Source organism: Zootoca vivipara, chromosome 5, assembly GCF_965207765.1.
Source record: "Zootoca vivipara chromosome 5, rZooViv2.hap1.1, whole genome shotgun sequence".
NCBI lineage: Eukaryota > Metazoa > Chordata > Lepidosauria > Squamata > Lacertidae > Zootoca > Zootoca vivipara.
Window position 1 is genome coordinate 75,086,289 of NC_142588.1, and position 72,089 is coordinate 75,158,377.

General features: G+C 44.5%; 1 long non-coding RNA gene across 1 annotated transcript; it reads right to left on the minus strand.

The window, feature by feature from the left end:
• Positions 1-25,345: 25,345 nt before the first annotated feature.
• On the minus strand, positions 25,346-36,533 carry LOC118093930 (uncharacterized). The gene is made up of 3 exons (XR_004693707.3): positions 36,295-36,533; positions 32,690-32,800; positions 25,346-27,872 (listed from the first exon to the last, which is right to left on the minus strand). It is a non-coding gene; the product is annotated as an uncharacterized LOC118093930 (long non-coding RNA).
• Positions 36,534-72,089: the final 35,556 nt, after the last annotated feature.

Below are 72,089 nucleotides of genomic sequence, written 5' to 3' on the forward strand. Positions count from 1 at the left end.
TCACAACAATCCCTAGATAGTCCACTTGGAGGACTGAGGAGGAGGATATGACTAAGCGTAGTTTCCTCTTCCTTCACATGCAAATGAGTTGAGGAAGTGGCAGATAAATCCTGAAGGAAACAGCCATTTTCCCTCTCTTGGACCAGACCTCTTGGACTACACACATCTTAGTGAGTCTCTCCCTCAAGGCCTCCAGCCTAGAGAGAGAGATGAGATGGAGTCTCACTTCTTATAAGTGAACTTCACAATGTATATATTACCTTTTAACTAAGCAAGTCTACCTCTTGAGTGTGCTGTACCTCGAGATGCTTGTAAGTAAACATCTTTTATACTTTTAAGAGCATTGTGTTGTGTCTTTCCTTTTAAGAGGGAAAAAGGGGAAATACCAGGAAAATACACTTTATTTTAGTGGCTTAAATCAAGCCTGCGCAAACGTTCTTCTGCTGTGTATTTTGCAAAAGGGGAATGTTTTACTCTGCTAAAGTTTTGTGCTTGCTAGCGCAAGCGGGGATAGGATATATTAAACAATATCTCCTCATCCACATTCCTGAACATTCCCACATTGACCCTGTTATGCTCACATAGAATATCTCTCTCTCTCTCTCTCTCTCTCTCTCACACACACACACACACACACTTACTTCAAAGCAAAACAAAAACTAAGACATTTGGTATTTGCCATACAGTAGAAGATCCTCTGTCTCCCACACATAAAAGAACCTCTGCTGAGAACTACAGCAAAAGGGTACATTCCAGTGGGATAAGAGGCTCCTCCAATTAACCTGGTTTCAAAGCACTAAGGGCTTTAAAGGTGATCACTATTGCTTTGAACTCAGTTCAGAAACGAATCAGCAGGGAGCGTAAATGTTTCAAGGTGTGTGCAGGCATGTTCCCAATATGCAACTCCAGTTTAATTATCTAAGCTGCCCCATTCTGGATCCATTTGTGTTTGTGGACACTTTTCAGCAGGAAGGCCCAAGCATGCTGCAGCCGCCCAGTTTTATTTAACCAAAATATGTGTTATCAATGCTAGAACTGCAGTGTTTAACCATGGGTATCGCTGCATCAACCTCGATTGAGAAAAGGCACCCCTGGCCACTACGGTCATCTGAGCATCCAGGGGTGGAGCAGGTCCAGAACTACTCCCTAGTTAGCGACAACTGAGTGATGCTGATAAAAATACCCCATGCAGGTAGCTGTGAGGTTGACTGGCATCCCACAAATTTACTTCAAGGAAACAGGCTTACACCAAGCAAAAGTACTGGTACTGGTCTGTGTAGCTCAGTAAAGGGACACTGAAGGCCTGTTAATAACCTGTTGTTTTCTCACTGAGAAAAGAGTGAATTCTTGATGGAATTGGGATAGTAGAGTCCTTGCCTTTAGAAAGGGACTTATTTTAGCATATTGAGAAGATGGATTATCGTGGAAGGTTAGAGTTGGGAGTCCAACTCCCTGCAGTGCCAGAATCTCAACACCCACACCCACACACCCATCCAAATTGAAACCATACCAGACCATGCTTAGCTTTGCAATGGAAAAAAGAAAGGAAATCCTTGGTTTTTGGCTGCGCTTAGGACTCTTCCTTAAATGTATGTTCTTCTTGCTCCAATATTCTATGTGTTAAATCTGCAAGTTTTGCATATTCTATCAACTTAATTTGCCAATCCTCTTTAGTTGGGACCTCACTCACTTTCCATTTTGGGGCTAACAAAACATGTAAGTCGACCATTATCTGTCCATATTAACTCTCTTAATTGTAATTGCTTCAATGGGAGATAGCCATAAAGGTGTTTTTTCCCCCAGCAGGTATATATATATATATATATATATATATATATATATATATATATATATCTCCCAAACTCTATACAGATTCTTCCTAAGAATGTGGTTCCTAAAACTCTTGTAGATTTTAACCTTCCCATACCAGAAGCATGCATGTCAGCCAAATTTCAGTTCATGGCCCTCTAAATCTAAGATGTCTGCATTGCCCAATACAATCTGTTCTTTTAACCAACACAAACAGGCTGCCTCATAATACATGCACCTGCCATATCTTAAAAGGGATACTATTCCATAGAACAAGGAAACCAAACTGAGAGCCGTGCTCCAAATTATTGTGGAGCAGACTTCCTATAATTATGGCACATTAAGGAGAAACTGTCCTGCACAATGCAGTGACTTACTGGCATATTAGGGATATGGTGGTCAGGTAGGAGATTGGTAACCATTGCAAATTCTGCCAACAATATGTTGCATGCTGGTGGTAGCTTGCAGCTTATGGAGCCCAGACCAACCCCATATGGAGTGCTAGGGAGATTTTACTGGCCTCATCATTGTTGGTTTTCAAGCAGGCAACAAAAACATTTTTATTCCATTGGTTGATAGTAATAGATCTTCTTTTTTATGAGTTTTAATATTTTATTGGAATTATGTTATTGCTTAAATTCGACATTTAGGGGGTTATTTTCTATGCATGAAAACTACATTGGGGGACCTTGTAAAGATTGGAAGACATTATAAAAATCTTATATAAAAATATAAATGTGCAAGGTTTGGTGATGAATTAAAAAAACAAAAGCAAGCAGCATTACTCTTTTCCTTTCTTTCCTTCTAACCTTGGAAGCTTTCCTGGTCTCCATGTGCCGGTTAGCTCTGAGAGACAGCTCAAGCTGTTTTGCTATAGGTGTTGCTAAGGTGATTTTATGGGAATGAGAGCAGAGTAGTACTTCATTGTTAACTTGTTTACAAAGGAATATGAATGAAATCTCATCTCCTGCAGAAAGGCCAAGTCCTGCTTTTGATTAACTATTTCGGGCCTAGTACAGAACAGGCTGATGGAATGAATGACAAGATTTCCTTCTGAATCTGATCTGAAAATAAAGGACAAAAGAAAGAGATCAGATGCCGGCTTGTGGTTTTAACAACAGGCAGGAAACAGGAAGCAATACGTAGGGAACAATTTTAGTCCCAGGCCTCTGCCATTGGAAGGAATGAAATTCCACGGAAGGCTATAGCATACTAGCAAGCTGTGTAAATATTTGCACAGTGTCACCTAGCTGTGCCATTGGAAGGGACAGAAAGGATTGCTGCGGTGGTGGTGGTTCAATCCCACTGATCATGGAAATTTTGCTCAGGTTACTGCAGCATCTGTCTGCCTAAGCCAAGTGAATGAATAGACCAATGGTGCATAATGCTAGCCACGGTGACAATTTCACAAGCATGAAAGCCACTGGAATCCAAGTATTATCAAGGAGTTCACATACCACAATTAGGATGCCAAAAAAGTGGGGTGGGGAGGGACACGTAGCTGCAAATTTAAGTACCATTTGGTTCCATTGATATTGGGGAGAGATATTTAAATGCACACTTGATTCTCCCGTCGAAATAGACTGGTATTTAAAATGCTTCATTCTTACAGGATAGAATGCAAAGCACCCTTTGGTCTTATCACAGGCATGCAAGTTCCCATTTCACTGAAATGTTTACCAGCCAGCAGCTCGCTTGTGGCAGCAGGGGTGAGGCAAACTTCTTGCATGATCAGGTGACTTGTGTGAGCCATGTACTGTTGTGCCTGGAGGATGCTAGGACTGAACTTGAGACTTCTTGCATGCAAAGTAATGTGCTATTCCACCAACTTATGGCCTTTCCCCATTTTTCCTACCGACATACCTAATTCTATGTCATTTTGCAAGCAATTGCCATTTCCAGCTAATCATAGTAACTGTTTGCCATTGCTTTTGTTGTTGTTGTTTAGTCGTTTAGTCGTGTCCGACTCTTCGTGACCCCATGGACCATAGCACGCCAGGCACTCCTGTCTTGCACTGCCTTCCGCAGTTTGGTCAAACTCATGTTCGTAGCTTCGAGAACACTGTCCAACCATCTTGTCCTCTGTCGTCCCCTTCTCCTAGTGCCCTCAATCTTTCCCAACATCAGGGTCTTTTCCAAGGATTCTTCTCTTCTCATGAGGTGGCCAAAGTATTGGAGCCTCAGCTTCAGGATCTGTCCTTCCAGTGAGCACTCAGGGCTGATTTCCTTCAGAATGGATAGGTTTGTTCTTCTTGCAGTCCATGGGACTCTCAAGAGTCTCCTCCAGCACCATAATTCAAAAGCATCAATTCTTCGGCGATCAGCCTTCTTTATGGTCCAGCTTTTGTAGTTATCCATTATTCCTCACATCACCTGTGAAGAAGCCAGACATTGGTTGGCTCATGTGTATACATGTCCACCATTTGCCTTCAGCATCAAGTGTACTGTATGTATGAAGAAGCCATCATAAATATTATTTTATAGACACACTGTTTTCCAATGGAGTCAGCCAACTGCAAGGCATCAAGTAAGGAAGTGATGCGTACACATGAACAGGAGTCAGCCTTGAGACAACTGCATCAATGAAGCAGCCTTCTGACTTGTACACCAAACAGGGGCTCACAACCAGGGCACAAGTCCTCAGGTCTTGTCCTCTCTCAAATGCTTTCAAGAAAACAATTCTGCCTATTTTGTAGCTCAGATGTACCATAGCACAAATAAATGGATAGAAATGGAATGAGTTCCACTATGACCTGGCTGGATTGGAAATCATAGCCATATTTCTAGGTTATTTAGATATTAAAAAATTAATCTAGCAAGCGTTTAAAACTTTGAAACATTCCAATAGACAAGATTAAGCAACCTTTAACACGTCACTATCTTAAAGAATATCACAAAAATCTGCCTTGAGTCCCTGTCAGGGAAAAAGTGGGGTATAAATCAAGGGCGTACCCACCATGCGGCAAGTTAGGGCAGCTGCCCTACTCTAGAAGCAGGGCTGGTGGGCAGAGGCGGAGCACAGCCCGGCGGAGCGCGAGTTCGCCATTCCCGCCGCACCGCGCCGCACCCTCCCTCCAGCTCCCCGGCGCGCCCTCAGGCAAGGCCAAGCGCGGCGGGGAACCAGGGAGCGCGGCGCGGTGGGCGGGAACGCCGAACTCGCGCTCCGCTGGGCTGGGCTCCGCCTCCGCCCACCAGCCCTGCTGCTAGGGAGGGGCACAGCCCGGCGGAGCGCGAGTTCGCCGTTCCCGCCCACCGCGCTGCGCCCTCCCTCCAGCTCCCCGTCGCGCCCTCTGGTAAGGCCACGCGCGGCGGGGAACCAGAGAGTGCGGCGCGGCAGGCGGGAACGCTGAACTCGCGCTCCGCTGGGCTGGGCTCCGCCTCCGCCCACCAGCCCTGCTGCTAGGGAGGGGCACAGCCCGGCGGAGCGCGAGTTCGCCGTTCCCGCCCGCCGCGCTGCGCCCTCCCTCCAGCTCCCCGTCACGCCCTCTGGCAAGGCCACGCGCGGCGGGGAACCAGAGAGTGCGGCGCGGCGGGCGGGAACGCTGAACTCGCGCTCCGCTGGGCTGGGCTCCGCCTCCGCCCACCAGCCCTGCTGCTAGGGAGGGGCACAGCCCGGCGGAGCGCGAGTTCGCCGTTCCCGCCCGCCGCGCTGCGCCCTCCCTCCAGCTCCCCGTCACGCCCTCTGGCAAGGCCAAGCGCGGCGGGGAACCAGGGAGCGCGGCGCGGTGGGCGGGAACGCCGAACTCGCGCTCCGCTGGGCTGGGCTCCGCCTCCGCCCACCAGCCCTGCTGCTAGGGAGGGGCACAGCCCGGCGGAGCGCGAGTTCGCCGTTCCCGCCCACCGCGCTGCGCCCTCCCTCCAGCTCCCCGTCGCGCCCTCTGGTAAGGCCACGCGCGGCGGGGAACCAGAGAGTGCGGCGCGGCGGGCGGGAACGCTGAACTCGCGCTCCGCTGGGCTGGGCTCCGCCTCCGCCCACCAGCCCTGCTGCTAGGGAGGGGCACAGCCCAGCGGAGCGCGAGTTCGCCGTTCCCGCCCGCTGCGCTGCGCCCTCCCTCCAGCTCCCCGTCACGCCCTCTGGCAAGGCCAAGCGCGGCGGGGAACCAGAGAGCGCGGCGCGGCGGGCGGGAACGCTGAACTCGCACTCCGCTGGGCTGGGCTCCGCCTCCGCCTACCAGCCCCGCTTCTAGGGAGGGGCACAGCCCGGCGGAGCGCGAGTTCGCCGTTCCCGCCCACTTTGTGGCCCCTCCCCTTCCGTGCCTTGGCCCCTCCCCTTGCCCCCCCTAGTTTTGATCCTGGGTACGCCCATGGTATAAATAAATTCACCACCATCACAACACAAGGCAAGAAACCAAAGCTTGTTTAACAGTGATGTCTCGCTCTTACCTCGAACCTTCATTTCCTTCTTTAAAATTACTTCTGGCGGGAGATTGACTCCCATTGATTATGTACTGATTCTCCAATTTATCATTCTGTCAGTTTGAGAAGCTGGAGAAAGTTTCCGAGAGGATCTCTTAAATCATTAAATTACTGTTTGCTAAATGGGCGGCAAACCTGCTACATAGGACCTTACCCCTCTCCAATCACTCCAGACAGTGAATTTTAACATTTATTGCACGGGAGAAGTTTTTATTTAGCCTGTCTATTTTATTCCTATTACACACACTCTTAATTCTCCAAGTGGGACACAACTCTTATCCAGAATCAGTACCCTCTAGAAGGATTGTCGCTGGAAGCTTATGGTGTTCATTTACAAATATTTTATTTATTTCATTCATAATTTATTTCACTTTTTATAAAGTATCTTAAAGCAACTTCACAGTACAATAATAAAAAAACACATATAAAACAACCCCACACAATTTGAAATCCAATACGGTTACTGCCTGATATTAGAAGGCTTCAACCGATAGCAAAAAGATAATAGAGATGGCATCTGTCTCACATGCAACTGGGAAGAGTTGAAATGCTAGGCATTACCACCCAAAAAGATTCATTTTGACGCAGTCTAGACAGGACTTCCTGATAACATAGTACCAGCAGGATTCATTCAGCAGAGCACTGTGAATGGTTGGATAGATAAGAGATGATATGATCTTTTAGGGATCCTGGTCCCAAGCTCCATAGGACCTTATTCACCAGTACCAGCAGCTTGAACTTAGCCTGGTAGCTAATTGGCAGTTGTATGCAGCGGCAGAGCATATGCCCTCACTGCCCAGGGTCGGCGTGCTCCTGAGGGGAGGGGGCATGGCATAGAAGGTACCCTCCCAGGCATGGGATAGCCGCTTGGGTGTCCGGAGTGTCACGCACGCCCTGCAGCTGGGATGGAGCAAGCCACCCAAGGCAGACATTCGGCACGCCGCCTGCCCACGACTCCCAAGCCTCCCCCAAGCTGTCAAAGCGAAGGAGGAAGCGGTGGGAATGCCACCGGCAAAGCAGCACAGCTCCCCCCTTACCCTGACGGCTCAAGGTAGGCTTTGGAGTCACGGGCAGGCGACGGGCTGAATGTCACCCCCCTCAGTGATGGCACCCAGGGCGGTACACCCCCCCTTCCTACATCCCTGGTCGTATGTAAGATGAGCACAGGCAGAAACACAGCTTAAGCACTCCCAACAAGCAGCAAAATACGCACTAGACCAGGCATCCCCAAAATTCGGCCCTCCAGATGTTTTGGACTATAATTCCCATCATCCCTGACCACTGGTCCTGTTAGCTAGGGATCATGGGAGTTGTAGGCCAAAACATCTGGAGGGCTGCAGTTTGGGGATGCCTGCACTAGACCTATTACTGGTCATCTGCTCAATCTACATCAAGCCTGTTTTTGCATACAAGCACAGTCCCTAACTCATTGAGGCCCATTGGCTGCCCTCACCTGGTTTAGCTGGCCAGTCAAAGCCATTTCCCGGTATGTGGTCACTGTTGCATGCTGACAGCTCCTAGGAGCCACAGGTAAGATGAGAACTGAGTGCAGGGTGGGGCCCAAAGGTATGCAAACATGTCCCCACTACGCCTCCCCTAACACCCCATACAGCCCACCAAAGCAGTGCTATCTGTGTTTGCACAATGGGACTTTCTCACCTCTTCCTCCATGTGTGCCTCACATTGGGGCTGGGGGAACACCCAGAACAGATTAAACCATTTGGAGTCAGGAGTCCTTACAAATGGCTGCAAATCACAGAGAGGTCCCAGCCTTACTTCTGTCCACCCCTATACTAAGAGAACAGAAAGACCCCAAGCTCTCAAAAGGTGACTGTGGTCATTGCCAAAATGGACCCAGCCATAGAGGCCTGTTTATCTTCAACTTCCTCTCCATCCCAGCCCTTTAACAGCATCTTTCCTCCCTCCCGTATTCAGAGTAAACAACATAAAATATTCACTACCTGCTGGAGCTCAATAACTAACTCTATGCTGGCTGAAAGGCTGTCAGGATTCAGGGAGGATGAATCTTCTCGGTGTTTATTTTGTTTTGCTTTTTGCTGGACTTGCCCTGCATTAATTGCAATAAAAACCAATCTGACAATATGTGAATTTGTGCCGACACTGATATTGCGGCATGGTTTCTCCATTCTCCTTTTTCTTACTGAATTCCAACACCTTCTTAATTTACTCCACTGCTTTATAGCGCCTGGTTCTTAGTGCTGTTGGTAGAATGGATGAAACAGAGGAAACTGACATATACTGAGACAGATTTTTGGTCCATCTAGCTCAGGCTTGTTTGCCCTGGCAGGCTGTGGCTCTCCAGGGATTCAGGCAGGAATCTCTCCCAGCCCTACCTGAGATGCTGCAGACTGAACTTGACGCCTTCTGCATTTGGGAGGATGAATTTCACTAATTTTATATGCCACTCCATCAGGGAAGAATCTCCAGGGCAAGCCCAATGGGTTAAATTCCCTCTCCCCACCTGCAGTACCATGGACCTGGACCTGATCCTATCCATAGCTGCTATTTAGCAAATTTATTTACTATTATTTAGGAATTATTTAATGCATTTATATCCCATCTCTCTCCCAAGCTGGAATTCCCAACCCTAACCCTGTGGAAAGCCATCTAATTAGACTTTAATTTGACTTTGACCTTTTTTAAAGGAGGTAATTTAATTACAGTGGTACCTCGACTTACGAACGACTCAACAACTGAATTTTTCGACTTACGAATGGGGGTAATAGCTGCACGCTTACAAATGTCTCAACAGCTGGGGGAAAAACCACGGTGGTTTTAGATAGGGATTTTTCGACTCATGAATTTTTAGATAGGGTTGCTTCGACTTATGAATTTTCCTGTTTTCCATGCATTCCTATGGGAAATCGCATTTCCAATGGCGTTTTTCGACTTACGAAATTTTCGACTTACGAAGGTGCCTTTGGAATGGATTAAATTCGTAAGTCGAGGCACCACTGTATTGTGATTTTATACTAATGCTATATATATGATGTTAGCCGCCCTGAGCCTGACATCGGCCGGGGAGGGAGGGATATAAATAAAAGTTTGTTGTTGTTATAGAAGATGATCCTGAAACTGAATGTGTTGTATGTTAAAAACAGAAAGTACAAGTTACTTGCTCACCCTGTCTTCCTAATATGCTAGCATACTATGTGATGGGGCCACTGTGGCATTGGAGAACATTCTGTCATAGAACTCCCTGCCTTTGTACTTACGCCTAATAGTCCCAGGAGGGCTGTACCATGTTATACTTCTGAACATACAGGTGGGCTGCAAAACAGGAGTGAGAGGATAGATTTCGTTTTGGTGCCGCATCTGAACGAAAGACTGATGCAGAGATTTTAACCTCCTTTCGAAAAAAAATTTTTTAGAGCTGAATGGAAATCAGCCAAGTTAATAGAGCTGATATTCTAGTATTCTGATTCTGTTCATGCTTTTTCTTTTCATTTTCCTTTGCTTTTAAAATATCGAGCAACCTTGGACGGGCACACTAGAACCTCAGACAGGTGGGAGTTTCCATGGATACCATTAAGCATCTACTTTGTATCATTTCAGCACGAACATTTCTCTCTCTCTTTTTCCCCTGTAATGAGGGAGGGTTTTTGTTCTGGTAAGAATCTAATTCTGCCAATCATTCTGGCCCCCATTTTTAAAGCAAGGTACTGTATGTCAAAAAGACAATTTGGAGCATAGATTCTCACACTGTTCCCCTTATCTTCTGTTTCTCCTCCAGCAAATCCCACTTCCTCCCCATTTACCAGGTCACACACACACACGCACACAAAAAAATTGGGCAAGATGATGACACTTGCACAACTACTGCAAACTCTTATGTTCAGCTAAGTTATAAAGACTTCAGTGTTGATGAATGGTCTTGTATTCCAGAAAAGTGCTGGTTGCTATTTTTGTTTTTATTTTAACATACTGGCAGCCCTACACCCAGCCCTACACCCAGCTTCACTGTGTGAAGAAGGACCTCCTTTTCATCTGCCCTGAATCGTCCAATGTTCAGCTTCATTCTCTCAGATGTTCCAGATGTTGTTCTGCTTCTCTGTCTCGGGGTTATGACAGATCTCAGAGGAAATGACTGGGCAGGACTTCCTTTCCCATGGTGGTGTTGGTGGGAATGTTCAGGGAGGCAGGAGAGGATATATTGTTTAATGGTATCCTTCCTAACTTGCGTTAGCAAGTTCCATGTCTTAGCAGAGTTTAAACATTCCCATTTAAACGCACAGCAGTTTCCTTGTTGCAGGCTCATCTGAGCCTCTCTCTATAAGATTTCTGGTAAGATCCCTTCATGTCCCTCTTAAAAAGAATAGACAGGACAACCTTATTAAAGTCAATATAAAAGTAATTTGCTCACATTCATTCAGTTCACAGTTAGGATTCCTAAAGGCAGACTTGTTACAAAAGTATATATACATATGGAACTATCCCATAAGGGAATTAGTCACTTCTGCTCACACGTAGAAAAAACAAAAATGGGGAAGAACAAAAGAAGGAGGTGTGCTCCCCTTGCCCAGATTAGGCCATGCCCACATGCAGAAGAAGTTTGTCCCAGCTCAGGAGGAAACAGGCCATCCCCTAGCATGTCCATTGTAGGAATGTTGTACTTGACTGCTATGTGTTTCACATCCCACAATGTTGATGATGATGTCTCTTGCAATTTGGGCTCCTGCTAGCAGTCACAAGAAGTGTTGGAGAAGAACAGTGTCTGCAAGCCTCCCCCAGTCATCCTGTTTACACTCTGAATCTCGGGTCACAGAAGAAATAGCCCCGGCTATGACTGCTATAGCAAACTGAAGTTTGTCTCTCACATGGAATATGGCTTCCACACCTGCGCAGGTGCTGACATCTGTCAGTTTTGGGCTCCTGATGGAAAAATGCAAGAAAGAAAGAAAGAAAGAATGTTAAAAGCCTCCCCCAAAGCAACATATTAATTTATTTAAATTAATAAAAATTATAAAAGAGCCAGTCATTTCAGATCATCCTCAGGCTTCCTCTGCAAATTGAGCACCACAATGTCCTTAATGGAAAATCAATTAACATCCTTTGAAATTGCTACCATAGTAGTTATGCACACACTAAAAGCATTTGGCCTAAGACATTTGAGCCAATAAGTATATACTGTAAATGAGAAGATACAAGCAGACCTTTAAGTCAGCTGTCTTATTCCAAGTCAGACCACCTAGCTAGGAGTCATTCTCAGCCCAGACTGAATCTGGTGCCTTCTGCATGCTTCTGTAAAAAGTGCTAGAAAAAAAAATGTGTGCAGAAGCCAAAAATAGAGACATGTCATATCTGGCATATGGCAAAAACCCTAATAAATGTTTTCAGTACCTCTGCTTTTGTAAAGATTTAACTGTCTTTCCCACATTTTACCCCTTACCCCAGAGTGGTGTTTGGAAATTTCAGAACAAAAGCAGCTGACATTTTTTAGATACGTTTTTGCAGAAGAGTCATTTCATAAACATTTCTGGGAGGTGGCAGAACTCCAGATAACCTGACTCAGATGCTCCTTCTTGTTAATCAGCATGTAGGTGGGATGACAGCCTCAGCTTTTGTGCAATGTCCTCGGAGCATTTTGAGAGACCCATTGAAGTCAGCATATTTGAGGGCCTGGAGAAGCCCGAAGCCAATGATCACATCAGATAGATCAAATCAGCTCAAGTTGCACAATTCAGTTGCACCATCAGCACAATTTTTTGTTGCCCCATGAAATATTCGATGAACGTATGATGAATCATAGAATCATAGAGTTGGAAGAGACCACAAGGGCCATCCAGTCCAACCCGCTGCCAAGCAGGAAACACCATACACATATGTAACCCCTAGGTGGACAGAGTGCTGTTGAGCTCATGTCCAGTTTAGAGGCTCCCCACATGCATTTGGTTGGCCACTGTGAGAACAGGATGCTGGACTAGATGGGCCAACAGTCTGATCCAGCAAGCTCCTCTTTTGTCTTTATCTTAGGCTCTTAAGTAAACTGGTCCCAAGCCATTATGGGCTTTATATACATACCTATAGGAAAGCCCAGGACTTGGCCAGGTAACAAATTGGCAGCCAGTGGAGCTCTTTCAGGTGTAATATGTTGGCAGAATCTAATCAGTTTCTTTCTCGTTCTCTGTGCTTCTCCTCCTTGTCTCAGTGTTCATCTCTTATTTTGAATGGAGAAGCAGGGAAAACTGGCCAATAGTGAAAGCTTGCCTTTGGGAGGAAATGGAAGCAATCTGCATTTAGTACCGAGGATATGAGAGCAGGAGGTATCAGTATTTGCTTGAGATTTAGAAAGGTAATACATATGCGATCACCTGTCCTGGCTCCCATCCCAAAACCACAAGAGTAAATGTGTGTGAGCGAGGAAAGCATATTTATTGAGCCAGAGGAATGGGAGAGACTCAGCAGCAAGCAAAGATCTGTTCCAGAGCTCTCACAAGGCAAAGGGTTGACTAGGATGTGCCTAGTCTTGGAACAATGACCATGTTGCATGGGTTCAGGGTCAGTTACAATAAGTTCAAGACTGCATGAGAGCTGAGAAGCTAGTCCAACCAGTTTTCCACATCAACTCATAGAATCATAGAGTTGGAAGAGACCACAAGGGCCATCCAGTCCAACCCCCTGCCAAGGAGGAAACACCATCAAAGCATTCCTGACAGATGGCTGTCAAGCCTCCGCTTAAAGACCTCCAAAGAAGGAGACTCCACCACACTCCTTGGCAGCAAATTCCACTGCCGAACAGCTCTTACTGTCAGGAAGTTCTTCCTGATGTTTAGGTGGAATCTTCTTTCTTGTAGCTTGAATCCATTGCTCCGTGTCCACTTCTCTGGAGCAGCAGAAAACAACCTTTCACCCTCTTCTATATGACATCCTTTTATATACAGTATTTGAACATGGCTATCATATCACCCCTTAACCTTCTCTTCTTCAGGCTAAACATACCCAGCTCCCTAAGCCGTTCCTCATAAGGCATTGTTTCCAGGCCTTTGACCATTTTGGTTGCCCTCCTCTGGACACGTTCCAGCTTGTCAGTATCCTTCTTGAACTGTGGTGCCCAGAACTGGACACAGTACTCCAGGTGAGGTCTGACCAGAGCAGAATTCAGTGGTACTGTTACTTCCCTTGATCTAGATGCTATACTCCTATTGATGCAGCCCAGAATTGCATTGGCTTTTTTAGCTGCTGCATCACACTGTTGACTCATGTCAAGTTTGTGGTCTACCAAGACTCCTAGATCCTTTTCACATGTACTGCTCTCAAGCCAGGTGTCACCCATCCTGTATTTGTGCCTTTCATTCATGCAACTTTAAAGTCAAAACGGATGAACCCACCACATGCATTCTGTCAGAATCCTGCTTTGCCACCCCAGGCTGCAGCTTAGAGCCCACCTCAGATTCCAACAATGCTCTCCCTGCCTCAAGGAGAGGCAGAAGGGATCATGGGGAAGGCAGAGGGAAGAACTGTCATCTTTTCCAGCTTCCCTCTCCCAATCCTCCATCTTCCACTGGAGTCTGGCACCCCAGGTTCTAGTCCAAACCTGCCAAGGGAATTGTGCAATTACAGTATGTTAGCATCACCATATGGCTAAATATATCAAGATTTTGGAAACCTAGTAGAGTGTGTGTCTATGTGATGCTTCATTTTCTTTATCCCCAACATCCCCAAACCAATCACCTTCTTTAAAAACCAGTAACATGATTCTGTGCTACCTGTTGGTGGATTCTCACATACAAGTGGCCAAATCTTACACACCTCCGAGGCCTCAGACACATCTGGTCACATTGATTGCTGTTGTTATTTAGAAGTTTTTATTTTTCTGGAAAATAATGAAAAATCCTGTTCTCTCTCTCTCTCTCTCTCTCTCTCTCTCTCTCTCTCTCTCTCTCTCTCTCTCTCTCTCTCTCTCTCACACACACACACACACACACACACACACGAGTGTGTGTTATTCAGAATACATTGGTCAATTGCATTAAAAAAATACTCATGGCCAGGAATAAAGTTAAAAGGGAAAAGAATGCCTCTCATTAAATTGCCCTTTTGGCAATGCTTTCAGGGTATGGGAGGGAGGGAACCATACTCTTTGTGTGGTCATCAGAGCCAATTCTCTTCTAGAAGGCTGTTGAAATGCTGATTTCTCAGTAAGTCTGGTCCCTTTGCTTAACAAGAAGTTTGCCTAACCATAGGAGTTTGATGCATTTATTCACACAGATAAAGAAAAAGAAAAATCTGTGTTTGATTTTTCTCAGACGGCATTATTAGCAAGCTGGAAGGCTTCCAGTGACTTTTTCCTTTGGAAGGTCTTTTCAAACATGAATAAAATATGAATTTAATTTTGAATGTTAGAAGTGTTTTGCTAGGAAGAATAAAGATGGTGTCCCTTGATGTGCTGAAATAAAAACGGTGATAGATCCATGGATAATGGAAGGATGCTGCCAAAGAGGCAGCCAGCGAAATAATTCGTGGGAAGCATCAGGTTCCGATTATTTACTTTCTCAAATGCAAGTCAATAATTCTCCAAGATCTCTGAGCTGTGTGTATGTATTTCTTTTAACTCCCACGAGGTGTGAAGTGTCGTGGGTGACAGCGAGATCCACCTTATAAACATGTCTCCTGAGGTCTATATATGTACATGGAAGTTATAACAGATAGCTAATGAATCCATAGGAGGCTGCATTAGTGAATATCCCAGTAAAATAGATGGTGGGGGGCAGAGGAATCCTGCTTGCACAGAGATTGAAGGGCTGTTCTAAACGTTCAGGTCACTCCTGAGAGGAATTCAACGCTTGTCTCCAGGACTTAGAAGGAACCACATGGAGAAGGTCACAGCCTATGCCGTTTTGTCCAGGAAGAAAAAATCCTCCTCCTCCTCCTCCTCCTCCAATGCTGGGTTCTTTCCATCATAACATACCTGCCAAGTTCCTCTCTGAAAAATAAGGGACCGGACCGAAAGTAGCATACCGGAAGTAGGGGCGGCAGCCATTTTGGAACTGGGCAGAGCAGCATCAAAAGTCGCTTCTGAGCATGCTCCGCCCAGTTCCAAAATGGCCGCCGCGCCAGAATAAACTGGGAAAAAACAAAAAAAATCTGTTTTTTTGGCTGGGGACAGCTGGAAAAACGGGGGTTTTCCCGGGGGAAATGGGAGACTTGGCAGCTATGCCATCATAACAACACTAGAACTGAGGAGAAAATCTAAATCTGCCATGTCATATTCCTGTAGCCATTCTGTGAGGAGAAAGGCAAGGTTTCACAGATGCGTGCCAGTCAATGGAAAGGAAAAGCGAGGAACCTCAGGCCTGAGGGCAAATGTAACCCTCCATGCTTCTCTGTCTGGCCCACACCTGTCCCCTGGCCGCACCACTCACCAACCTGAGTTCCTAAAGCTCCCAGCTGGGCTGGTGTAGTCTTCTGTTCATTTCAGTCACCTGTCTTGTAGGGATGGGTGCTGAGCAATAGCCCAAGAAGAATAGTGTCCCTCTTCCCAGATACTTGTTTGAAGTCTCTCTTCTTTCTTAGGATTTCTCTCATGTATTACTCTCATTTGATCATAGCTAGAGGCAGCCAGTCTCTTCCCTGCCCCTTTCAAACATTGGTATTAATTTGTATTTACATACATAATACATAACATATCCAACAACTGTCTCAAAAAAACTGGGATATCCCATTTCCCACCACAAGAGCATGGTGGCCATTTTGGGCACCATACTCTCTCACAATTTGGGGTGTGATCTCACCCCGAAAAAGCACTTTTGGGAGGCCGCAATCTTGCTCTGGTCATGTGACTTGTGCAGGAGTGTGGCCCTGGAAGATGGTGTCCCAGTTTCCCCCCGCGTCGCGTTGGAGGGTATGAATTTATTTGTATGCCACCTTTCCATAGTTCAAACCATGCTGAAGGTGGCTTACAGCATGAAAAAATACGTAATTACAACCATTTCCACATAAATCATAATATGATCTAAAATTAAGATACAAAAAAATATATCAATAACAACAACCACAAGCCCACCCAACAAACCCCTTAAACAATATTCCACCCCAAGAGGTTATTCAACAGCCTCAGCTTTTGCAGGTGGAGTCAGTCCGGGCCCTGCCCTCCCAAGTAAGGTGGGGAAAAAAAGGCCTGCAAGGCAGGTGGTAGGTTTTCCATGACTCACAGTCAAGATGGTCTATTCATGTGCTGTATTTAAGAATGTGAATCCTGCACTTTCCACTTCAAGTAAGCACTCAAAGGAAGCATTCCATTGCACTCATTCTCCTTGATCCCCTTCATGTTTGTTTCAAGAGGACTTCTATAGATCCCACACATGATTATTTCAAGAAACTGAAGCCAGGTCTCTGGAATTTCTGGTATCTGAGTTTCTGTGAAATCAGTGCAAGTCATACAGCAGCTAAGGAACATTTGCAGATGAACTCTTAACTGCCAGCCTCTGTTTACTTCAGAATTTGTCCCTTCCTTCCTTCCTTCCTTCCTTCCTTCCTTCCTTCCTTCCTTCCTTCCTTCCTTCCTTCCTTCCTTCCTTTTTTCTAGTTCTTTGGCAAAACTACTCTTGGCAATTCTGCTTCTGTGTTTTTATTTGACACCTCCTCCATAACTCTGCCCATTGCAGCTAGTGCCCCAGAACAGCATACACGTGGGAAGAGGAGTAAATATATTTTATTGCATGCATGCACATTTCACTATGTAGGCGTGGGATAAGAGACTTCCTTTAAATATTGGCTGTTATGAAAGCTAATAAGAAAACTGGAGAAGATTAAAAATAATTTTCTCCTTGTTCCCAAATATAAAGCATGTGAAAAAGGGAGAAAAATAACCTTCTTTTTAGGAAAAGAAAGAAGACAAGAAAAAAAAAGGCTGAGCCAATCTGCCAAGTTTATATTTAGCTGACAGTAGGACTCATTCTCGCTTAATTCCCAGAAGATTTATATAACCTTTTCGCTGAACTTTATTTTGAATTTGATGAAACTCAGTGGATTTTGTTTTATTTATACATTTTCTGCCCTTGCAAATCAAAAAACCCCAAAGCCCTTCTCCATCCTGTGACATGGGTATGGCCAATTGGTTGGTTGGTTTACTTGGGCTAATTGTGGAAGTCTTGATGCATATACTGTATGTTGGCAACAGTCTAAATCGATTAGCTAACACAACTCCATAAATAGTTTTGATCAAAATGCTTGGGGCTTTGCCAGAATTAGGATTATGTTAGTGACTACAGGAGAATTTGGTTCTAGGGTTCAACCACAAGTTTACTCAACCAGTGTTTCTTCATCAGATCATTTTATTATTATTTTACTGTCACTTTCCATTCATCTGCTGAAGAACTCCTACACATCTATCATAAGCACATTTATGGTGGATATGTCTATCAATGCCACAATGGCATTATGAAACACCCAGATACACTGAATGGCCATCAAATATCAATTGCTGACAGCAAGAAGAAGGGAGAACTGATGTCTTCATGCCTACCTTTTGGGCTTGCTGGAGATATCCGGCGGACCACTGTGGAACCAGGACAACAACAACATTTATAACCCACCCATCTGGCTGGGATGCCCCAGCCATTCTGGGTGGCTTCCAACATATAAATAATAATAATAAAACATTACACATTGAAAGGCTTCCGTATACAGGGTTGCCTTCAGATGTCTTCTAAAGGTTATATAGTTACTCGACATCTGATGGGAGGGCATTCCACAGGGCGGGTGCCACTACCGAGAAGGCCCTCTGCCTGGTTCCCCGGAGCTTCACTTCTCACAGTGAGGGAACCACCAGAAGTCAATGGTGTGACTGAACTTAGAATGTTGTGCACCATCCTGGCTGCACAACTCCCATTCACCTACACATTCACCTCAACAATGATATTGTAGAGCTGGAAAATCTCAGGAAAAGGGTGACTGAAATGATTGTGGAGCTGGGACAACTTTAGCATGAGGAGAGGATACAACATTTAGGATAATTTAGCTTAGCAAAATGGTGAGTAGGATGGGCATGATAGGGGAGTCTAAAATTTTGCCTGGTGTAGGGGAAATGAGCAGAAAGAAGTTTTCCTTTCTCTGTCCTAATTCTATAACCTGAGGCAGTCCAATGAAGCCGAATGCTGGAAGATTCACAGAAAAAGCAAGTACTTCTTCACACAGTGAGTAGTTAAACTATGAATTTCACGGCCAAAGGATGATTTATTTATTGCAACGTTTATATCCCACACTATGTCTGGGAGCACTGAAATCTGTCTGACACCTAGTAAACGAATCTAATGATGTCTGCATAACTCCTCCTGCACACCACTTTTAAACTGCTGAAGCTTGTAGATTTGGAGAGACTCAGTCCTCTTCAGTCATCCACTCTTGGCACACAAGTGTGCAGCAAAACATGTTTAGGGAGCTGTGGCTGCATGCACCAGTCCTCCCCACACTGTCGCAATGCTGCATGCAGAAGGTCTGGCCTTCAGGGATTGAGAGAGAAGGTCTGAAATGGCACTTAGAAACCTCCTTGTAGTCGGGAACCTGGATGACACAGGGTTGCTGAGTCCAGGGCAGGGCCTTCTTAAGTATATTTGGCACCCTGGTGCCATGGTGTGATGGATCCCTCCGGCGCCCCCGCCCTGCCCCACCCCGTTTCCCAGCGCGGTGGGCGGAGCTGCGCGGCAGGCAGGCAGGCGCCCTGGCGCCCTGCGCCACCCAGCCTGGCCGTAGGGCCGGCCCTAGTCCAGGGAGACCTTTAAGCACCCTTCAGACCTGCATGGCAAGGCCTTCATGTGTTTGGAAGGCTTTTTGGACCGCACCATGCCCCATAGCTGCCAAGTACCCCGTTTTCCCCGGGAAACCCCCGTATTTTCTTACCGTTTCCCGCAGGTATCCCTAATGGCAAAATACCCCGTATTCCCCCGGATTACAGAGCTCCTGCCGGCGGCCATGTTCTTTTGGTGCCGCACCGGCACCAGAAGTTGCTTCTACACACTTCTGGACATGCGTAGAAGTAACTTCCGATGCCACTGTGCCCATTTCCAAAATGTCCGCAGCGCCAGAAGTCGCTTCTACGCACTTCCGGACATGCGTAGAAGCGACTTCTGGCGCTGCGGACATTTTGGAAATGGGCAGAGCGGCGCCGGAAGTCGCTCCTTCTCACTTTTTCAATCCAGAACTTGGCACCTATGCCATGCCCAACTTTCTCTGCTCTCCCCCCTGCCCCCTGGTTTGCTGACCATCCAGATTGATGAAGAGTTCTGGAGAGCCTTGCTCAGGACTTTGTGGCATTCTGGTTCCTCCTAATAAAGGGATTACCAGCTCACCAGCAAACAGGCATGATACCAAAGGCAGGAAGGCCAAGGAGGAGAATTATTATTGTTAAACTTTGTGTAATGCTACCCGCTGCCTTGTGGGACATCTTTGGGAGAAAAAAAGGCTAAAGAGTAAACCCTATACAAATCTGGAGTACAGTCCCTAAGACGCTTGGATGGCGCCTCTTTGCACAAACTCCTGTAGCCAAGCTGGCGTCAAATGTATTGCTTTCCTTTCCTTTGAACTACATCAGTGAGATCGTGTGTGTGTGTGTGTGTGTGTGTCTTGTCGGCGGGGCATCACAGGACCTCCATACACGCTGCCCAGACTTGCGCCCCAGGGAGGTCACTTCAGTGCTGCTAACGCAGCTGAAACAGCATAGGAGGCAGCTGTTGCAAGTTACCAATCTCTGCAGCCACAGCAGGTGCTGTGATTCTCCAGCTGTTTGGCTTCATCCCTGGAGGAGCACTTCAGCATCTCTCGAGACAGAATAACGCTTTTTTGAAATAAATAAATAAATTTAAATTCTGGTGTCAAATTAATGGTTTCTAGGTCTGCCACTGTCAGGAGAGGGAACTTGTGGGGCCCTCCTGGTCTTCTTGGATTCCAACTTGGAACCAGCAAAGCCAATAGTCAGGAATGATGGGTGCTGAAGTCCAGCAACACCCAGAGGGCTACAGGTGCCCCACTCTTGGGTTTCAGAGAGCTTGAATAGAAAGATATGGAAAGATGAAACTGCCTTATACTGAGTCAAACTATTGGTATATTTAGTCCAGTTTTTTTGCACTTGCCATATTTCAAAAAGTAAAATTCCTGACACCCACAAAGTGGTTCAGTTTTCTTTTTCTTAGGAAACCACCAAAATTGTTAAGCTTTTCTGGGGGAAACCTGATTCAAAAATAGTGATTTTAAGCTTTCAGAGCTGTTTTCGCTGCTTTTTCCAACCATACGTCTGGGTTTCTCCTGTCATTCCCCCCTGACGCCATTTTAACACCTGAAAACCAGGACAGGTCAGCAACTTTCTTGATGTGTGGCAAGCCTAAGTATTTTCTGCTCTCATTGGCAGCAGACCTCAAAGATCTGGGGTATATGCTCTTCTCTGGTATCCTTGAGCTGTCCACGTTGGCGACTAAATATGTGATCTTTGGCATGCGAGACATGTGATCTATCGGTGATCTATGAGTCCCAAACTTCTGGGTTGTTGTTGTTGTTTTACCTACCACATGTCACAGCACAAAGTTTAGGATATTGTTCTGGTTCCTGAGGACAGGAACTGCTTGGTTTTGCATTTCCTTGCCTTTGGGGGTATCCAAACGCTTCAGAAAACGCCTGCAGCTATGCACAGGTATGAAATGTTGCCTTCCCAGCTGCCTCCTGAACATGCTGCACCATTTGTTTGCTAGCCCTCCCTGGATCGTTTCCATTCCCTTTTCAAATTATTTCATATGCAAATAGGGCCTTCACGTTGTATCCCATCTAATTACGTGGCATTGTACTGCATCCAGTTCTGTAAATCTGCCCATTATATTTGAAGCCGATTGTTTGTGCGACATAATCTTGGCTTCTTACTTTGCCTGCAAGTATTGCTTGACAAAAACGAGCAAATTGGATTACATATGCAACCGCTCCATTATAATTTACGGGAATGACGCTCCCTATTGCCTTCCCTGGCAGCTGATTTTAATCAGGAACTGTTGCACTGCTTAATCACCTTTGCACATCAGTAGCCCATTTAAAATGAATGCATGATATGGCCGGGGCAGACCTCTATGCATTAAACCATAATGTTGTTGTTGTTGTTTAGTCGTTTAGTCGTGTCCGACTCTTCGTGACCCCATGGACCAAAGCACACCAGGCACTCCTGTCTTGCACTGCCTCCCACAGTTTGGTCAAACTCATGTTTGTAGCTTCGAGAACACTGTCCAGCCATCTCATCCTCTGTCGTCCCCTTCTCCTAGTGCCCTCAATCTTTCCCAACATTAGGGTCTTTTCCAGGGAGTCTTCTCTTCTCATGAGGTGGCCAAAGTATTGGAGCCTCAGCTTCACGATCTGTCCTTCCAGTGAGCACTCAGGGCTGATTTCCTGAAGAATGGATAGGTTTGATCTTCTTGCAGTCCATGGGACTCTCAAGAGTCTCCAAAGCATAAAGTGGTCGTGAAAAACTAGGGTTTTTCATAAAATTTATACACCGCCTGATTGTAAAAAAACAGCAACAACCCCTCTAAGTGTTCACATGCTACATCAAAGTGTGTACAATTTGTGTGGTAGTGTACATAAATAGTTGTACTATAACCTAATAGAATTCAACAGCTATAAAAATCTGTACACCTGTGTACACAAATAACTGAGTGGATAAAATATGGGACTCCGTTGTAATGGCTTAAGTTGGCACATTTTCTCAGATTTCAGGTTTGGGGACAGAAGACACGACAACAACTATACAATAAGTTGCTCCCAGGGCTGCCATGTTTCAAGATGTAAAAATCCGGACACAAAAGCTGTTGCGTTTTTTGGGGCGGATTATTTGCCCCCAAATGGTAAAGGGTGATACTCAAACACACACTTCCTGGTTCTGTTGGCAAAAAACCCCGGACATTTTGCCATTTTTTTCAAAACCCCCCCCCCCAAATGCTAATTTCACCAATTAAATCTTGGACATGTCTGGAAAAATCCGGACATATGGCAACTCTAGGTGGTACAAATTTACTACACAAACACACACACACACACCCCACACACTACACTACACTACACACACACACACACACACACACACACAATACACACACACACACAGCGCTGCTGCCAAATCTAAGTTAAGGGTTTCCAATGTTTTAACAATGATTCACTTAAATATCAAAACTAGTCTGATCATATACAGAAATATTAGCTTATTACTGATTCTAAATGATATACCAGTAACGGAAATTTGTATAGGAAGACCCTTGCTTTATTTTCATGTAATGTGCTGTTTGATGGACTGAACCTGATAAAAACTGTAATATGTTTAGCAATGTATGTAGCACGTATGATGACGATTATACTAATAACATACGAGGTGCACAAATAATTAAATGTACACACCTTCACGCAAACACTTGTTACATGCGCAGGACAGGTTGCACCTGTGTGCAGCAGGACAAGCGAACTAGCCTGCAGTGGTGGCATGCCAAAGTTTGCAGCATGGGTGCTTTGCTTGTTTAGGGGGCAGGTACAACCGCAGTGAAACTTCAAGCGAATACGTTACTGCTCTCACACTCCATGAAAACTTCACTAACACTTTAGAATGGAGAAAATGTAGCTCTATAAGATATCGTTTAACCGCAGCATCAGGGACGTCTTAAGCATATCTGGCGCCCTGGCACCGTGGTGCGAAGATCCCTCTGGTGCCCTCCCCCATTTCCCAGCAGCGCGGTGCCCCCCTGGCAGCCTGGCGCATTGCACCACCCAGCCTTGCCTTAGGGCCGGCCCTGCGCAGCATGCAAAAATTGGCAACTCTTGCTTGTCAGTGAAAGGACCTAAACAGAAGCCACTACAAACTGAAAGAAAACAGTTGCCAATGACACACTACTTGTGGAATTTCCTTATACCCTCTCTCTCACCACTTCAACATTGCAGCAGCAGGCCTTTGGTCTAACTATTGTCCGGTTATGCTTGACTCTCTTTTTGTTGTAAATCTTTGTTCTTTGGCAGGAGAAGTGGGTAGGGATTGCTAGCAAAACCACTTAAATAACGCAGACAGAGTCCAAACAGGAAATAAATCCTGATAATACTTTGCTGAGGAAACCGAACAAAGACAGTGTATAATTTGAGGAGAAAGAAACAGAGGTTTGACTGCCTTACTTCCTTTCTTGTACATAGTAGGGAGACATACAAGCAAACATACAGAGGAAAATCTCCCTCAGTACTACCCAGGGTAGTTTAATTTTTCATGCCAAGTGGGCCACAAGGCTACTTTGACATGGAACGCACACTGCCTTGACATGCAGGAAGGGGGAAGCAAGGCAGAAAATTGACACTTTCTCAATCCCAGCCCTCATGCTGCCCTCCAAAGTTGGGTAAGTGAGGCACTGGGCTTTGGAAAGGAGGTGCAAAGCTCTGGCAGGATCCTAGAGCCCTTCTACCTCCTTCCCAAAGCTGGGAAAGTTCTAACTTGGTTTTGGGAAGGAGGAAGGTGGAAGGCAGCATGGGAACTGGGCTGTGAAGGTTCAGATGTTGCTGAGGGCCACCCAAAAAATGCACCAAGGGCTAGATACAGTTCTTAGGCTGTGCATTGGACCACCTTGATCTAGCCAAGTAGCTCAACTGCTGCCTCAATGGAAAGAATGCTGCTCTGCCTGATTGGTAAGCAACACCTCCACCGCCAGCAACAATTGGCTAGTTGAGTTTGACATTAACAAAATTAACCCTTGAGCTGCAAACTGAATGATCCCTGCTGAATGATTGCTCCGGACACGGAGCAATGGATTCAAACTTCAAGAAAGAAGATTCCACCTAAACATTAGGAAGAACTTTGTGACAGTAAGAGCTGTTCGGCAGTGGAATTTGCTGCCAAGGAGTGTGGTGGAGTCTCCTTCTTTGGAGGTCTTTAAGCAGAGGCTTGACAGCCACATGTCAAGAATGCTTTGATGGTGTTTCCTGCTTGGCAGGGGGTTGGACTGGATGGCCCTTGTGGTCTCTTCCAACTCTATGATTCTATGATTCTATGCTGTTGCACTTTCCCTATGACCTTGCATGTGCACATGCAATGATCATGCCAAAGTATGTTTGGTGGCAAACTCTCACACCACAAGCATCAGGGGTATGAGACATAAGAAACACCCCAGGACAGATTCTGGCCTATCCTGCCGTTTAACTGAGTGAAACATGCACGCATATTATCAGACCAGTGCAGGAGCGACTGCAAAAACAGCAAAAACCATGCCCAGAAAAGTCAGTACAATACTGGGAGTTTAGTTTACTCCACTGCAGCACAATACAGCATTTATTCCCCCTTGTTGTCAGAATCCTTTATTCTTTCACACATCTACTTCTTCATCAGTGTTTTACAACACTTCATTCTCCCTCCTGACCTGACATGTCTTGCCTGTGGACTGTTCCAGTCCATTAGAATTACAGGAGTACCCCCGAAGCATTTGCTGTAATTAAAACTTCTGACAGGCCACAGCCGAGAGGCAAAGACATCACCTTAACTCTGATCGGCTCAAGCTGATATATAAATTACCCAGAACAAAATGTACTCTCTATGTCTGTATAAAGCAAAATTAAACTTTCTGTGGCAACATTAGCAAGTGCTCTGTAGGCTAAGCCATGTTCAAATATATTAAAGGATGCCATATAGAGGAGGGTGAAAGGTTGTTTTCTGCTGCTCCAGAGAAGCGGACACGGAGCAATGGATTCAAACTACAAGAAAGGAGATTCCACCTAAACATTAGGAAGAACTTCCTGACAGCAAGAGCTGTTCGACAGCGGAATTTGCTGCCAAGAAGTGTGGTGGAGTCTCCTTCTTTGGAGGTCTTTAAGCAGAGGCTTGACAGGCATATGTCAAGAATGCTTTGATGGTGTTTCCTGCTTGGCAGGGGGTTGGACTGGATGGCCCTTGTGGTCTCTTCCAACTCTATGATTCTAAGGTTAAAGGAATTGTTCCTAAGGCACTTACAGGTTGACTGTTTATTTATTTACTATACATTTATTTATTGAATCTATATATCGCCTTATACCCAGAGGTCCCAGGGTAGTTTATGCACGTTGTGTATGTGGATGGGTGTTTTCATTCGCTTGTGAGGGCAAAGAAAACTGTAAGGCTTGGCATGGCAGGGAGGTTGTGAGAAGTGGCAGGCCGGTGGCTTCTATATTTATTGTAATTTATTGCACAAGATTTCTATACCACTTAATTTAATATAAAGAAGCCGTGTTACATAATGCAATGCAAAAGAAAATCCTAATAAAATAAAATCAATAAGTTTTTAAAAAGCAAAGACATAATAGAACGATTTGAATACTGTATAGATAAAACCGACAGTTTTAGAAACAAATGGGTATTATAAAATTACATGTCTGGATAGGCTTGCTGAAACAGTAGAGTGAATAACATGAGGCAGGGAGTTCCAGAGTATAGACGCTGAGAATACAGGGTGTCTATAGGTAGTTAACAAATTATAAAACCACAGTAAAACACCAAAGATTAAAAACTTCCCTGTAATATGTTGGCAACCTCTGCTATACTGTGTCACCCAGTCAGCATGCTGATCCCTGCAATTTATCACAACCCTCAGTGCATGTAGGAAGAAAGAGACTCCCTTCTCCCTATGCCCTCCGTAACCAAGTCAGTCATGGGATAAGAAGTCGCCACACAGGATGTGCTCAGCTTCCTTTTGGAAAATAATTGAGGGTTTGTACTCACCCACTAGTTCCAGAATGAACAGACAATTTGCCCATTTTACTCTGAATTCCATTTTACCCCCACCCCCCAAATGCACAAACAATCTCACAAAGCAGTGACTCGGGTCAAGAAATGGCCAAGACACAGAAAGCAACAACATAAACAACAACCGTGGCAAAGAAGTGTGAGGGCAACTTTAAACTTTTGTTCTTGTAACTTTTATTTTGGACTATGTGAGTAAGCTGTAATGATTTCCTAAAATCCCACGTCTATGCTCCCATCTTTGGTCAGCGTGAGGGCTGAATTCAGGCCTCTCCTCCCCTTATACTACCTCCAGCAGGTGATCGATGTTGCCAGCAGCGACCATGTTTTCATGTTTTCCTGTATCCATGCCAATCCATGGACCACTGAGCATCCAGTGTAGCTTGCGGGTGGCTATGGATCAAGGTGAGAGACTCCCCTATGAAACTTTGTAAGCATATGGTCTAAAATGGTCCTAACCTTTATTACTTGGATGGCTGCATACACAGGGAAATGTATACCGAAACATACAGTGCTTTTTTTCCTTTAAAAATGTTTAGGACTCAAGAAAATCACCATATTATAGTTCAAATCATGAAAAAATACATACAGTCAATGGTGGCGCTGTGGGTTAAACCACTGAGCCTAGGGCTTGCTGATCAGAAGGTCGGCGGTTCGAATCCCTGTGACGGGGTGAGCTCCTGTTGCTCGGTCCCAGCTCCTGCCAACCTAGCAGTTCGAAAGCACGTCAAAATGCAAGTAGAAGGTAAGGTAAACGGCGTTTCCGTGTGCTGCTCTGGTTCGCCAGAAGTGGCTTTGTCATGCTGGCCACATGACCTGGAAGCTATACGCCGGCTCCCTCGGCCAATAATACGAGATGAGCGCGCAACCCCAGAGTCGGTCACGACTGGACCTAATGGTCAGGGGTCCCTTTTTAAATGGACGAAAGTACAAAGATCCACAAAATGTTTTTCCGCGACCCCCCAGAAAAAACCCCACTGGATACATACAAAAGTATCTGCCCACCAAATACTAGCGTTTAAGGAACTATGTTTGTGCTCAGTATCTCTGGTTACTGTTCGAAGTTAACCACATGCAAAGGGCAACATAGAATTGTGTAGACTTCTGCTTATTTCATGCACCTACCGGGTGGAATTCCATGACTAGGTGGGAGGTCAGAAGCAAAATTGGGCAGAGCAATTGATGTGACTCTGTCCTTTGTACAATAGGCTACATTCCTCCCATGCCGAAGCCAGAGGCTTCTATGCTGTTCTATGCTCTCTACAGCCCCCATTCAAACAAGCGAGATAAATGATTACAGTCCAAGAGCACATTCCAGCCAGGCAAAACCACTTAAGAAATACAAGGAGCAAGGCCAGGAAGGGAGTGTGGCTTGGGGAGAGTCCCGAGAGCCACATTTGGAAGGCCACATTTGAGCCCTGGACCTGGCATTCCCTTTGAACCCTTTGAAAATGGGTTGTTGTTGTTTTTAATGTACAATTTGAATAGCATGTGTACGAACACCTCCATGGTGTGCAGAAACTCGGCAGATGAAAGCATTCCCCGCCACGACATCTCTGCTGGGGGGAAATGGACATGTGGAACATTTACCTTTTTGAAAAGTAGCCACGACGGCTGAGAAATCGGCGCTCCCCGCATTCACAGTTGGTGTCTCATAGCCAAGGGGAGGCCAGCAGAGAAGCGAACTCTTGTTTTGTATACAAATAACATGAAGCCTCGATACACATGCCCTGGTCACATCGACAGCCGATGCCGGGACCCAGCTGTCCGTCGCAATTGTGGCAGAAATTCCAGCTGTGCAAGTTGTTTTGACTCTGGCGCTTTCTAAGCAGCAATATTTTCAGTACTCACAAAAGGGTGAAATCTCATGCCGTGGTTGGTGCTAGTTACAGCTTGATTGACGGAAGGCTCAGTGTGATAATGCCACCTACAGAAAGCAGAATATATTAAAATGGCACCAAATCTCAGCAGCGCATCAGCTTGCTGTGCGTCTCTGTAGTATAACTGTGTGTTCCGCAACCCCTCCCGCCGCCCACCCCCCACTGCTTGCAGACCAAGATGTTAGCACAGCGAGCATGATGCAGAGCTAATATTGCTTCTCCCTGTGGAATTATGCTGCCTTCGTACATCGGCAACTAAGTTGTCAGAATACTTTAAAAAAAGAAAAGAAACACCCCGCTGATGTAAGTCATAAGATTATTTCATGGGGATTCTCACCTCCCTGATTGAATTGGCTGTGCTGTAAACATTAGCATCCTATGAATTTAAAATTTAAATAAACCAGACTTCAAACTTAGCACACTGAAGTTACTAGCTCAAGAGAGAAAATACAAGCCGGTCCGCTTGTATATCCTCCTCCTCCTCCTCTTCATCTTCTTCTTTTTCTTCATGGCCTGGGAAAAAAGAATTTTCCGTGGCAAAATTTCCCTTCCTGGTCTTGTGAATACGATCCTGCTTGCCACTGGTGATCGGAAAAGTGGCCATTTACATTCCACCTCTATAATTCCAGTATCAATATGTTGTATAACCTGACTGAAATCTGAAGAAGTGTGCATGCACACGAAAGCTCATACCAATGGCAAACTTAGTTGGTCTCTAAGCTGCTACTGGAAGGAATTGTTTTATTTTGTTTCGACTACGGCAGACCAACACGGCTACCTACCTGTAACTGAAATCATTTTAGGAGGAGGAGGAGGAGGAGGAGGAGGAGGAGGAGGAAGAAGAAGAAGAAGAAGAAGAAGAAGAAGAAGAAGAAGAAGAAGAAGAAGAAGAAGAAGAAGAAGAAGAAGAAGAAGAAGATAAAGTGGGATTTGATATCCCACTTTATCACTACCCGAAGGAGTCTCAAAACGGCTAACAATCTCCTTTCCCCTCCTCCCCCACAACAGACACCCTGTGAGGTGAGTGGGGCTGAGAGACTTCAGAGAAGTGTGACTAGCCCAAGGTCACCCAGCAGCTGCATGTGGAGAGCGGAGACGCGAATCTGGTTCCCCAGATTACGAGTCTACCGCTCTTAACCACTACACCACACTGACCTGTTGCCTAAAAGAAGTGTTTTGGAACACATCCTCACCACTCATTTGCTTCCCCCTTTGAGGTCTGCAGAAGACAGAAGGTCAGAAAATTGTGCAAACTCACTTAAAATGGTTTTCAAAAAAATTAAACAAAACTCCTCATCTGCTTTTCTATTTCCCATCTTAGACTTTCACTCATTAATGGAGTAATATTAATTCCCTGCCATGGGTTCAGCCACCGTAAAATCTACAACTAGGCTTGTCGGAATAGGAACCTTTTCACCACCTCAGTGGAAAATGGCTAAGCCAAACAAACCTTACAAAGGCAAGCTATGTGATCATCTGAATACAGCCACCGTCAAGAACTTTTCTCTTGTCTCAAGAAAGCACACTTTCAACACAGGCAGGACACAATAAAACACTTGTTAGACCTAGCAAGTGTGCAGGCTCTTACAGAAGGAATCAAACGAGAGGGGAAATCAGATGTGTTGCTGAATGCTTTGTTGCTTTTAATGGTGCTGGAGGAGACTCTTGAGAGTCCCATGGACTGCAAGAAGATCAGACCTATCCATTCTGAAGGAAATCAGCCCCGAGTGCTCACTGGAAGGACAGATCCTGAAGCTGAGGCTCCAATACTTTGGCCACCTTATGAGAAGAGAAGACTCCCTGGAAAAGACCCTGATGCTGGGAAAGATGGAGGGCACAAGGAGAAGGGGACGACAGAGGACAAGATGGTTGGACAGTGTTCTTGAAGCTACAAACATGAGTTTGACCAAACTGCGGGAGGCAGTGGAAGACAGGAGTGCCTGGTGTGCTCTGGTCCATGGGGTCATGAAGAGTCAGACATGACTAAATGACTAAACAACAACATGCAATGTTAGTTGCACTCCAAGTAGGCCGCAGTAGTTGTCACTGGCAGCATGGCAGCTAGGTAGACGGAGCAAGCCTGACACAGTGCAAACACACTGGAGGGAACACCCAATGAGTTACACGGGTGCATTTGCTCCGCACTGGCCTCACTGCCATCTTGCATCTTCCCCTCTTTCTCCCAGCAACATTGGTGATGGCAGGTATTGTTACAAGCCAAAAATGGCTTATCTTCTGAGTTAGGCCAATAAAACTCAGAGACAAGAGGAGTTAGGAGTCCATTTTGTTTATTGCAAACAATAGTAGAAATAATTACTTAAGCCCATTGACTTCGATGGGTCTTCTGTAAGTAGTCCTCAGCTGACTCTCACCCAATGTCTCTGTTCTTTGTTCTTCTAGTGACAGCAATAAGGGACCATGGCATGAAGAGAGGAGAGTTTAATCCCTGCTCTACCCAAGTCCTGATGAAAATCAGAGTTCCTCAAGCTACTCTTAGCAGTGTAAAAGGTGAGTTGCCATTAGTACCGTAGCAACAGACTCTCCTTTCCCAAAGTGAGATGATTTTCCACAGAGACTGTGGCTAACCTCCACTGTCCTGATTGCCCTCCCTTGACAGCTGCAATTTAGAAAAAAGACACATTGATTCAGTCGCACATTTAATGTCACGTCTAATTTAGACCTAACATATAAACAAGATTAAAAAACATAAATGATCATCATTTTATTTAACGGCAATCCTGTCCCACTGACAGATTGTCTTTTCAGAGCTGCCAGAGATCAAACAGCCAAATTACAGTAATGCACGACCTATTACAAATTTGTATGACCTTCCTTAAGGCATTTCTGCTACCTTGTTGTTCTGAGCATGCAATACCCTACAGTCCTAGACGAATTGCTTCTGATTAAATGAAGACCTGTGCGTCAGCTTACCTGCCTGCCTCAGACAAATCCACCAATAGGTAAAATCTGCATGCTATAACTCAGGTTTCCTGCATCTTCTAGTGTGTCTGGAGACACCTGGTGTGCTTCTATATAGCTTAAGCAGATATGTGTGCATGGCCAGTCCCTGAAATGGGCACCACCTGGGAATTCCATACTTGCTACACTGAGCTCGGTGAAGTAGAGCTGAGATAAATTTTAATAAAAGGAAGGAACATACAACAGCTTCAATGTTGCAGGTGTTAAATGTCACCTGCATAAAAAATTTAAATGACCTCCTTTTAAATTAGTACTGGAAGGGGGTGGGTGGGAGCTAGTCAATATTTAAAGATGCACTGCTAGCAGTGGATTTAGCTGTTTCCATCCTAAGATGTTTCCCTCACTTTTCTTCCAGGTTTAGATTTGGCATCAGTGGTAGAGCAAGATGCCTGGCATGCAGAAGATCCCAAGTTCAATCTCTGGCAGATGCCCGGTTGCTCTGAGAAGTCCTCTTCTTGTTTAAGTCCATTGATTTCAAGGGGTTTGCTGTGAGTAGAGATGGCAGAGAATTCTACTCTAAGCAGACACGGGAGTGAAAATTGCTGCAGTTCACGTGTTCTATGGTGAGGAATAGAAATCAGGCAATCGGTATTTTCTATTGTTGATTTTTAGTCCACAAATGATAAGTAACTAATGACACACACACACACCCACGGGCACGGGCATTTTTTGGATGTTTCCTTTGCATTTAAATGAATTATATGGAATTACATCATTAATGACATCATTAAGTATCAGGTAGGTAGCCGTGTTGGTCTGAGTCGAAGCAAAATAAAAAAATTCCTTCAGTAGCACCTTAAAGACCAACTAAGTTTTTATTTTGGTATGAGCTTTCATGTGCATGCACACTTCTTCAGATACACTTGAAACGCCAACAGTGCCCTTCAGCTCTCTATATTGGACAAACAGGACGAACCCTACGCCAAAGGATAAATGGACATAAATCTGACATCAGGAACCACAAGACAGAGAAACCAGTAGGAGAACACTTCAATCTCCCAGGACATTCTATACAAGATCTCAAAGCAGCTGTTTTATTACAGAAAAATTTCAGGAACAGACTGGAAAGAGAAGTTGCTGAATTGGAACTCATTACCAAGCTTAAAACCATGGAACCACCTGGGATGAACAAAGACATTGGATTCTTATCTCATTATGCATGATCAAGCTTTCTTTAGTGCCTCAGCCCTTGCTTTCCCCCCGCAGGACCAATTGCAGTCATCAGCAGTCGTTAACAGCCATCTACAGGTTTACCACTCCCATCAGCCCATCACCCATTCCCCCCACCACCACCGCCCTCTGTATATACATAAGGGTCTGACTTCTGTTTCAAGTGTATCTGAAGAAGTGTGCATGCACACGAAAGCTCATACCAAAATAAAAACTTAGTTGTTTTTATGGTGCTACTGAAGGAAATTTTTTATCATTAAGTATGTAATTAATTATGTTGAATTCAACCATAGTGGACAAGAAGAATAACGTTATTTTTGACAAAAGCTGAACTGCAGTAGAATGGAAACGCCTCTGATTGTGACAAATACAGATCACAATGGAGATTGCTGCCTTCTTGCATTCCTATCTCATGACTAGCGATGATATTGCCTTATCTTTTTATTAAGTATTTTAGAGCTGCAACTTCAAAGAAAAACAACAGCAAGCCTCAAACAACAATGGTAAGAACAAAGCGGTACATTTTCTTTAAAAATGAATATAAAAAGAGAGTCATACATAAAAGAACTGCCATTAGATGACGTTCTTGAGTATGATGAAGCGAGTATACTTTGATACTTTTCTTTTCATTTGAAATAGGAGGGAGGGATATCTGAGTAACTGAAATACATGCAGCTCATGAAAAAATGCCACCCACAACATTTGAAAGCCATACCACGGAAGCCTCAGCACTATTTTAAGTTGCTTGTGGTGTTGTGCAGTCAGAGGGAAATGTGGCAATCTTCCTCCATTAGCACTGAACATCCTGCAGAAATTAAAGGAAATCCTGTGAAAGGGAGAAATGAGTGACAGGAAGGTCATTGCAGGGTTATTGCGAATCAAGAGTTTGCAGATCAAAAGCACATGATTCTCAAGTAAGTGTACTCATAAGCAAAGGCTATCAAAATCAACCAATACTGTGCAGAATATTTAAACTCTTAATATGCACACAAAACAAAAGGGTTGTGCTCTTGCTTGCATGCTTTCTGCCACAGTGTGTGAGGAAAACCAGTAGGTATTGTCATTGCTTCCCAGTTAAAGCCAAACTTCCTTCCTCAAATAGGATGTTCGGAACCCCCTTTGATGTACAGGCTCATTCACAGACTGCTGCCAAGCTGCCTGAGTTGTCAGCCTATTTAAAATGTGGTGATGTCACTGTTTTGATAGAATAAAAGCATAGCAACAAGGTTCATGTTCCAGCCACATAACCAAGGACTCGTGATCTGCATTGCCAAGTCTCAGGCTTTACCCTGAGATTTCAGTTTGGGGGTCCATTTTCAGGGCAATATCAGGGAGTCCTTGAAGAAAAGGGGCATTATGTGGACTGAGATGTTTATAAATCACCTCGTGGTTTGAATCTCCAAAATGATCAAGGGGGTGGAGAAACTCTTCTAACAGGAAAAGGTTACAACAGTTGGAGCTTTAAAGTTTAAGGCAGGGTTTCCCAAACTTGGGTCTTCAATGGTTTTTGGACTACAACTCCCATCATCCCTAGCTAGCAGGACCAGTGGTCAGGGATGATGGAAACTGTAGTCCAAAACAGCTGGAGACCCAAATTTGGGAAACCCAGGTTTAGAAAAAAGGAGAGGAGGAGAAGGAGGAGGAGGAGTTTGGATTTGATATCCTGCTTTATCACTACCCGAAGGAGTCTCAAAGTGGCTAACATTCTCCTTTCCCTTCCTCCCCCACAACAAACACTCTGTGAGGTGAGTGGGGCTGAGAGACTTCAAAGAAGTGTGTCTAGCCCAAGGTCACCCAGCAGCTGCATGTGGAGGAGCGGAGACGTGAACCCGGTTCACCAGATTACTACCACTCTTAACCACTATGCCACACTGGTGTAGAGGTATCTACAGTGCCTAAACTACATAATTTTCTTCCACAAGATGTAGTAATGGCCAGCAACTTGTATAGCTTCAAAAGAGGATTTCACAAATTTCTGGAGGATAAGGCCATCAATGGTTACTATTCATGATGTCTATTCTACCTTTCCCGTCAGCGGCGATATCCTTCTGAAAACTAGTTGCTGGGAATCACAAGTTGGGAGAGAGCTATTGTGTTTAGGTTCTGCTTTGTGGATTTCTGATGGGCATCTGGTTTGCCACTGTGAGAACATGATTCTGGACTAGACTGGTCATTGACATGATCTAGTAGGCTTTTCTTATGATCTTATGACACCAAAAGGTGTCAAACAAAGGATGAACAGCCATCAGCTAGATATGTTGTAGATGCGAATTTCCTGCATCAAGCAGGAGGTTGGGCTCAATGGCATTAACAAGGCCTCCCACCAGCTCCATGATTCCCTGAAAAATGAAAACACATGGTGTGTGCTACATTGGGTGATACTGATCTCTACTGGGCATGGCCAGCATAGCTGCCAAGTTTTCCCTTTTCTCGCGAGGAAGCCTATTCAGCATAAGGGAAAATCCCTGTAAAAAAGGGATAACTTGGCAGCTATGATGGCCAGCCAGTGACCACCTCAAACTATGTGTGTCCTGGACCATATCACAGAATCCTCTATTATGGAAAAACAAACAAACCACACTTTCCAGTGCATTTTTGTGTCACTTTTCTTATTGTAAGGCGTCTAATTTTGGGGGGAAGGGAGTTTTTTGCGCAAGCCCTCCCAATCAACTGGAATTGTGCAACTGGAATTTGCCAGGATGTGATGGAATCCCACCTGAAAGATTGCAGAAGACTAGAAGACCCCATGTCTCTTAAGTGATTGCTTCCTCATTTGTGCATTTGATTTATCTGAAACCCACAACGGTGACCGTTTTAACTGGCTGGCAGATAAAGTTTAGAAGTTGTCGTTTCTAACCTCCAAGTTGTCTACACTGCTGCTCTTTCCTTGAATAAATTTTGCTTCGGGAGGAAATACTCAGGCCCTTTTCTGCATCCTCGGGGGAAAATGTGTCAGTTTCAGTTTGCTATTCTCTGTTTTTGCGGTGAATTTCTTTTGACAACTCTCTTTCATTGTTGCATTGCACTGGTTTTTTGAGAGCTAAATCTTTACTCTACACCACTGTAGTTTTACAGAAGGCTAATGTTAAAACACTTTGTTAGTGTTTCCCTAAGACAGTGTCCCAAACACAAAATGTGTAAATAATAGCACTGAGTATTGCAATAAAACATGGGTATGTCTTGTCTTTGGCACATGTTTATTCATTGCGTGTCATATTGACACATTTGTCTCCTTAGCCCATTATGCAGCTCACCTATTTGTCATTTCCATCCATTTTTTGTGGCATATATTGTGCATATGCTTTCACAGTGGAGTGAAACATGTCCATTAAAGCACAAAGAGATGAAATACGGGGTTATTGACTTCCAAACACAATCTTCATATGAATACTTGGGTTGGCAAATGTCTCAGATTGTCATAGGTTTGCCTAGTGGGGAAGTTAATATCTTATCTCTGTGTTGTGAATGTTACTAGTTCAAATAGCAGAGCTTGTTCTCTGAAAACTGCAATTAAATGCTTTGACAGGGACTGTGTTCATATAGCCTCATCATTTTTACCATTTAGCCTCAGTCCTTCTTGGGAATGAAACAGACTTCTGAAGTACCAACTTAGCTGGTCTTTTAAAACCTATTTAATGTTAATCAACTAATAAAGCAACTAGGTCTTGACTTGCTTTATGCAATCAACTTCACTGCCATGCTGGTCACATAATAGGCACCAAACTGCAGGAGAAGCTCTTACTAAGCTGTTGGAGAGATAGGTTTGGGAGAGAGATTCTTACTCTCCCATTGTGATTTCTTAACACAATGGTGATTGCTCCAAGCATGTTTAAACTTGGTTAAATATACATCTACCCTCATCTGCCTTTAATCAAACGTTCCCCACAGAAATACTTAAAGGTAAAGGTACCCCTGACCGTTAGGTCCAGTCGCGGACAACTCTGAGGTTGCGGCACTCATCTCGCTCTATAAGCCGAGGAAGCTGGCATTTGTTTGCAGACAGCTTCCAGCTCATGTGGCCAGCATGACTAAGGCACTTCTGGCGAACCAGAGCAGCACACGGAAATGCTGTTTAACTTCCCGTCAGAGCGGTACCTATTTATCTACTTGCACTTTGACATGCTTTCGAACTGCTAGGTTGGCAGGAGCAGGGACTGAGCAATGGGAGCTCACTTCATCACGGGGATTCGAACCACCAATCTTTAGATTGGCAAGCCCTAGGCTCTGTGGTGTAGACCACAGTGCCACCCGCGTCCTACAGAAATACTTAGGCTAGAATAAATCACAGACATTTAGCTTTGCAAATAAGATTTTACTCACAGTGTTTCTGAAGTTACAGCAAAGAAGTCTCCATATGTTAGCAGTAAAACAAAGAAAAATGGCTCCAAACCACTTAAAAAGAAAAGAACTTGGTTTCCTTACAAAAATGATCATGCAATCTTTGGCTTAGCAAAGATGCAGGTTGTAAAAATATCCTTTTCAGGAGATTCAGTTCATTTGGTTTCTCTTTCAGCTGGGAGTCATGGTGCAGCTCCTTGCTTGTTCCAGGAAGCAGAGGCGGGGGGGGGGGGGGAGAGCCTGCTGCGTACTCATTGGTTACTTGCACTCAGGGCTCCAGTTAACCCTTTCATGCATGTAAGTGTGAGTCAGTAAATGTATGTATATTATAACAGTCATCTCCAGGGATAGTGGCATCTCTGCTGAAATTCTAATCCACAAAGGACATGCACTCAAATTTTGGGCTTTCACCCTGGAAGCTCATGCCATCCCTGGGCACACAGGTGGCTGCCAGACTTTTGTGCTGAATGACAAAAGCACAGCTTTCACTAGTGATGCGTCATTGATTCAAAGCTGTGGCCAGACTTCCAGTCAGTTGCAGACCTAATTGTAGAAGTCTGCATTACCCTGCAGTATCCAGAGCCTGGGAGTGTTTATAGCAGGGTGGAATGTATTTTATAGACTCTGATCTCTTGGATGGGGAGATGGTCTGTGGGATTTGGGTCAGACTTATGGCTGCCCTTCAGGAAAGAGGACAGCTTCGAGATTCATGGTGAGGGATGGGTTACTGGTTGTAGAAAAGTTGACCACCCCTGCATTAGAGCATGGGCTGGCTCATATGTGTGCATGCGCATCACTCGATTGTTCATCACTGGATGTATCCACTCAGGATTTTGATGATAAACTAAACAGTGCTGCAGACACACCTCTCCTTTTAAACAGCTGTAAAGGGTAAGCAGAGAGCCACAGCATGAAATATGGAACCTTTTTTTTCCATATAAGCTAACTCATGTGCATAAAATGAAGCTAAACTCTGTTGTAAAATGAAACAGTGAAAGTGAAAGTGATTGTATTTTTATTTTATTTTATTCCATTATGGAGTACAGTACACTGCCGTGTAAAATTTATTGCATGCAATTTGCTGCCTGGAAAGCTGACTAGAAGGCAGCCTTCTGCTCCGCTGAGATAATACATCTTCATGCAATAGTTTTACTCAAACGCATCAACCTTTAAAAGCGACAAAACACATTTCTTTGCCTCAGTTGGTGGCATGTTCTTTGGGAAGTGTGACTGAGGGGAAGGAATATCACACAGACACAGGACATGACAGGACAACCAACAAACACGTTTTAAAATATCTATAATATGTAAAAAAAATAAAATAAAATCCAGCTAAAGTATGTAAAAATCCACCTAAAACATAGGCCTAGTGATTGGTGCCAGGAAGTGGTTTTCTGCTCCTATACAGTTCTTAGAAAAATCTCAGTGGCTCCTTTGAACACACACAAATTGTACCCCAATAATAACACCATCAGAGCAATGTACCTTGCAAGGATGATGGAGAAGGAGGAGGAGGAGGAGGAGGAGGAGGAGGAGGAGTTTGGATTTGATATCCCGCTTTATCACTACCCTAAGAAGTCTCAAAGCGGCTAACATTCTCCTTTCCCTTCTTCCCCCACAACAAACACTCTGTGAGGTGAGTGGGGCTGAGAGACTTCAAAAGAAGTGTGACTAGCCCAAGGTCACCCAGCAGCTGCATGTGGAGGAGCGGAGATGCGAACCCAATTCCCCAGATTACGAGTCTAACGCTCTTAACCACTATATCACACTGGCTCTAGGAGATCTGCTAGTAGAGAAGAAGCAGGAAAACTTTTTCAGCCCGCTACGTTTCCTTCCGGATACCATTCCAAGGGCCGGAGGCAAAAGGAGGTAGCGGAACTAATGTAATTTTTATCTTTGTACAGCTGACTAATTTGCACCCACACCTCCCCTCCTTCTGAACCCCATTGTTGTCAAGGCCGGAGAGAGGCTGGTGAGCAAGCAGACAAGTTGCAATTGTGAAGAGGAGAAGCAGGTCCAGGAGTCTCTTTTCGGTGGGCCCCCTGCTCGAATGTGGACTGTCACCAGATGCCTGGCCATCCCCTGCTGACCCTTGATGAGAGCCTCGTGTCAGTCACTCTGGGCAAACATCATGTGACAGATGCATCTATTTGAGATGCCATGCATTCCACTCTTAACTTTCCCTCTTATTCCTTTCCCTCTGCATAGTTCCATCGGTGAGAGTCACTTATAATTTTTGTTTGAACGCTGCAAGTTCATGAAAGGGAAACCTTGTAGCTTTGTTAGCCCAAGGTTAGGCTTTGGAGAGAGAATGTAGATGGACGCAATCCAAAAGCTTGAGGTACTTGGTCGCATAAGACTTTGAGAGTGAAATACTGGACTAGGTTCAAGGTGCTATTTTTGGTGTATAGAGCCCCAAACAGCTTGGCACCAGGATCAGGGCCAGATTTAGGTTTGATGAGGCCCTAATACACAACACAAAACACTGTTGCTGTATGTAGGTTTTATTTTATTTGTTTTTATCTTATATTTTAGAAATGTACAACCAGTTTTTTTCCTTTGATTTTTTTGGGCCCCCCAAGAGAGTGGGCCCCTAAGCTATAGCTTCTTTAGTTTATATGTAAATCCGGCACTGACCAGGATAACTGAAAGATAATCTCACCCCTTACATTCTCACCCGACTGATTGCTGTGCTCTACAGCTGAGGGCCTCCTGTAAATACCATCATATCAGGATGGCGATTCCACTATTCTTTTCCCTTATAAATTGTTGTGAGTTTCGTGGGGAGGTTAGGGTGTATGAGGTCCAAGTCCCTTCTAATTCCGGGATCCAGTAAGAGTTAAAATATAATGGAGGAGCCCATTGTTAAATTAGCCAGGCAAGGACCGTAATGCCTCTTAGGGAAGCTGTTGCATGCCAGAGGACAAATAGAAGAAGAAGAAGAAGAAGAAGAAGAAGAAGAAGAAGAAGAAGAAGAAGAAAGAAAGAAAGAAAGAAAGAAAGAAAGAAAGAAAGAAAGAAAGAAAGAAAGAAAGAAAGAAAGAAAGAAAGAAAGAAAGAAAGAAAAGAAGAGGAGGAGGAGTTTGGATTTGATATCCCGCTTTATCACTACCCGAAGGAGTCTCAAAGCGGCTAACATTCTCCTTTCCCTTCCTCCCCCACAACAAACACCCTGTGAGGTGGGTGAGGCTGAGAGACTTCAAAGAAGTGTGACTAGCCCAAGGTCACCCAGCAGTGGCATGTGGAGGAGCGGAGACACAAGCCCGGTTCCCCAGATTACGAGTCTACCGCTCTTAACCACTACACCACACCGGCCCCCTCCCCTCCCCTCCCTCCCCTCCCTCCCTCACCCAGCTGGTAGTGAGAAGGACAATAGCTAGTGGGGTGAGAGAGCTGGCCTAGGAGCAGCCAGAAGCCTGAGAGGGAAGAGCCAAGCTTGACTTCTGATTGAAGCCAAGGTTGTGATTATGGGAGAAGCAAAACTTACAGAGGTGTTAATGCTGTGAGCCCCTCCATTGTAGGCTCAGATTGTATATATGTGTAAATAAACTATATATTATGACACCACAGTCTCTTTACCCAAATCTTGGGTAAGCATTTGGAACCCCTGGAACATCTCTCTGCTCTGCAATTGGGATGGCATGCAACAATATGCATTTTCCCCAATATAGGCATCTATTACATATTATTTGGTTGGAGAACTGCATCAGAAAATTCAGGAAAGTGTGGATTTTGAAGGATAGCTGTGTTTCAGTTCACGAACTAGTTTTCTTATTAGCTGCATTTCTGAGTAGAACAGGTGGGTTGAAATCTGTGATACAGTCAAAAGTATCTGCCTCCCCCATTGAAAAGCACTGTCACTAAACAGTTTGATTTCTTCATCAGCTTTTAATTGTGTGATTATTGTTTGGGGTGCCACTGTGGATTGCCAAGAGGTGCCATTCTTGGTTTAGCTAATGGGCTCTATAGTCAGAACACACTGTTGCTGCCATTTAAATGCCTTCAAAATGTCACTTCTGATGTTACAAAAATAGAATAACAAAATCTTAATTTACTCATTAGTTTATACTGCTATGTTTAAGCTTGTCATTCACTTGGAGAATCACAGAATATACTAGCAGTAGATCCTCTTAATATTCTAATTCTTCAAATCATCTTCAGATCGCCTAAGGACTGTCACGTGGAAGAGGGATCAAGCTTGCTTTCTGCTGCTACAGAGGGTGGGACCTGAACCAATGGATTCAGATTACAAGAAAGGAGATTCTGACTGCCCCAGAACCCTCCTGATGGCTTTAAAAGAGAATTAGATGGTGATATTATTTTATTAAAACTTTTATACCGTCCTCTGCCTGTAGGTCTCAGGGCAGTTCACAACACACGGTTACAACATATGAAGCATAAAACACATAATCAAAATAATCAAAACATAAAAAATAATCAAAACAATTAACAATACTAATGTTTAGACCAGGCATCCCCAAACTGTGGCCCTCCAGATGTTTTGGCCTACAGCTCCCATGATCCCTAGCTAACAGGCCCAGTGGTCGGGGATGATGGGAATTGTAGTCCAAAACATCTGGAGGGCCGAAGTTTGGGGATGCCTGGTATAGACACTCATAAACAATACATTGCCTAATAAAAGCTCCTAAGCAAATCCAAAAATCCAAATTAACCTCTTTTCACAATTTTAAACAACCCCACCCTCCAAATAAAATAGCACCCATACCCACCCAAGTTAAAACCCCACCACTGTTCTAACAATAATTAAGGGAGGACAAGTCTATCAATGGCTGCTAGCCACAATAGCTACGTAGGTTCCATCTCCACCATCAGAGGCAGGGCTGTTGTGCTCATGTCCTGCTTCTAGCCTGCTTCTAGTCAGCCACTGTGAGGAGCAGGGATGCTGAACTAGATGGGTCACGGAGTTGATCCAGCAAGCTCATCTTCATTTCCACCTCGCTCAACTGCACATGCCACACAGGGATGTAAGAAGAGCCTGCTGGATCAGGCCAATGGCCCATCTAGTCTAGCATCCTGTTCTCAAAGGAGATAACCAGATGCCTCTTGGAAGCCTGCAAGGACATGAGCATAACAGGAGTCTGCCCACCTGGGATTCCCAGAAACAGGTATTCAGAGGCATACTGACTCCAACGGTGTAGACATTGTTATGCTCACTCTCCACTCATGGGTGGTGAGAAGTTCCCAGGGATTGCAGCACTTTCCCAGGCTTCTTTTGTTTTATAAAGATGCTTCTTTGCAAGCATTATGCCATTTTTTTTACTTTATTTATACACAAACAGAATGAGCACAGGTGGCAGAACAGGCCTTCGCAAGTCCTTCTGGATCCATTAATCCTCTTCTGTCACATGAGACAAGTAAGTCGTTCCTGCTTGTATGTGTGCTTTCTAAAATCGGCACGAACACATGGAATTGAGGACAGCTCTCTCTTTCTCTACCTGCACATACATTACAAGCAATCTTCATTTTTTTTGGGGGGGGGGCTCAGTTGCAACCTAAAATAAGATTTCTCTTGGCCAGAAGCTGTGTGCAATCCCCCACACACCTCTACCCCCTCTTCCTATTTTCTGCTTAGCTATTTTAAAACTTGGCTTAAACGTTAGGAAATTGGAAAGTTTAACATTTGTATACATAAAAATTGGCACGTGCATCTCACCGGAGGGAATGGCAGGAACTCTTGCAGAGATGAGCGATGCTTCCAGATGTCCGCCCCCTCGCTCCCTGTACTGACTTTTTGCAGAGCCTTCTTGTATCGTTGCAGAAGGCAGCAAGAAAACATGTTGCAGTCACAAAATGAGAGATGGCACATATATGCTGAAAAGCAGGGCCCATTGTAAATGATCTGCCACACAATCAAGCCAGGAATATATATCAAGCCATCTATGTTGTAAACCTGCCTTGGAATGAAGTGGCGTAACAGGTTGCGATTGCGATATGTTTTGCTATATTTCCACCCACCCAGCCCTCTGGGAACATGGATTACAACCATCTGTTGACATAGTTCAAATAGGAAAGCTTAGACGTTCTTCACCCCAACTCCATCTGACATGTTTTCTTCTTTCTCCATGTTTTCTCATATGCTCTTTGGGGCTTCTTTTTGGCAGGAATGGTTGGTGGAGGGAAGGACTATTCACCTGACCTCTGGTCACTGTTGCTGTGACTTACTGAGACACTGGCAGAGGAAGGGGGTGCGGTGGGTCCGGTCCGCCCAGGGTGTCATCCCTGAGGGGGGTGACATCGCTGCGCCACCCCCCTGGGTGGTGCCCCCGGGACACTTGTCCCGTCCCCGGGAGCACAGCATGTGTGCCGCTCCGGGTGCCAGAGCAGCTAGCTCCGTCTCTGTACTGAGGTGGTAGTGAGGTTGGGGCCATAGCAACATATTGGCTCTGCCAGTGTGTTTGCACCGCGTTATTGTCACTGCATCTTCCTCTTCCCTTAGAGTGGGAGACACAGCTGCTGTGAACCAAATGCCCCAATTTCTAATAAACATCAGGCACCAAAATGTGTGGGGCCGGCCCTGATTATAACCACTCCATGTGTGTAAAAGGGAATATTGTGGATCCTCTCCTCCCTTTAAGTCTCCACTCTCTGGTTCCGTGCATGACTCAGGATTGCAGTGAATCCAAGAAAACCAGACTATACAGGGGTACCTCGGGTTACAAACGCTTCAGGTTACAGACTCCACTAACCCAGAAATAGTACCTCAGGTTAAGAACTTTGCTTCAGGATGAGAACAGAAATCGTGCTCCAGTGGCGCAGTGGCAGCAAGAGCCCCCATTAGCTAAAGTGGTGTCTCAGGATAAGAACAGTTTCAGGTTAAGAACGGACCTCCGGAATGAATTAAGTTCTTTTCTTTTTTTATATAATAATTTTTATTGATTTTATACAAACAAAACAAACAAAACAAACATACAGTATAAAACTGTCCCTTCGTTTTCCCTCCACCCACCGGTCCACCTCTGCCACCAGTGATACCCGTGAGCTTTAAGAATCAAAGGGGTCCTTTATAAGTTGGGTTTGGCCTCCCCCCTCCCTCCTCCCCCCACATCCCCCCCCTGCCACTGAAAGGACAGGAATGGAGGAGCTCTGAGGATTGGTTTCCCCCAGCTCTTTCATAAACATGCATAAACAAATATAAACATAACAACAATAGGGAAGAGTTTTAACTCCCCAATTCTTATTATCTTAACATTGTAATTGTGACTTCCTCGATACTCTTCCTCCTGGTTTTCCTAACAAATTCTAATTGCTTATGGCGGGTTTTCTATTCCAAATTAAAATCCTTTTCTTATAATATTAACTCAATCCTCCTCCTTTTCCATGCTGCCCTCCCACAGGCCCCCTCCTGCCACAAGAGGAACCTGTAGGGCACAGCATTTCCAAGGTTCCATTAAATCCCCTCCTCACCCCTCTGAGCACCCCCTGCCACTGAGTGTCTCAGAGTAAGGAGAGGAGAGTAGGCAGCTTTCTGCCTAAACACCTATCTTAACTTACAAAAATTTGCATCAACCTAAAAATTCTTTCCTAGACCATTCTTATAACTCCCTCAGGAAAACACAGCTTTTTTTCTTTCTTTTTTACACTCCATCTCCTCTCCCTAAGTCTTTCCCCCCAATTGGATCAGCATTTCCGTTAACAAGCCAAGATTTCGAAAACCGTCTTTCAAAAGCCAAGACAAAACCTTTTAACTAAAATTTTCACCCCACACCCATTCTTTCCCAAATCCATCTCCAGGCCTTTGCCCCCCCCCCCTGTCCCTGTCCTTCCCATCCCTCAAAAACACCACCCCACATTTTAACCCCTCCAGGATCTTCAATTCCATTGATCTTTAAGTTCCTTTGCTTCTCAATTTCTTGCTCTGCTAGTTTTTCTTCCTTTTGAAATCCATGCTTTGCTTCATCCCCAACATATTTGTTATAGTCCAAGTCCTCTTTAATACTTTCATCAAGTTGTTTCTCCTCACACACAGTCTCAAACTCGGTAGTCTCCAAATCCAAATTATCCTCTAAATCCTGAACTTGGACTTCAACTTCAACTGATGGTAAATTGGGATGTTGCCGTTCCTTGTAAATGTCCTCCCATGTTTGTAGATAGTTCAGCACAGCCTCCTGGAAGGCTCGAGAGTACTTTGTTTTCATACTTCTCTTAACCGCAGACAAACAGGAGGTAGGGAACAAAGGGTGCTGGAAAATTCCTTCCTCAGACGATCGACTCCATTTTGGCTGTTCTTTTCCTTTGTTCTTTAACTCAATCACAAATCCATTCTTAATTCCAATTTAAATAGTTCTACCACGTTTTCAATCAAATTTTTACTGTTCACAGCAATGCAATAAATCCACCCGGTCTTTTAACAGTTTGACAGCTTTTGACAGGTGTCAAAGGGCTCTTCCCCTTAATAATGCTGTACCTCAAGGGGTGCCGGACTCGGGAGCTGAGATGGTTCGAAAAGATCTTTTTTCCTCTCGGGTCCACAGTCCCAAATACTTTTTCGTCGTTCGGCTTAGGTTTATTTAAAGCGCCTCCCAATTTTCCATTAGGGAGAGACCGACTTCCGTTTCTTTAAAGTCTCTCCTATTTTGGAATGAATTAAGTTCTTAACCAGAGGTACCACTATATATCACAATATTTGTATTGACTGAGATCTTAGACTTAATACACTTATACCACCTGACTGACCATTTGTTTTTTAGGGATGCACAACCTGTCAATTTCAGCTTCTCGTTTTCCCAGTATTAAAATTTAGTTCTCCGTGTATCCACATCGGTTCCTGATTTATATCTGAAAGTCCTGCTGAAAATATATCAAAAATTAAGTGAGAAATCTCTCTGAATATATACGTCTGGTTGCAATATCCTCTAATATGCACATTTTTTTGCAAAGTAGTTTCTCCTAATATGACACAAATTGGGAAGGTTTGCCTTTAAATGTGAACTTAATGCAATTTCTTCCCCATCTTGATTCCTAGATCGGGCACACAGTTGAATAATATTCTCTACGATTAAGTTGATGTCTCCCGATAGAGTTTGTTGGGATGCAGATGAACAACGTGTGGCCCAGAATCCACACTAAGCCTCCATCTTTATTTTACGCAGCCCCAGATGCCTCCTGACAATTTTATTTATTCATTTCTTCATAAAGATAGCTTTTAAAAGTGCCCCCCTGCCTATTTCTTTGAAGTTTCAGAACAACTGAGTTTGTTGTATGGTTTAAACTTTAGAAAGGTGGCTAACAAATAAAATGATTGATTGATTGATTGATTGGCAAGATTTTATTTGATTAAAAAACTATTTTACTGCTGTGTCTCTGTATCCTTACAAGGCGATGCAGGTGGCGCTGTGGTCTAAACCACTGAGCCTCTTGGGCTTGCCAATCAGAAGGATGGCGGTTTGAATCCCTGTGATGGGGTGAGCTCCCATTGCTTTGTCCCAGTTCCTGTAAACCTAGCAGTTCAAAAGCATGCCAATGCAGGTAAATAACTAGGTACCGTTGCGGTGGGAAGGTAAATGGTGTTTCTGTGCACTCTGGTTTCCGTCATGGTGTTCTGTTGCGCCAGAAGTGGTTTAGTCATGGTGGCCACATGACCCGGAAAGCTGTCTGTGGACAAACGCCGGCTCCCTCGACCTGAAGCGAGATGAGCGCCGCAACCCCATAGTTGTCTGTGACTGGACGTAACCTTCCAGGGGTCCTTTACCTTACCTTTTTACTTCATATCCTTACAACATAACATGGTTGTGTACACTAGCAATGACAAGAAAATATAAAACACCATAAAAGCAGTATAAAAGGATTAAAATGATCAGCTGGTTATCAGCCTGCCTACACGAAGCTTTCATAGACTTAAATCCTCTTTGTCAGGAGCATAAAGTAAAATCTTAGTTGGTGGGTATATAAAGGAGAAAATTTTTGGTGGGCGTTGAATCGCAGTAAGATGCAAAAATTACAGCCAGTGAGAAGTAGAGCTTAAATGGATGATAAATGAGAAGAATTTTAACCTTTTCCAGTAGTGGGTTGGTGATAACTCCCTGATTACACAAGGAATAAGAGCACTAGATGTTGTAAGCCAAGAGAAACTATGATTGCTATTGGAGATGCAGAGATGATCCAATTTTCTAGGAAAGAACATTATACTCAAATGAAATGAATCATCTGTGCAGAATGGCTAAATTTCAGATTGATATTATCTTGATACAAGTCCATAAACAGGCATTTGTTTGTAAGTTGCTTTGAGTCATTTTGATGAGTAAAACAACAAAGGAAAGGGAGAAAAGGGGGAGAAAGAAGAAAAAAGGAAGAGGAGATGGAGGAGGAGGAGGAGGAGGGGGGGGATTTACCCGATATTGCTGAGATGATTGCATTAACACCTGTAGGGGAACAAGGAACTTCTTGCTATAATAACAATAATAATTTATTATTTATACCCCGCCCATCTGGCCGGGTTCCCCCAGCCACTCTGGGCGGCTTCCAACAAAACACTAAAATACAGAAATCCATCAGACATTAAAAGCTTCCCTAAACAGGGCTGCCTTGAGATGCCTTCTAAAGGTCTGGTAATTGTTGTTCTCTTTGACCTCTAGTGGGAGGGCATTCCACAGGGTGGGTGCCACTACCGAGAAGGCCCTCTGCCTGCTATAAACAATCTGACAATGCTGTGCTTTTCTGTGTCTCTGCAGCCATTGGTGTTTGGTCTCTTTCAGACAGATGTTTATGTGAGCCCTCATTACACACACACACACACACACACACACACACACACACACACACACCCCTTTATGCTTGTGATGCAAGAGTCTCCTCTGCTGAGTTTCATGGCCTATTATTTCCTATTGTTTTCCAATTACATTTTGCTACTTAACCTAAAGCTTAGCTTATGATATTTAATCCTATTACATATTATACAATTAAGCTGTAACATGAGCTCTAAGCCATATCAGCGGGAAACATTTTAACCCTTCAGTTTAAGAAGAGTGTAGCCTTTTAAGACTTGGGGATGTGAAGTGCGAAGCCCTGTTCAAAGGCTTTCTAATAACTAGTAAGGTTCCAACCTTACAATTAAATGTTGTCTTTATTGTCAAGGAGATGAGCTCTTTTGTGGGGAGGCTTGTACGTTTAACAATGGTCTAAGATTAGCTACAGTAAGCTACTCTATTAAATGCCACATAACAATTGCAACATTCGGTGATAGTGCATTTACTACATAGGTGCATCTATTGTGGTTGTTGATAATGATGTTTTTACTATTACTATAGTTACTATTTATTAAATATAGATACTATCTTTCATTTGAAGATCAATGAATGCTCAATGAATGAATGGAGCTGGGTGAATGGGATTGTACCCAGGTCCCAGGTCCTGACAACCGTGCAATTAGCCATGTGTTTGCACATAGCAAGGGTATCCAACCTCGTGTTCTCCAGATCCTATTGGCCTCTCTGCTCTTGTGCTTTAGTTGTTGGTTGGACTAAGACCCTAAAGACCAGGGTTCTTCGAATCCACACTTGGCCATAAAGCTCAATGAGTGACCTTGGGCCAGTCACTGCCTCTCAACCTAACCTACCCCCATAGGTTTGTTGTAGGGATTAACTAAAGAGACGGACAGCCATGTATGCTACTTTGAGCTCTCTGGAGGAAAATGGTGGGGTAAAGGTAAAGGTGCTGGAGGAGACTCTTGAGAGTCCCATGGACTGCAAGAAGATCAAACCTATCCATTCTTAAGGAAATCAGCCCTGAGTGCTCCCTGGAAGGACAGATCGTGAAGCTGAGGCTCCAATACTTTGGCCACCTCATGAGAAGAGAAGAATCCTTGGAAAAGACCCTGATGTTGGGAAAGATTGAGGGCACTAGGAGAAGGGGACGACAGAGGACAAGATGGTTGGACAGTGTTCTCGAAGCTACGAACATGAGTTTGACCAAACTGCGGGAGGCAGTGCAAGACAGGAGTGCCTGGCGTGCTATGGTCCATGGGGTCACGAAGAGTCGGACACGACTAAACGACTAAACAACAACAAAGGTAAAGGTAAAGGGACCCCTGACCGTTAGGTCCAGTTGCGGATGACTCTGGGGTTGCAGCTTTACTGGCCGAGGGAGCCGGCGTACAGCTTCCGGGTCATGTGGCCAGCATGACTAAGCCGCTTCTGGCGAACCAGAGCAGCACACGGAAACACTGTTTACCTTCCCACTGTAGCGGTACCTATTTATCTACTTGCACTTTGACATGCTTTTGAACTGCTAGGTTGGCAGGAGCAGGAACCATAGCTGTCAAGTTTCCCCCTTTTTTTCAAGGAAGCCTATTCAGCATAAGGGAATTTCCTTTTAAAAAAAGGAGAACTTGACAGCTATGGCAGGGACTGAGCAAAGGGAGCTCATCCTGTCACGGGGATTTGAACCACCGTCCTTCTGACTGCCAAGCCCTAGGCTCTGTGGTTTAACCCACAGCACCACCCGCGTCCCTTAAATAAATAAGGTTCCACACTTATTAAGCAGGGATTCCAGCACTGGCTGCCAATTAGTTTCTGGGCTCCATTCAAAGTGCTGGTTTTGACATGTAAAGCCTTAAATGGCTCAGGACTGCAATGCTTCAAGGACTGCTTCTCCCCATATGAACTAACCCAGATGCTGCAATAATCATCTGAGGCTTTCCTCCAGAGGTCCAGAGGATGGCAACACAAGAACAGGCCTTGCCAGTTGTGGTTCCCCATTTGTGGAATGCTCTCCCCAGAAAGGCTCGCCTGGTACCTTCATTACATATATTTAGGCACCGGTTGAAAACATTTCTCTATAACCAGGCTTTGGTTGATTAACATTCTATGTCCATTTGGGAGGCATATAAATAATAAAATATTATAATAGTATTATTATTGTGGGAAGGGAGTTATTGGTATGTGTTTGTTTTTGTTTTTATTATTCGTTTTGTGTTCTCATTTTGTATTTTTATGTTGTGAACCACCTTATAATCTTCAGATGAAGGGCAGTAAACAAATTTGATGATGATGAAGATGATGATGATAATAATAATAATAATAATAATAATAATAATAATAATAATAGAATAGGCAAGGAGACCTGATTTTTGTCAGGACCATGACCAGGTGGTTGAGTGGGAGGGAAACGTTCCCTTCACATTCCCTGCAGCTCTGCTTCTGCTTGGATCTCTGCAGCTGCTCTTTTACATTTTAAAAGACATGAACATTAATTGCATTCCCCCAATTAACCTCACGTCTACTTCAAGATTTTTCCTGCTGCTTGCTGCTAAGAATACACACACATTTGTGAATCAGAGGTTGGAAGCCTGTTCCCGATGGAAGATCATGCTAGGAACCAACCGTGAACTGAAGGGAGAAGGCTTATTTGCTGATTTGCTGAGTGCTTTAAACGGAATCATAGAATTGTAGAGTTGGATGGGACCCCGAGGGTCATCTAGTCCAACCCCCTGCAATGCGGGAATCTTAACTAAAGCAACGATGACAGGTGGCCAGCCAACCTCTTCTTAAAAGCCTCCAAGGAAGGAGAGTGAAAAATTAATACATTAATAGTTTTGACCAGTGGCAGAGCATCCGCTTTGCGTGCAGAGGGGTCCCAGGTTCAGTCTCCATCTCCTCCGGTTGAGCTTGGGAGAAATCCTGGGAGGGCAACAGCCAGTCAGTATAAACCGTAGGGAGCTAGATGGAGCCATGGTCTGACTCAAGATAAGGCAGCTACCTATGTTCTTATCTGTCCTGCCATGCAGCTGCTTTAATCTGGTTAAAGCACTGGAATTTTCAGCCTGTTGCAAATGGTCAAGAGCCTTTCTTATTTTTTATTTTTTAGAAATATTTTTTATTTGGTTTTACAAATACAAAGTTATAAAAATCCAAATATCTATCCATATAGATATGGACTTCCCCCACCCCCTCCTTGGGGTCCCATTTTCAACATTTGGAACTGCATATTCTTCCATACTCTAACTTTTATATCAGTCCATATTATCCATGGTAATTGTTAAACTACAAATTGTTAAACTAAATCAAAATCCTGCCCATATTTCCATCTGCTTTGGCATAGTCCATCAGCTTGGTTTGCCATTCTTCTCTGGCAGGGAACGTGTCTTCTCTCCATCTTTTCATCTCTACTTCCTCCTCCTTCTCCCCCTCCTCCTCTTCTTCTTCTTCTTTAAAATATTTTTATTGGTTTGTTGCATATTTTTAAACACATCATTTCACATTCATATCTTATACAATATTTTGGACTTCCATCAACAGCGTCTAGAGATTTTCAATCTTCATAATTTCTTCTCGTATTCCTTAATTCACTATTACTTTTAATTAACATAACCAATTATTAATCTCCTAATTTTTCTATGTAATATTTCATATAATTCTCCTTACAAAACTTCCTGCAGGCCTACTAGCATGATTTGATGTTTACAATTGTCTTTCAAATATTTTTCAAATTTAGTCCAATCTTTCAAGAACTTCTGGTCCTGTCGGTTTCAAATTCTTCTTGTCATCTTGTCCAATTCTGCGTAGATCATTAATTTCGTCTACTTCTTATTTTTATTAAGAATCCGGTTTAACCTTTATCTGAATATTAATTTTATTAATCTTAATTTTAACTTTATTACTAGTCAGATAAAGGTTAAACCGGATTCTGCAAAATGCAATTTTATCAAACAATAGATATAGTCCATATACAATTATACATCACTGTTGAACAAATACAGACATCAAATAAAAACCAAACTAAATAAACCACAGGTATGTGAATGCATGGAAGGTAGCGACTAGAACTATTTAAACAAGACAACATTGCAAAACATGAACTCTATTATACCAAAGGAAAGGAATTAGCAGGGGTCAGCAAACTTTTTCAGCAGGGGGCAGGTCCACTGTTCCTCAGACCCTGGGGGGGGGACTATATATTTTTTGGGAGGGGGGAATGAATGAATTCCTATGCCCCACAAATAACCCAGAGATGCATTTTAAATAAAAGCATACATTCTACTCAGGTAAAAACACACTGATTCCTGGACCATCCACGGGCCGGATTTAGAAGGTGATTGGGCCAGATCCGGCCCCTCGGCCTTAGTTTGCCTACCCATGAATTAAAGCAGTGGTGTCCAAACTTTTTTCTTAGAGGGCCAGATTTTATGAAGTGAAGGGCTGTGGGGGCCGACCAAAGGGCCAATGAAAGTTGTTATAGTATTGAAGTTATTGAGGTTTTTTAGGATTTTACACCAGGAAATAAACTGCCACAGGGGCCAGATTAAACCAGCCGGTGGGCAGGATTAGGCCCCCAAAATGGACTTTGGACATGCCTGAATTAAAGTATTAAAATACTCCGAGTCACTATATTCACTACAGTGGTACCTCGGTTTATGAACACAATTGGTTCCGGAAGTCTGTTCATAAACTGAAGCATTCATAAACTGAAGCGAACTTTCCCATTGAAAGTAATGGAAAGTGGATTAATCCGTTCCAGACGGTCCGCGGAGTAACCGTTCATAAACTGAAGCGAACTTTCCCATTGAAAGTAATGGAAAGTGGATTAATCCGTTCCAGACGGGTCCGCGAAGTACTTAAACTGAAGCGTTCATAATCTGAAACATGGGTGTAATTGGTTCCGGAAGTCTGTTCATAAACTGAAGCGTTCATAAACTGAAGCGAACTTTCCCATTAAAAGTAATGGAAAGTGAATTAATCTGTTCCAGATGGGTCTGCGGCGTTCATAAACCGAAAATTCATAAACCGAGGTGTTCATAAACCGAGGTTCCACTGTATATTCATTCATCAGTCATATTCATTGATTCATGTCTGTCCTTGCTTACAAATGAAATAAAGTTAGACCAAAAAGGTACAAAATTGACCTTTATATTCTTTTTATATTCTAAGAGCCATGTACCACTTAGCTGCTGTATTATGAAAAAGAGGTCCCCACCCCCACAAACATTGCTGGCCAAGTATCTTCAGTTATGTTAATGCCAACCTTGGCATCTCAAATGTTTAGAAACATCTCTTTGTAAACCATAGGGGTTCAAATCAAAATGCATTCCTATATCTGTTTACCTGTATGAAGCTCCATTGAGCTTGGCGGAGCTTACCTCTGAGTAGATATGTATTGGGTTACACTGCAAGACAGTCTTTGAGGAAACAGTTATGCTTTTAAATGTCGTTTTGCAAATCATGAGGACCAAAAACTTGCTTTTAAACATAAAGTGTTCACAATTGGAATATAAGGAACTCTTCCTAATGGTGAGGTTGACCCTGCGTTGATTTGGTAATCACCTATCATCACACACACACACACACACACACACACACACAGAGAGAGAGAGAGAGAGAGAGAGAGAGAGAGAGAGAGAGAGAGAGAGAGAGAGACCGTTAATAAATAATCACATGATGGGAATTTTGTGCTTTGATATGGACTCCTTGCTGAATAAAATCACCTGATGCCTGTGAGTCATGAAGGCTGCTCCCTGCAAGGCTTTTTTCCCACCTGGCCTAGGGAGCGAGACCCAGGGGTGTAGCGAGGCGCCGCGACACCCGGGGGCGGCAAATTGCCATGCCCCCGGGGGGGCGCAGCGTCGCTACGTAGAGGGAGATCATAACACCCCCCCCCGGGACTTCTAAACGGAGCCTAAACAGAGTGTCCAGGCTCCAGGTAGATAGCCCACTCGTGTGGCGCGCCTGCTGCACCAGTGGGCTATCTACCTAGAGCCTGGACGCTCCGTTTAGAAGTCGCGGGTGCGCGATCCCCCTCTACCTAGCACGCATGTGCAGCGGGATGCTGCACATGTGTGCCAAGTAGAGGGGGATCGCGCGCCCCCGCGACTTCTAAATGGAGCGTCCAGGCTCAGGCGCCAATCGCGGGGCGGGGGTGCGGCCCCGAGTACCACCCCCCTCCAGCAGGCACACTTGCGGTGCCCAATCGCTCGGCCGATGCGAGGGGTAGGGGAACAGCCCCGAGTGACACCCCCTCCAGGGCGGTACCCGGGGCAGAACCCCTCCCACCCCCCGCTTGCTCTGCCCCTGGGGGGACCCAGACTCACCAGCTCTACTAAAGAAGCTCCAGAGGCACATCGCTATGCCTGACAACAAATCCTAATTATTGGATTCTTTTGCCCCATCTTTTTGTGCCTCCCAAACAGCCGTGCCATGCTTATAAAGTCTCTCCTCATTGCAGAGGGGAGGGGTTGTGAACGGAAGCCGCTCCTGCGTTGGCAAGGGGGCGTGTCAGCCCCTTGCCTTACCTGCCCTTGCTGCCGCGCCACGCCTCCAGTAGCCAGCCAGTAGGGGCGGGGTTTAGCTGCACTTAATGCAGCCACGGCAGTTCCCTGCCTCCATTTTGCGCCAGGTTTTGTTAACTTTGTGTTAAATGTGTATTCTGTAGTTGGCCTCCTTTGTAATGTTTTATTTTGAAATATTTGAGAATGTATGTTGGTTTCCTGTTAATTGTGTTGCTTTGACTGTGCACTTTATATTTGACTTCCTTCAGAAATGTTTTATTCTGCATTGTTTTATTGATGTTTGATATGCAGTAAACTGCCTTGAGATTTTTCTGAAAAATATAAAGCAGTATAAAGGTAAAGGTAAAGGGACCATTAGGTCCAGTCGTGACTGACTCTGGGGTTGCGCGCTCATCTCGCATTATTGGCCGAGGGAGCCGGCGTACAGCTTCCAGGTCATGTGGCCAGCATGACAAAGCCGCTTCTGGCAAACCAGAGCAGCACATGGAAACGCCGTTTACCTTCCCGCTGTAGCGGTTCCTATTTATCTACTTGCATTTTGATGTGCTTTCGAACTGCTACGGTAGTTTGGCAGGAGCTGGGACCAAGCAACGGGAGCTCACCCCGTCACAGGGATTCGAACCGCCGACCTTCTGATCAGCAAGCCCTAGGCTCAGTGGTTTAACCACAGCGCCACCTGGGTCCCCATAAAGCAGTATAGAAATGAAATAATAATAATAATAATAATAATAATAATAATAAAAGTTTCATGCCATTCATTAGAGAGAATTATCTGCAGTCCTTAATACTTTTGCCATTAATCATTTGGAACAAACTGTGGCAGCGAATGTTCTCACTTTTGAATGTTTCTGGGAATTCTAAAACCAGCATATTAAAACCACAGATTGCATATTTATCAGTGACCTGAGTGCACCATAAGCATGGGATCGTTCCGGAAGTCTGGTAATAGTGATTCTCTCTCTCTGGTCAACAATATGGAGCGCCTTCAGTTTGTGTTGCCTCATCTTTCAAGTGTCGCCTTTTGCTTCCACAACCTGATTTTTACAGGGGTGGAGAATAAGAAAAGGGCTTCTATGCAGACACACACACACACACAGAGAGAGAGAGAGAGAGGCTGTAATTATGAATGTATTAAGTTTGATAATAAAGTCTCCAAACTCATTAAAAAAAGAGTTGCCATGGCAACCTGAACAACACATTCCCACCCACATTACATCTAGCTAATAACGTGCAAAGGATGTTTCTGGAGGAGGGATGTAAGTTAAATGAAAAGGAGCAAACTGGTACTAGCTTCCTAGGCTGCTACAGTATTTTTACTCGAGGTCCTTAATAGCGTGTTGTCCCTGAAAATAAAATAAAACGGCATGTATGGGGAATGAAGAAAATAAATATGGCCATGTATTTGTTTGTCTCAATTATCAATCTTAGTGTTTTGATCTCTTTTTGTAAGTGATTATTATGGGGTTTCCAAAAAAAAAGCTTTCATTTTCAAAAGCCGAAGGAATTTTTTAGCAAACACGATTCCTCCCCCCACCCCCTAAAATTAAAAGAAAGAAAGAAAAGCATTCTAACTGCATATGAAAGTTCGGGCAGCCTGATCTTCTTTCCCCTGCTAGGCTGGCTATTATTTATTGATTTATTGATTTATTCACCACTTAATGCCAAAATGGCTTCCAAGTCATTTCCAAAGTTTGAAAGCCAGTCATGCAAACATTAAAATATAAACATCCATAATGAAATGAAATTAAACTACTGCATCATGGCTCTGCCGGTGCTACTTTAGAGCAGATGCCATCTCATTTCTCTTCCCAGCAGAAAGTAGGAACCAAAACAATATTGGTAGTAGAAATGTTAGACAATGTAAGTTGTGGTTGGTGTGGATTAAATTTATGTCCTGCCAAAGGAGGCCAGGGTGGCAAGCAACAAAACAATAGAAACATTTAAAAAATCAATACAGATGCAGACTAGATCCTGTCTAACTTTTAACAGGGGGGAATTTCGAAGGGTGGGTGCCATGACGTTAAAGCCTTGATTCCTACCTTGAGTGGAATGGACTATCCTGATAAGAAGGTATCTGAAGACGGCCCTCAGTTGTAGAGTGCAGTGATTTGTTTGGTAGGGTTGCCATGTGCCCTCTTTTTCCAGGACACGTCCTGTTGTTGATACATGGCTTATATTAATTGATTTCTACTTTGGGGGAGGATGTGAGTTCTGCATAGTTCTTTATATATATGTGATTGATAATTCCATGAAGATCTGTCTTCCTCATAGAATCATAGAATCATAGAATTGGAAGAGACCACAAGGGCCATCCAGTCCAACCCCCTGCCAAGCAGGAAACACCATCAAAGCATTCTTGACATATGCCTGTCAAGCCTCTGCTTAAAGACCTCCAAAGAAGGGGAATCCACCACACTCCTTGGTAGCAAATTCCACTGTTGAACTACTCTTACTGTCAGGAAGTTTTTCCTAATATTTAGGTGGAATCTTCATTCTTGTAGTTTGAATCCATTGCTCCATGTCCGCTTCTCTGGAGCAGCAGAAAACAACCTTTCTCACTCTTCTATGTGGCATTCTTTTATATATTTGAACATGGCTATCATATCACCCCTTAACCTTCTCTTCTCCAGGCTAAACATACCCAGCTCCATAAGCCGTTCCTCATAAGGCATCGTTTCCAGGCCTTTGACCCTTTTGGTTGCCCTCTTCTGGACACGTTCCAGCTTGTCAGTATCCTTCTTGAACTGTGGTGCCCAGAACTGGACACAGTACTCCAGGTGAGGTCTGACCAGAGTGGAATACAGTGGTACTATTACTTCCCTAGATCTAGATGCTATACTCCTATTGATGCAGCCCAGAATTGCATTGGCTTTTTTAGCTGCTGCATCACACTGTTGACTCATGTCAAGTTTGTGGTCTACCAAGACTCCTAGATCCTTTTCACATGTACTGCTCTCAAGCCAGGTGTCTCCCATCCTGTATTTGTGCCTTTCATTTTTTATTTTGCCCAAGTGTAGTACTTTACATTTCTCCTTGTTAAAATTCATCTTGTTTGCTTTGGCCCAGTTGTCTAATCTGTTAAGGTCGTTTTGAAGTGTGATCCTGTCCTCTGGCGCATTAGCCACCCCTCCCAATTTGGTGTCATCTGCAAACTTGGTCCTCTGTTTGAGGTGCTTTCTAGTCTTCTTTGCATTTTACTTTTAGTTTGGTTTATTTTTATTACAATTAAAATCTAATTACAAAAACACAGTGAAAAATCACAGGGAGATTTCAGATGTACACCTAAAATGTAAAGTGCCTGGGACAGGGCATCCCGAGGCAGTTGCTGGAAGCAATGTGTCAGGTTTGCTGCCCTGGTTTTAGCCTATGCATCTGACAAATTCTTGTGCACCGGTGCAAAGCTAGTTGCCAGGGACTGATGAGCAAAAGCAGATCTCTGCTCTCCCATCAGTTCTGCCAAACGTCTCAGATACTGGAGACACCTTTTTCTTTTCTTTCTTAGAAACCTTTGTGCCATTCTGCCTCCTCTTCAAAGTACAGAACACTCGCAATGCAGCGCTGAATAATTAGAATCAGTGATCTTGAAAATCATAATGAGGAGACCGTAGGCTGCAAGGCTGAAACCGCTCTTCCCAAATGCCCCTTACTTTCACAAGGATTAATCACGCAGATGCTACTTGGCTTGAAGCAGAAAGACTGCATCTTAAATATGTTACAGGAAGGGAAAAGCCTGAATATAACATTCTTTGGCTCGTAGGATAAGCGGGGGGGGGGGGGCAGCGCAAAAGGCTGACTACCTGCCAGTGAACATAATAAGCTTGGTTTCCACTTCTTGGGGGGGGGTTTCAAAAGAGGGCATCAGTTTCCATAAAATGTGTATATTCAAATGCAGAAATAATTACTATAATTAAAAATGGAAATTCAATCATTAAAGTGACCTGTGTTCCTGCTCAATCTGCTGTCAATGCAGGGGCGGAGGAAAGGGTGTGTGTTGGGGGTCACCACTGAGGGGGGGGGGGGTGAAAAAAATGCTGGGTGGCACTCACCACGGGGTCTCCAGCGTGCCCAGGTCACGTGTCTCTCCTAGGAGTGATGCAGTGGCTTGGGCACCCGCAGGCTCCACGCTGCCCCAAATGGTCCACCAGCTGTAGGGTGGCTGAGTGGGAGGAGGAGGGCAGACTCCTCGGAAGTCCCTCAGAGCATCCTGCCCCAGCTAGCTTCGCCCTGCAGGCAGCTGGCCCTGCCCCTGGGCGCAGGGCACGCACGCCGCCCCGGGTGCCCGATTGGTTCGCTCCGCCGCTGTGTCGATGGGCAACTTCAAGGTCCCTGCTGCTCTCCTTTTTTATCGTCCTTTAAGAGAGACTTAGACCAGGCAGGCTTCCAAATAGAGGACTGTTCTCTGCAGCGTAGGAAACCTGGCCAACCTGAAAGAAGGGCTGATTATCACTCTGTCCTATTCAGGTGGATGGTGTGTGGCTGTGGTTGTGGAGTTCGCAGGTGCTGGGGTACCTAAACCGCTTGGCTGTTTGAGTTCTTGGTGTCCATATCTATGTGAAATTTGGCAGCAATGGCTTCAGGTAGTTCAGCTTAAGGCTAGGGGTGAGATATAATAGGATGTCACAAGAAAACAGCCAGGGGAACTTGGGACTCTCTAGCAGGACAGATGTTTCGTGTGCCAGGAATGTTGAAAAGGAAGCCTCCACTCATGCTTTCTCAATGTTGACAGTGCACAAGGGCATTGTGGGAAAGGCAGAGCACAAGCAACAGGCCCCAGGTTAAATTCCTGGCATCCCAAGGCAGGGTTGCGAAAGGCCCCTCTTGGAAACCCTAGAGAATCTGAAATGCTTCCAGTCTGTGTAGACAATACTGAGTTAGATAGACCAATGGCGTGATTTGGTATAAGTCAACTTTTTATGCTCCAGTTCTACGGAATGTTCACAAAGAGTCAACCTCTTTGGGGCAGAATGTTTTTGCATTCCTAGGGGGAGCATGATGGCCAGGGCTATGCATGACAATAAAGGAGAGCGCTCTCCTGCCATGTCCTTTCCCACAAGCTTCAAGGAGTGCTGAAGCCAGCTACTGGATGGTCCAAGTGTGTGGTAGTTAACTTGGTTGACATCAGGAATTTGCTGATTCCTGAAATACCCCGCCATCACCCCACTTGGCTCTTGAGTGAATGCAGTCTCTTTTCATACCACGTCAGTTTGCAAGGGGAAGAAGACTGCTTCTTAAACACTTTCAGTACTATGATAAAACTTTAACTATCTCCTTATTATCCACACACCAGGATGAATAATCAACAAAAGGCAATGTGCCTTATGGCTCATCCCCCCAAACTGGCCCACTAGTGGAAAAGAGCAACAGAATGTTGTTTGCTGCATGTGACAGCAAGTTGGGCCGGGCATTACATGGGTCATATTTGGCCTTTGGACATTTGGACACCTCCTTCTTTTCTCCTGAGCTCCAATCCCTTCCTTAAGTGCCCCTTTTATGGCAAACTATTGCTGTTGCATCAGAACTACAGAAAAAGCACTATTTGCACAGTTTGGATGGAATGGAAAACTCTGGTGTCCCGCTAGACAAGAAATCTTTCCATAAGAGAGGAAGAGGAAGTCCATATAGTTCACTTGTATGATATATCTGAAGGGGACCCATATCTGGATGGCAGCTTTTGGCACTGTCAATTCTTTTCTCTCTTTTTTTGCAATAACGTGACCCCAAATTCAGTGGTGGAATTTCCCATCTATGCTCGCTGTACTACTCCCTATTTGGGCAAGTGATGCACTGAATCAGCAAGCTGTACACTCAAGAAGTGCATTTGAGGAGAAACCCTAGCTCAATGATAGAGCTTAAACTCTTGGCATCTCCAGTTTAAAGGATTAGGTAGAGGCATAGCTGCCAAGTTATCCCTTTTTTAAAGGGATTTTCCCTTATGCTGAATAGGCTTCCTCGTGAGAAAAGGGAAAACTTGGCAGCTATGGGTAGAGGATAACGAAAAAGACCTCTACTCGAGACCTAAAAGTGCTGCCTGCTACCAATCAGAGCAGAAAATATCGAGTTAGAAGAACAAAGAGTCGGACCTGGCTTAAGACAGCTTCCTAGGAAATTTCCCATCTGGAATTGCCTGTTGCACAGCTTCCAAACAAACACATACTACCCAGAACCCATGAGGCCAATTATTTTCAATACTCCCTGCTTCTCCTTTCACCTGTTTTAAGCCAGGGCTTCCTATTGGTAGCAAAACTGAAAATTTTGGAGTGGAAAACATAGCAGGGGTGGGGGTGGGGGTGGTCTTTTTGTCCGCCCAGAATAATCTTTGCTCAGGGGGAGAAATTAGATAACTGAACAACTAATTAACAGAAGAAAGCAACGAAAGTAAATATTGACCTAAGGAAGTTACTGTCCGCATCATCATCAACAGAAGCTGCTTCACCTTGAATCCAGGGGCAAAACTAGGCTTTATTTTATCTGGTTCAAAGACCCAGTTTGGCACACACACCCATGCACACACAGTCCGGGAGCCTCAATGACCCACCTCTGGAGGCTCCACCTGGGACAAAAAACCCAGCTAGCCCCACCCCCATAGCTACAGCACTGCCTGAATCAGACCATTATGGGTCCACCCAGTTTAGCATTTTCTACACTGATTGCTGGGACGCGGGTGGCGCTGTGGGTTAAACCACTGAGCCTAGGGCTTGCCAATCAGAAGGTCAGCGGTTCAAATCCTCGCGATGAGGTGAGCTCCCGTTGCTCAGTCCCAGCTCCTGCCCACCTAGCAGTTCGAAAGCACGTCAAAGTGCAAGTAGATAAATAGGTACCACTCTGGCGGGAAGGTAAAAGGCATTTCCGTGTGCTGCTCTGGTTCACCAGAAGCGGCTTAGTCATGCTGGCCACATGACCCGGAAGCTGTACGCCGGCTCCCTCGGCTAATAACGCGAGATGAGTGCCGCAACCCCAGATTCGGTCACGACTGGACCTAATGGTCAGGGGTCCCTTTACCTTTTCCTTACACTGATTGCTAGCAGTTCCCCATGATTTCGGATGGATCTTTTTCTCAATCTTATGGGCTAAGTACAGAACTTAAGACATCTTGCATGTGCTTCACCAATATGTGCTTCACCGATAATTTATAGCCTCTCCCCTGATCAAGAGCCAGAATGTGGAAGAAATCTGAAAAAAATACAGTAGCACCTGCACGCTTCCTTGGAAGTAATTCTATTCAGGTAGGTCAATTCAAGAGAACTTACTAAACAACACCCACTGGATTCAGCTGCATCGGGTTTAAAATGAATGAATGTAGGTGGTTTAAGGGAACCAAATGTATCTGTGTTAAGTATACATAAATACCAACACTGCCAGCTTTTTCATCACTCACTATTCGATGGATTGCTACTGAATTGCATTTGAGCTGGTGTGAGGATGACATGAATGTTTAGTTTGTGGTGGATATACAAGCTACCACCAAGGCTGCCATGGTCCTCTAGTGAGGACATCCATTTGTAAACAAACTCTATTTCCAGTTCTGCAAATACACATAGCCAATATTTGTTTACACCCAACAAAGATTCTAAAGTAGAAAAAATGGCTCTAGTTATAACTAGTGATATTTCATGAGACTATTATGGACAACAGGGTAGGTAAGTATCTTATTTATTTCTAAACAATAAACAATGTCTATTGGTAAACATATTAATGATGCTTTGAATGTCTTAGTGTTGCCCCACCATCTGTTGCCTCCTGGTTTTTACATGGATATATTGGTCCCCATCCTGTGCTACTAATCATTAGGCCACCATTCTTGGCTGTGCCAGGAAAGGCTGACATATTGTGTTTATCCAGGATGTTTTTGGTAAAGTGTAGAATAATTATGTCGACATTATATTGGTCCAATTGAGGAAGCGTTTCCTGTCCAAATTCAGTCAGCTGTGATTGTTGAAAAAAAAGGGAAAGGGCAGCACCTTATTCAAGTTCTTTTTGTTATATGGCTTCATGGCAGAAAATGCCATTTGCAAGCCATTCCAAATCGGTAGCGGAAGCTACTTGGATTCAACACAGTACCAAATTTTAATTAATTGCTCATTAAATGAACACATTAAGAGCTGCTCCTTTCCTGGGCTGCACACCGACATCTCAAAAATCTGGGGCAGCTAGAACTACCAAGAGGGCTCCCTCTGCTGATATTAACACCCAAAATGGCCAGTAAGAAAGGAGGCAATTTTTAATACATTTATCTTTGTTAAAGATTTATTTATCATTTATCTTTCTTAATCGTCTATTAACCAAGTCCTCTAGGTGGTGCGCAACAATTCAATCACAAAATGGAATACACCAGCACTAAAAAAAAGATAAAGAAATACCGCTAATAAATTAAGGCCCTGCAATACATCCCTAAAGTAAACACAAACGATTGTTCAAATGCTGTCAGAGTTCAGAGGATAATTTGTTTGCTAATAGAAACATGGACATGTTAGGTATGTGATTGCTATTTGAATGTTTTTTAGATGTCTTTTCAATCGTTCTTTTGGGTTTTAAATACGTATTGTATTGAATAAATATGCATTGTATCTGAAAAGTTTTAAATATGTATTGTATTGCTTTTAACATTTTGATGTTTCTCGCCCTGGGAAGGGCAGGATAAATAAATAGATGAATGAATTAATGCTGCTTTTCAACCCCCTAATAGAGCACATTGAAAGTCATAACATGAACAGTCAATTACAAAGCTATATTATGTTGCTGCTACTTTTCATAGTGTTAACAGTACAGTGGTACCTCGGTTTATGAACACAATTGGTTCCGGAAGTCTGTTCATAAACTGAAGCGTTCATAAACTGAAGCGAACTTTCCCATTGAAAGGAATGTAAAGTGGATTAATCCGTTCCAGACGGGTCCGCGGAGTACTCAACCTGAAGCGTACTTATCCCGAAGCATGGGTGTAATTGGTTCCGGAAGTCTGTTCATAAACTGAAGCGTTCATAAACTGAAGCGAAGTTTCCCATTGAAAGTAATGGAAAGTGAAATAATCCGTTCCAGATGGGTCCGCGGCGTTCGTAAACCGAAAATTCGTAAACCGAGGTGTTCGTAAACCGAGGTTCCACTGTATGCATTCGGACACCAGATACATGCTCATCAGCCATGAGCTCTAATCAAAAACCAGGGTAGCACCTCTGCTCTGTGCAAGCAAAGCCTCCCTTTCTTGTCTCAGACTAACTGGAATGAAATGTTCTGTGCGGAGCAATCGTTTCTGTTCTACTCATCTGCGCAGGAAACAGTATGAACTGCCGCAGCTTTTTATGACACAATTTGTACTACACTACAGCAAGTCACCAGACAGGAGTATCACTTTCTGTGTGGCAGAGAAAATCCTCATTGAACTGGTTGTTAGCCTGAACGCGGCCTGAAACAACAGGGCCTGAGACCACAAACTTGTCAGCCAGAATACAAATGAACCGGGGTGAAAAGAAAGCCACTTTCCCTGGTTAAGGAGTTGTGCTTCCAAGAGAAGAATTGTGAATGTGCTGCCTCTTGGTTCAAGGCATGCTGGCTGGCAGTAACGGTTAGGTTTGAACAGCCGTCTCATCCCAGTTGTCAAGAGCAGCAGCAAAAAGAGTGATTGTCCAAAGGGATGAGATCTTTTTCAGTCTTAGGCCCATAGCTGCCAAGTCTCCCGTATTCCCGGGAAATCCCCGTTTTCCAGCTGTTCCTAGCTGAAAAAAAGGATTTTTTTGTTTTCCCCCAGTTTAGTCTGGCACGGCGGCCATTTTGGAACTGGGCGGAGCATGCTCAGAAGCGACTTTTGATGCTGCTCTGCCCAGTTCCAAAATGGCTGCAGTGTGACTTCTGGCACGGCGGCCATTTTGGAACTGGGCAAAGCAGCATCAAAAGTCACTTCTGAGCACGCTCCGCCCAGTTCCAAAATGGTGGCAGCACTACTTCCGGTCTGCTACTTCCGGCCCGATCCCTTATTTCTCCGACAGCAACTTGGCAGTTATGCTTAGGCCACATTCACACAATAGCACTATGATGCCACTTTTCATGGCTTCCTCCAAGGAATTCTGGGAGCTGTGATTTGTGAAGGGTGCTGAGAGTTGTGAGGAGACCCTTCACAGAGCTAAAATTGTCAGAGTGGTTTAGCAGCCAATCCCTCTTCCCAGCGAACTCTGGAAACTGTGGTTCTGCGCAAGGAAAGTAAAGCTCCCGGGGGGGGGGGGGCAGGGGCAGCATGATTGCTTAAAGAGATAGCACAGTGCTTTGAATGTATGGTGTATGAATATAACATCGTTCTCAGGCTATTAAATGATCAGATTTGGTACAGGGAACTCTACTAGATTTAGCAGTGATTACTTCCAGGTAAATGAGCATCGGATTGCAGACTTGGCAGATATTACACATGCCAAGCGAAATTTTGTCGTCGTTCTTCAGAGCTTTTCAAACATATGGCCTGCAGAATAAGCCTGATGTTCAGGATCTACTGATAGATCTCTGGAAGATCTGAAGTAGATCAACTAGGAATTCTAAACCTCAATTGTTTAACAATGGTAGCAACAGTTACTATAGGAGCCCAGATTTAACACAGTCTATAGAACAGTGGGGACGTGGGTGGCGCTGTGGGTTAAACCACTGAGCCTAGGGCTTGCCAATCAGAAGGTCGGCGGTTCGAATCCCCACGACGGGGTGAGCTCCCGTTGCTCGGTCCCAGCTCCTGCCAACCTAGCAGTTCGAAAGCACATCAAAGTGCAAGTAGATAAATAGGTACCGCTACAGCGGGAAGGTAAACGGCATTTCTGTGTGCTGCTCTGGTTCTCTGGCCAGAAGCGGTTTTGTCATGCTGGCCACATGACCTGGAAGCTGTACGCTGGCTCCCTCGGCCAATAACGCGAGTTGAGCGCTGCAACCCCAGAGTCGGCCACGACTGGACCTAATAGTCAGGGGTCCCTTTACCTTTACCTATAGCACAGTGGAACCTTGGTTTCCGAACATAATCCGTTCTGGAAGACCATTTGACTTCTGAAACGTTCAAAAACTGAGGATCAATGGTCAGTTGGCAAAATCCAATGAAAAAATGGAGAAAAACACCTCGGAAGCTGTTTGACTTCTGAAGCGTGTTCGAAAATGGAAGCAATTACTTCTGGTTTTTTGGCATTCGGATTCCGAATCATTCGGATTCCGATTCACTCGAAAACCAAGCTTTCAGTGGATTAGGTCGTTGGGTTGGGGATTTTTATCACAGTGACCTAGAAAAATCAGTGATCGTAGAACAGTCATAGGCAAACTCAGCCCTCCAGATGTTTTGAGACTACAACTCTCATCATCCCTGACCACTGCTCCTGTTAGCTAGGGATGATGGGAGTTGTAGTCCCAAAACATCTGGAGGGCCGAGTTTGCCTATGCCTGTCGTAGAAGAAGTCACATCAACATCTGCAGACACCAAAACTTGATCTTTTCCAACCATTCTTCTTCTTCTTCTTCTTCTTCTTCTTCTTCTTCTTCTTCTTCTTCTTCTTCTTCTTCTTCTTCTTCTTCTGGCTGGTGCCTGCAGCCGATCGCGTGGCGAGCCGGAGGTCGGGGGAGCACACAGGGCTGTCTCAAGCACGTCGGCCGCCCGGGCGCCGTGGTGCGGAGATCGCTCTGCCGCCCCCGCCCCGCTCCGTTTCTTGCCGTGACTGGTGGGCGGCTGCAGCACGCAGCATGGTTTTCGTGCCGCTACGCCGCGCAGCGTCCCCCTACCGGGTCAGCACCCTGGCGCCCTGCGCCACCCAGACTACCCCTAGAGCCAGCCCTGGGAGCACGCGGGAGAGCCCCCCCTTACAAGTGCGCACACGGTATTTCTGGCACACTTCTGGGTTGCGGGAGCACCGGAAATAGCTTGTGTGCATGTGCACGGGCCTCCTCTGACCCAGAAGTGTGCCGGAAATGATGCGCGCAAGCTATTTCCGGTGCTCCTGTGACCCGGAAGTGGGCAGCTGCATCACACTGCACCACGCCTGTAAGAGCGGGTGGCGGCACCGGGTGGCAGGGGTTCCCACAGGCTGGATAAATTAGTCCTTTGGGCTGTATCCGGCCCACGGGCCATAGTTTGGGAATGCCTGAGCTAGAGATTCTCATCTGATAGAGTAGGGACAGAGAATCTTCTGCTCTGCTGAGAGCCACAGATGTTGCATGTCAGTGTAATGAATAGGGAAACCCCATGCAAATGGAACTTGGAAAAGTGTGGGATTTGGGGACACGCTCCTGTCCCCCCCCCAGGCATTCACCCGCACAAAGGATGGCTCTCTGCACAATGCTCCTTTCCTGCTTGCAAAAGCACAAACTGACACTGCAAGAGTATATTTCGCTCCTTGATACAATAGCGATACCCAAGCCTACAATTGATATCTGGGATATATTTTTTGCTATTTCTGTATAGTACTGCATGTACTGTACTACGGACAAGCTGAGCACACCTACACACATCCTGTTTACACTGAGAGCAAGATGATTTCTTCTACAACTACCAATGTTTCCCCCCCCCCTTTCTTTCTGTTGAGTTACAGGACATTTCTTACACTACAGTTTTAAGATATAGGCCTTGACTGACAAAGCCGACATCCTGCACCAGGTGCAAACATCAAGCCAATTCACACTATGCACATTTTTGTCCGTATGAGTCGGATTCCTTCCTTGAAGAAATATGATGTGTGAATTGAGCTTTTGGGTCTCTTTTAAGACCAGGGCTAATTTTCAGCTGGAACTCTCTAGAACTCAGTTCTGGCACCTCTTAGGTGGGTGCCATTGCCATTATAAGAGGCATTCTCAGTGGGATCCGGCACCCCTTTTCTAGAAAAATAGCACTACACTTGGTCAAAAAATAATAATGAAAGGCACAAATACAGGATGGGAGACACCTGGCTTGAGAGCAGTACACGTGAAAAGGATCTAGGAGTCTTGGTAGACCACAAACTTGACATGAGTCAACAGTGTGATGCAGCAGCTAAAAAAGCCAATACAATTCTGGGCTGCATCGATAGGGGTATAGCATCTAGAGCAAGGGAAGTATTAGTACCACTGTATTCTGCTCTGGTCAGACCTCACCTGGAGTACTGTGTCCAGTTCTGGGCACCACAGTTCAAGAAGGATACTTATGAGCTGGAACGTGTCCAGAAGAGGGCAACCAAAATGGTCAAAGGCCTGGAAACGATGCCTTATGAGGAACAGCTTAGGGAGTTGGGTATGTTTAGCCTGGAGAAGAGAAGGTTAAGGGGTGATATGATATCCATGTTCAAATATATTAAAGGATGTCATATAGAGGAGGGAGAAAGGTTGTTTTCTGCTGCTCCAGAGAAGCGGACACGGAGCAATGGATTCAAGCTACAAGAAAGAAGATTCCACCTAAACATTAGGAAGAACTTCCTGACAGTAAGAGCTGTTCAGCAGTGGAATTTGCTGCCAAGGAGTGTGGTGGAGTCTCCTTCTTTGGAGGTCTTTAAGCAGAGGCTTGACAGCCATCTGTCAGGAATGCTTTGATGGTGTTTCCTGCTTGGCAGGGGGTTGGACTGGATGGCCCTTGTGGTCTCTTCCAACTCTATGATTCTATGATTCTATGCATAAGACCATCAGAAGAGTTCTTCTGGACCAGATCAAAGGCTCACTCACTCCTGCATATATATTTTTCCACAGTGGCCAATGGGATGCCTCTAGAAATCCTGCGATGAGGAGCATGAGTCATTTTTTATACATTTTAAACTTACATGCCATGAACTAAAGCTGTATTATTATTATATTATATTATATTATATTATTTGTTTGTTACATTTATATAAAACCTTTTATTCCAGGGAGCTCAATACAAAGTATGTGGTTCTTCTCTTCCCCCTTTTATTCTCACAACAACCCTGTGAGGTAGGTCATCCAGTGACCTTCAAGGCAGAGCGGGGATTCGAACCCTCATTTCCCAGGTCCTAGTCCAGCACTCTAACCATTACGCTACACTGGCTCCTCTTATGACACCCAGACAGCAATTTTTACAATGAAAATGCAATCTCCTTGAATGCATCGTGATTTGAGCTGAGAAAATAAAATGCCTTGTTTCAAATCAATCACAGGTGTGCTAAAAGAAAAAGGCAGAACTTATCTGTATAGCTAATTCTGAATGACGAATTTTCTATCATAAAGTGTTTTTGTAAAAATAAATAAATCCTTGGCACATGTATTAATTACCACAGTCTCTTTTGTTGCTGTGCTGAGAAATATTTTTAACCTGAATACACATGCTGTGCAAATGAGATTTCAATGTCATCCTTGATTACCCAGCCATGTATGTGACATATTAACTTGATTTTTATTTATGTATCGAGTATAATGAGCTATTTTATTTTATGGAAATGGCAGCAACCTGATTCTTTCATTAGCACACATACAAAGAAAAATAAAGAAGTAAACCCAAATGAGGGCAGAAGATTGTGATCATAATATAATGAAGTGTTACTGTGACTATGTTACGAATCAAAGCCAAGGTAAAGCTTTGTGGTTTCTGGAGAACAAATTTATTTCATCGGCACGAGGACCATAGGAAGCTTACACTGACCCAGACCATTGGCCCATCTACATAATTATTGTCTGCACCGACTAGCAGGGGCTCTCTAGACAGGATTTGAACCCAGGAGCTTCTGAGCACAAAGCCCATGCTCTGCTACTGAGCTACAACCCTGCCCCCTGGAGAAACATAAAAGTTTCCCCCTCATCTGAACCGGGGGCGGGGGGGGGAATGACAATATAAAGTTTAAAGTGGACGGAGAATAAGACTTTTACCAGGGGATCCAAATTTCTGCTCACTTTTCCTCCAGTGGGGTCCTGCTTGTGGGTTCCCTACAAGCCACTCTTAACAGGGTGCTGGACTAGATTGTTCATTGGCCAATCTAGCAGGACTCTCATTACGTTCAACCACCTGGTGGACTGTAAGAGAAGCCCTTCCCTAGCTACTTCCTTGTGCTGAGTTTCCAATCTCTTGCTGCTCCCAATATTGCAATGTCCACAGACAACTCCCAATACAATGTCCCATCAGTATGGTAATAGCATAACTAGGACAGATTATCCAAGACACTAACAAGGGGGAAATGCAGGGCCGGTTCTAGGGGTAGTCTGGGTGGTGCAAGGCGCCAGGGCGCTGGCCCGGTAGGGGGCACCGCGCAGCAGATCCACGCGGAAACCGTGCTGCGCGCTGCACCCGCCCACAAGCCGCGGCAAGAAACGGAGCGGGGCAGGGGTGCCGGAGCGATCTCCGCACCACGGCGCCAGGGCGCCCGACGTGCTTGAGACGGCCCCGGGGAAATATGAGTCAGATGAGTGATGCGGCAGCAAAAAAAGGGGGTGCCAAGTCCAGTGTGCAGAGGAGGGCAACCAAGATGATCAAGGGGCTGGAAACCAAGCCTTATGAAAAATGGTTGAAGGGACGTTCTCTCATATGTGGTGGACCTGTAAAAGGGTAGAAGAGTATTGTGAAATAATCCATAATGAATTGATAAAAGTGTTTAACAGTACCTTTCAAAGAAACAAAAACAAAACAAAACACAGAGTCCTTTTTGTTATGGATAATTCAGATGGAAATTCCCAGGTGTCAAAAAAAAGGTTATTTATGTATGCCACTACTGCAGCCTATGTTCTGTTAGCCCCAAAATGGAAAACGAGCGAGGTCCCAGCCAAAGAAGAATGGCAACTTAAACTGATGGAATATGTGCAGCTTGTGGACCTAACATATAGAATATGAGAACAAGAAAAACATATGTTTAAAGAAGATTGGAAAATGTTTCTTGAATATATGAAGGAAAATTGTGTACACTTGAAAACGTTGGCCGCCTTCAGATAAAGTCAACAGTGTAAACAAGTTTTGATAGATATAATAATGGAATACTAAATGGGTTAGTTTATGCAAAATATGCAGGGATTTATGATATACAAAATGAACCATGGAAAGAGGAGAAGGGAAGTCATTGACATTTTAAGGTTGTTTAAATGAATATTCTAAATATATATATATTTAAATTTTTTGTTTTACAATTTAGAATATATATAATGAATGGTTGAAAATGGAGCAAGCTTGTTTTCTTCTGCTCTGGTGGGTAGGACCTGAACCAATGGATTCAAAGGGACTAGCCTCTTTTTAAAAAATGATTTTTTCTTAAACAACAACAACAACAACAACATATAACTATTCAACTATTACAATAAAGTCTAAAAGCGTAAAACATTTTTTTAAAAAGTTGAATGAAATCTAACACACTATACAGCCACAGGGATCTTAATATATAACAACAAATATTGAGGGAGGAGGGAACTGATTATAAAATAAAAATAAAGCTTCATTCCTCTGCCAAAATTCTGAAGAACGCAAAGGTTAGGTAGCTTTCAGAGAAGTTTCAACTCATGGTGGGAGAGGGAGGTGAGGACACAGCTGAGAAAGCCTACTTTGAATTCTGACAGAATTCTGACAGCTCTAATTTCTTGGGTAGGTGGAAGATCCTGGGAAGGTGATCCAGGGATATTAATGTGTGAAGAACTTCCTATTATTAGCTTCAAAGGCCATGGCAGTAGTAAAGTTGATATTATTAGCTTTCTCACATTTCTCACTTGATTTTGTTTTTCAGGTGACGGAGCGCATCTTGCAATGTGTGGGCACAGAGTGTATTTCTGCAATACTAAAGGCATGTTTCAGGCACGTGCAATGTAGCTGTGTAGCAGCCCCAGTACAGGACCAAACCCCCGCTCCCGGCCTCCAACTTCCATGTGATCACTGGCTCTGTGTGCATATACTGGGGTGGGGAACCTCAGGCGCAGGGGCTGAATGTGGCCCTCAAGGCCCTCACCATGTGCCCCTCAGAATTCTCCCCAGACCACACCTCTCCCCAGCCTTGCTTTGCACCTCAAGGATTTTTCCTAGGCTGGGTTGTGTCATTGAACTCTAATAATGCCTCTTGTTTGCCTGGATAGAAGACAGAGCGGGTTGTGTGAGACTGTGTAGAAACTACTGTATTATCAGGCTTTGGGGGAGAGGCCCTCTCTTTGGCCGTGGATAAGCAGAACAAAGCAAAAATAGTCTCTTATCAAATAAAGAGATTTTAATGATCACAGTGAAAGACCAAAGAGTCCATTCTCGGAGTAAAGGTGCTCTTCCCAATTAAGGTTTCCACCCACTTTCCCCCGTCTCACCCTCATCACTTCCTTGTCTTGCAACCTGATCTCACACCCACTGTGCCTTCTGTGGAGCTACCTTATCTAATCCCATTGACCTTGGACTGATCAGCTGGACACTTTCCAGTGAGCCAGAATCTGTTAACTCTCTCTCTCCCGGTTCTTCTTCTGCTAGCTGTTCACCACCCAGTTCTTCCCAACTTTTGTCTTCTGAACCATGCCCCTCTGCAAACCACCGTTCCAAATCTATACTGTCCTACTGCTCTTGGGAAGATTCAGGATCCTGATCAGGAGCAGGGGGAGGGGGAGGCTCCCACCATTCCTCATCTGTGCAGCCCTCCTCAGCACGGTCCCTGACACGTATTGTACAAACATAAAACTTATATCCAGTGCTCCACCCATTCTTGCTTCTGGCCCACCTTTGGCTTCTGACTCCCAAAAGGTAGTGCAGAGAGGAATGTGGTCCGCAGGGTGATATATGGCCCCCAACCCTGATGTATAGAGCTTAGGCACATGAGTTCTGTATTTGTGTAGGTTATCTCCATGTGTCGAGGGACCCTATCAAATCTGGTTCCAAACAATCCGAAATTGGATTGTCTTCTGCAATGTTCAAGCTGCTTAATCACCCAGTAGGGACTGACACTGGCATTCCTCTATTAAAAAACATCTGCAAGGACTGTACACTAATGTCCACCTCACAGTTGCCAGGTTGCCATATGGTTCCTGATTATATGGGACATGTAATTGGGTTCAGGCCAATTGGGATGAGGCTCTCTGCAAAGGTACCGGGATTTGTATTCTGACAACTATGTACTGTAAATGAGCAGCTTTCATTGTCCTTCCCAGTATTATTGCCCTATAAAAATGGATAAATGGCTCAGAACTGCTGCTCAGCCATGCATATAAATGGTACTTTAAACCCTAACTGGAACGTTTATGTCTAAACATTTGGTCGCAGTTAAATGAATGGTAATTGGCTTAACAAGGATCTATAGAGATGTAATTGATATTATTGAAATTCTTCCAAAAGAGAAGGGGGTAGGAAAAGCACTGAAAATAAATGGCTTCACTCCATACAGATTTTGTGAAGCATGCAATAAGTTGATATCATAGGGGAAATCACAGCCCAACAAATTCCCTAAGATTGCCAGGAGCAAGGACCTAGTTGCCCTCTAGATGTGATGGACTCTTAACTCTTAGCAGCCCCAGCAAGCATGGTCTGTAGTCAGGGATAATGGGAATTGTAGTCTAACACATTGAGGTAAGGGACCATCAGAGTGCCTTTGGCCTACAGAATATCACATAAGAACAAGTTGTTGTTGTTGTTGTTGTTGTTGTTGTTGTTGTTGTTGTTATGGTTTTTCAGGCACATACTGAA